The 72089-nt window shown below is 38.0% G+C and overlaps 1 protein-coding gene and 2 non-coding genes across 3 annotated transcripts; 1 reads left to right on the top strand and 2 right to left on the bottom strand.

The window, feature by feature from the left end:
- Window positions 1-18733: 18733 nt before the first annotated feature.
- LOC122105754 lies at window positions 18734-18838 on the top strand. Its single transcript, XR_006147092.1, has one exon. It is a non-coding gene; the product is annotated as a U6 spliceosomal RNA (small nuclear RNA).
- Window positions 18839-34823: 15985 nt separating this feature from the next.
- LOC122105738 (tripartite motif-containing protein 43-like) lies at window positions 34824-36098 on the bottom strand. The gene has a single exon (XM_042677038.1). It carries the CDS (start codon window positions 36096-36098, stop codon window positions 34824-34826), a length of 1275 nt encoding a protein of 424 aa, XP_042532972.1.
- A 7523-nt stretch (window positions 36099-43621) lies between these two features.
- LOC122105740 lies at window positions 43622-43783 on the bottom strand. Its single transcript, XR_006147086.1, has one exon. It is a non-coding gene; the product is annotated as a U1 spliceosomal RNA (small nuclear RNA).
- Between the last annotated feature and the right edge of the window lie 28306 nt (window positions 43784-72089).

The raw sequence follows: 72089 nt of genomic DNA, 5'->3' as shown, positions 1-72089 counted from the left end.
AACAGTACCTCCCTAGGTTTCTGGACACTTGTGCAAAATCACAATGCTTCCTGTTTTCTAGGGCTGGTGAAGCTCAACAGATTTTGAAAGCTTTGACCTCTCCTAGTTGGGCCCTGGGTGGCTAGGTTTTGGGGTTGAACACAAGGCCAGGGTGACGATCATGAGCTCAGAGCTGAAGTCCAGTGCTTTACCATTTTGTGTCCCATCTTCACTTCTGTGTATGTGTGTGTGTGTGTGTGTGTGCATACACCAGTCCTCGATCTTGAACTCAGGACCTGAACATAGTACCTGAGTTTCTTCTGTACAAGGATAGCACTCTACCACTTGAGCCACAGAGCCACTTCAGGCTTTTTTTCTAGGGATGTGGTACTAAGAAGTCAAACCCAGGGTTTCCTACATGCAAAGCACTCTACCCATAAGATACATTCCCAGCACTCGACTTCAGGTTTCCTTCTTTCTTTTCTTGTAAGTTGGAGGAGTTGAAGTCTGGGCCAAGTGCTGTCTCGGAGCTCTTCAGCTCAACTCTAGCGCACTACCACTTGAGCTACAGCGCCACTTCAGGCTTTCTAGTGGTTTATTGGACATAAGCATCTCAAGGAATCTCCTGCCCAGGCTGGCTTTGGATCTTGATCCTCAGCTTTCAGGCTGAGTAGCAAGGATGACAGGCATGAGTCACTGGTGCCTAGCTTCCACTTCAAGATTCTAAGTGGTAAAGAGGAGATAATAGTCTCATGGGACCTTTTGTATCTGGGATAGTTTGGAACCCAGATTCTCAGATCTCAGCTTCATGAGTAGGCAGAGAGACAGACCTCAGCTACAGATGCCTAGATCATAGCACTCTGTTTCAACAGGGTCCTTGGCTCCACGTGGTAGGGTGCTAGCCATGAGCCCAACAGGAAAGGGTCAGTGCTGAGACCCTGAATTCAAGAAAAATAAATCAAAACAATTGTCTGCAGGAGACAACTCACTAGAGTTCAGTATATACATCATTTTGGCCCTGACATGGGGACATATCTGAACCTCAACTTTCTCATCTGCACCATCATCTTACTTGTGGAGCTGTTACAAGGACCAGATGAAAGAATGAACCCCGTGAAGGACTCAGCACACAACACCTCATGAAGGACTCATCAAAAAGCTGTATCCCACACACTGTCATTAGAATTAAGGTGCTTTTATCAGTATCACCATTCTTTCAGAAAAACATCACAAACTGCACAAAATTCACATCTAATGATTTAGAGGGGTGTTTTTTTGGGGGGTGGGGAGTCAGCCATAGCAAATGCACTGAAAGGTTAGGGGTACTGTTTTAAGATCTTTTCCTCAAGGCTAGAGCTCTACCACTGTGAGCCACAACTCAGAGTTTCGTAGACTTCCGGCCTGGGCTGGGTTGTAAGCCCACCAGTGTCAGATCTCAGCCCCCGAGTATCTTAGATGTCAGGGGTAAGCGAGCCAGCAGCATCTGGTTCTGTGGAGCTGGGTTGCAATGGTTTACCTCTGGCTAAGTCAGGTTAGATGGCAGCTGTCAGCACCAAACACCCAGCTTGCTCTGTGATGAGGTATTTTCAGCCCTATCCTTATATAGTTGCATTCAGAACATTCTACCTTTTTAGTTTTTTTGGTGCCAGTCTCGGGCCTTGAGTAAGTTCTAGACACAGTCCCTAAGCTTTTATGCTCAAAGTTAGTGCTCAACTGCTTGAGCAACAGCACAACTTCTGGATTTTTCTGTGTACATGTTAATGAGGAATCGAACCCAGGGCTTTGTATGTACTAGGCGAGCACTCTACCATTGAGCCCCAGGAGTGACAAGTGAATGAACAGATAAATGTGTAGAGTGATAGATAGATAAATAGATGTATATGTATAAAACAAGAGAGAAATGTCTGTATACTATGAAATTGCATATACAATATTACTACCGATTATTGGCAATTAAATTATTCCTTCATTTTAATTATCATGTTTGAATACATAATAAGATATTAATTGAAAATTAGTCAATGTAGTATAATTGTTGTGTATAATTTTATAATATAATCCTACACTAACTACTAATTTAATTGTTACTATTATAACATTCCATTCGTAGGGAGGTATATGGGAATGGGTTTCTTAGAATTTCTTTCCATTCATAAGTGGCAGTCCCGGGATTCCACCTCCAGGCCTAAGTTGCTGATTTTGGCTATGGCTTCCCTAATAGTCCTCCAAACATCAGCAATGGAAGGTCATGTACACTTTCTGGGCCTTTTCATTTACACCCAGGATGGTCACAATATAAAGGAAAAAAAAAGTAAAACTACCTCCTTGAATTTCTTATTTTTATGCTTCTCCTTTTCATTGTTTTAATATTTATGCCACCTCGGAGATTGGAATTCAGATGCGAGGATTCAAGGGTCGGCTGTGGCATAGATGCCAAGAACTGAGTGTAAGCCCTGTGCTTGGCTAATAATAGTAATAATAAGCCTCTGGCTTACAATTTGCACCATTTTTGTGGCAGACCTAGGATTTGAATTCGGGTCTGTGTGACTCTGTGGCACTGGGGATGAAAGGAAAAGGTCATCGTCCTTGAAGACAAGAAATGCAGACCAGGTCCTAGGGCCTGAATTGAAGCCCCAGCACTGGAAAAAATAATATACATATACAAGATCTATTTACATACATGGGTTTACTGCATATGACATTTATTACTCTCATTTACTTAGTATTACTACACATATAACATTTCTTTTATTACATCATATCACATAGTATATATTAGCATATGGATTATACATCATGCTGATACCAAGGACTTTAGCAAAGAAGGAAAAAAATCTGTCAAAATTGGCTTCTTACACCTCAGATAAATTTTTGGCCATCCCAGGATTTCAACTCATGGCCTACAATGACCAATCCATAAATGTGGTCACAGTCTGAGCAGTCCAACCTCCGGCAAACTGAGCAGGAATTTCTGAGGACCTGTGATGAAGTGAGGGACTGTGAAGTTATTCAATTATATATATATATATATATATATATATATATATATATATAAAACCAATGATTAGTTATTAAATTATGCCTCCATTTAATGTAGTATCCTGGTTGAATATTTATAAAAGCATTAATTAAATAGTAATCAATATCCTTAATCATACCATGGTGCTAGAATGACCAATCATAGCATGGTGTTAAAATGACCAATCTATAAGTGGGGTCACAGTCTGAGCAGACCAGCCTCAGGCAACTGAGCAGGAAGTTCTGAGGACCTGTGATCAAGAGAGGGACTGTGAGGATACTAAATCATATATACATATACATATATATATATATACTCATATATTACCAATTATTAGTTATTAAATTATGTCTCCATTTAATGAAGTATCCTGGTTGAATACTTACAAAAGCATTAATTAAATAGTAATTAATATCCTTAATCAAAACATGGTGCTAGAATGGAAGACAAAAATCCAATAATTTTTGTGTGGTATTCTAAAATAGAATCGTGAATCAACTGCATATTTAATCATTACTTTTATAACATTCCATTAGGATTCACACAAATAGAAATGAGTTTGTCAGGATCTCCCTCCATTTGTGGGTGGCAGTCCTAGAATTGCAACTCCAGGCCTGGGTAGTTTAATTCGAATACAAATCATTGGAATGACACTGTGAAGATTTCAGTTTGTTACAATTTAAAAAAAAGAACAAGAAGAAAGCAAGGTGCCAGTGGCTCCTGCCTATATCCTAGCTCCTCAGGAGGCCTCAGCCTCCTGATGTAGAGCATGGCAATTTGAATTCATCCAGGGTGGGAAAGTCTGCTACACTCTTCTTTCTAAGAGATCACAGGAAAAAAAAATACACATATGGGTCTGTGGCTCAAGGGCAGAGCACTACCCTTGAACAAAAGGAGCTCAGGGCCTAAGCTCATAGTACAACCCCAGACCTGCCAACAAATAAAAAGGAGGCAATAAATCCATGTATCTGTGTATGGATGATAGGCATTCAGCAGGTTGCCCATGCCCAGCCCCCCAACCTGGGCAGCCTGGCACAAGCCCTCAGAGAGTACTAAGTCTGAGCCAGCAGCTTGACCAAAGGCTCCTTCTCTGCCATTTAAGAACTGAAGCCTTATGTCCTGGCTGAGGTGTCCCATCAGGACACCTAGCAACCAGCCACTGCCTCCAGGGAGACTACAGTTCCTAGACTGTAGGAGTTGTGGAAGGCTCTGGCTCCATAGTCTCTATACCTCTGTAGGATGTGAGCCTAGACCTCTGGGGCCTGGTGGCTATCACTCATTTATCATTCCTCATTGCCGAATCACAGGGTGGTCCCAAATCTTGGCAAAGATATGAAATTTTCAGTAATTTCTATGCCAAAAGGGGTAAGCCAATAAACCTCACCCTCATAACTTCCATTAGAAGTGAGCCTTGAGCTGTGAATGTGGCTTATTGGTAGAATGCTTACATAGCACGCATGCATGAAGCCCTTGGTTCAATTCCTCAGTACAACAGAAACAGAAATTGCCAAATGTGGCACTGTAGCTTAAGTGATAGAATGCTACCCTTTAGCAAAAGAAGCTCAGGAACATGCCCAGACCCTGAGTTCAAGCCCCAAGACTGGCAAAAAAAAAATTCAACCTGGTGAGATATATTGTTCTGGGAATCAGAGGACTGAGGTTATAGATAAGAGGTAGGGTAGCGGGAAGATGCAGGTGGTTCACCCATGTAATCTTAGCTACTTAGGAGGCTGAGATCTGAGGATCACAATTGCAAACAGGAAAGTCTATATGAGACATTTTTCTCCAATTAAACACGCAAAATGACAGAAGTAGAGCTGTGGTTCAAGTAGTAGAGTGCTAGCCTTGAGCACAAAAGTTTAGGGATAGGTTAGCATACACGCCATGAATTCAAACGCCAGGACTGGCCCACACATGCACACACACACACACACACACACACACACACACACACACACACACACACACACCAATATAGAGTATTTACCAGTCACCCTGCACAAGTTCCATCTCTAGCAACTCAATATAAAAACAGAGGGAGAAGGGAAGGAAAGACTTGCTCCAGGAGGTGATATAACCAGTGCCAAAATTCCACAGGAGTTCTAAGATGTGGCTACAAGACAGAGAGCCTCAGGCAGAAGGAACACAGCATGTGCAAAGGTCCTGAGGTGTGGTCTAGTGAAGGTGATGTGGGTGGAATTAAGGTTCTGTGCCTTCAGACAAGTCTGGGGCAACATTCAAGGCTGGGTCAAGGTTTGTACTTGAGTCACAGGTAGGGCTGAGGGTAGGGTCCTAGAATGGGGCGCAAGAGAAGATTAGTTTGTCTTTTCATCATGGACCCCAGCCATTTCCTGTGGCTGGTAGCCTGTTTTTCACAGCTGCTGACCCGGCCTCCTTTGCATGAAGGAATCAGGGAAAATGCAGTGAAGAATTCTTGCTTAAGAAAAGCTTCTACCCAATGCCACCAGTGGCTCAACCCCTGTAAATCCTAGATACTCAGGAGACTGAGATCAGAGAGCATGGGTCAAAGCCAGCTCAGGGTGGAGGAAAGTTACTTAGACTCCTTTGCCAATGAACGACCAAAAGCCAGAAATGGAGATGTGGCTTAAGTGGTAGAGTGCCAGCCTTGAGGGAAAGTTAAGAGACCAGAGCCCAGAACCTGAGTTCAGGCCCCCGTACTCAGAGAGAAAAAATAAAGAAAAGGTTTCAGGAGCTCCCAGTCCACTGTGGAGAAAGGCCATTATCAGCTGGGCGCCGGTGGCTCAGGCCTGTCATCCTAGCTACTAAAGGCTGAGATCTGAGGATCAATTAATTTTCAAAGCTAGCCTGGGCAGACTCTTAACTCCAATGAAGCACCAAAAAGATGTGAAGTGGAGCTACTGTAGTTCAGGTGGTACAGCACCAACCTTGTGCAAACAAGCTAAAGGATAGCACCTAGGCTCTCAGTTCAAGTCCCAGTAAACACACACACACACACACACACACACACACACACACACTAACATCCTTAGCAGGTGCCAGTGGTCCATCCTAGCAATCCTATCTTCTCAAGAAGCTGAGATCTCAGCATGGCAGCTTGAAGCCAGCCCAGGCAGGAAAGTACATGAGACTCTTATCTCCACTAACCTACTAAAAATATGAAAGTTATTCTTTTTATGCTTAATAAACTATTAATATGAATCAGCATCCTAGGATTATTGCAACCAATTTTAGACTAGACCAATACAAGAACTACTATTTCAATTGGTATTCCTATGCATAGGAACGAGTCTCTTGTGATCTTCTGCCATTGGGAGGTGTCAGGATCGGGATTTCAACCCGATGTTGACAGGTTGACCTATGGTTTCCCTAATAGCCACCAGCCTTCAGCAATAGAAGGTCAGGTCTACTTGCAGCTGCGTCATTCTGACCCAGGATGGTCACCATGCAAAAAAGGCCCAAGTTACTCGACCTGATATGAAACTTTGGCAAAGTAGCAGGATACAACTGTAACATTATTATGGATGTTGTCTCTGGCATGGAATTCATTTCCTCTTTGATCTGACAAATGAATATGTGAAAGAACATTATTTCTTTAACTAAATATCAAGACCTAACTAAACATATAGTCAGAAAACCATCATGCAAGCCGTATTGCAAACTGGCATATAAGAAAAATCAGTCATGGGGCTGGGAAGTTGCCACAGTGGTAGCATGCTTACCTTGCATGCCTGAGGCCCTGGATTCAATTCCTCAGCACCATATAAGCAAAAAGAAAAAAACCAGAAGTGGTGCTGTGGCTCAAATGGTAGAGCTCTAGCATTGAGCTGAAGAGCTGAGGGACAGCGCCCAGGCCCAGAGTTCAGGCCCCATGACCGGACCCCCCCTAAAAAAAAGTAGAAAAATCAGTCATACAGATTCTGTACTTATTATAAAAGATGTTTCAATAATTTATTTCCTTCAGCTTGCATTTTTAAAACACTTTGTTAAATGGTGTATATCTTGGTAACTAAATTTGGATGACTCCTTAAATTTTGTCTTTCTAAATGAGCAAAACCTATTTCTCCTTTTACTTTATCTGGGAAAAACTGAACAAAAAGGGGAAATTAACATATGAACCTATAACAACTAGAATGAATTTTTGTCTTTTTATTAGCTAATATTAATTTCACAAAGTATTTTATTATGTTATATACATATGTCCATATAATTTAGTTTGCTAAATTTTATTCATTTTATTAATTTCATTATCCTATTTTTATACTTTTATTATGCCATCATACTAAGTTATAAAGTATTTGAACATATATACTCCAAAATATTTCTCTTCATCTCCTCTCTTATTTTATACAAACTTAATCAGTTCCATCTTTTATACCGTGGTCATTCATTTTATTTTCTGGGTCCACAGTCTGCATGTGAGAAATCTAGAATTTATTTTTCACATTATGACATATTGCTTTATGCTGAATTTATGTGAGATATAGGATTCAAATAAAGGTTTTAGACCGTTAAGTTGGTAAATTGTTGTATATGTCCAGTTCGTGGAGTGTGATTTCAAGATCACATTTTGGTAGGTTTTATAACAAGTAAGTAGATGTTTCTAATCCAAAATCATAAGGAATGAAACAGCTACTCTGTTTCATAATCATTCAATCTTAGTACTCCAGACATTGTAATAAGTGGAAAAAATAATTGAAAATATGATGGGTCAGTAGTAAGTCTTTAGAAACTCCACATTTTCCACAAAATCTTCAGATGTACTCTTTGGATATTAATTACAAATATATTTATAAACATCAGATATAATATGATCTTATATATGTAAATATATTATACATTTAGTATATTTATGTATATCATAAATATTCATTTATATTTAAATGTAATTCATTGCATCATATATATGTGTGTGTGTGTGTGTGTGTGTGTGTATATATATATATATATATATATATATATATTTTTTTTTTTTTTTTTTTTTTGGTCAGTAGTGGGGCTTGGACTCTGGGCTTGGGTGCTGTCCCTGTGCTATTCAGCTCAAGACCAGTGCTCTTCCGCTTGAGACATAGCGCCACTTCCAGTTTTCTGGTGGTTTATTGGAGATAAGAATCTCATGGAATTTCCTGCTCAGGCTGGTATTGAACTGTGAACCTCAGATCTCAGCCTCCTGAGTAGCTCGGATTTCAGGCATGAACTACCGGTGCCTGGCTAAGTATAATATCTGAGATTTGTTAGTGGAACAAAGGGTACAGAAATTATTATTCTTATCATAAAAGGACTTCACATTCACAGGCATAATTACAAGAAGTAAAACGATTCACAGTGGCACAAAAATCCCTTAGGTGCCTAGCAAGACAACACGTTTTTCCAGACACCGCATGTGGTGTGAGCAGCTGGCAAACAAAGCTGCCATAGAATATATTGGAACCTAAACAAAACTGACAAGTGCATAAACTCAGCACTCTATGATAGATTTAGCAAGGCCTATCTTGGAGATTATTGTTAGGGACATGATGAAAAATTTAAAGTTTAGTTGTGATTACAGAACTCTTTTACACCTATCACTCACCCATTAACTATATTTAACATAGTTCCTTTTGCTCTAACTTATATTATTTTGGCTCAGGAAACTCTTTTTTTGTGAAAATTTGGCTGTTCACAACATAGACATGGGTTTTTAAACCTTTTGAAATTGCTGTTCACATAGAGTTCTATGAGATGAGCTTCTTTTTGACATATCATAGGAATAAACTTAACTCTGATTCAAACATGGACAGCAGCTAGCTTGTTCTCTCTCCTAGAAAACCATCTGTATAGACTTCTTTACATGTAAACAGATCCTGATTTACTTATAAATGTCTGTCAGTGAGTGAAATCTAACTCAACCAAGTGAGGTGAATTCCTCTCCCATGCTTCCGTTAAATTAAAAATAGTAAGAACTGTTCAACAATGTGCATACTTTTTAATGTGAAGAGTGACTCCTATTTTCATAATGTGAATCAAGCATAAGAATAAGGTTAAGATGTGAAAAAGCCTTTCAAAGAGTCTTTGGCCTTGAAAATAGTCCTGGGTATGAATTTTTGGGAAATATCCATTTTCAAAGACAAAGGACTCATTTTTTTTGGGGGGGGGGGGTCTGGTCCTCGTGCCTGACCTCTGGGCCTGGACACTGTCCCTCAGCTCTTCAGCTCAAGGCTAGCACTTTACCACTTGAGACACAGAGCCACTTCCGACTTTTTTCTTTTTGCTTATGTGGTGCTGAGGAATCGAACCCAGGGCCTCATGCATGCAAGGCAAGCGCTCTACCACTGAGCTACCTTCCCAGCCCTCATTTTTTTTATATTGCGCTGGTACTGGGGTTTGAACTCCTGGCCTTGAGCTCTATCTGTGTAAGATCTACTCCTGGATGGCAAGCAGACTCTACCCTCCTCACAACAAAGTCTCTGCCCAGTACCTGTGTTTCTTAGGCAACTGGCATACCTAGAAGAGGTCACATCTGCATCTGCTGAGGTCACAACTGAATTTGATGGGGCCACACATTTCTCCACCCATACCCTAGATAAGGCCTAGCCCAGGACCAGATGATCTCTTTCCCAGGTCTTTCCCAGGCCTTTCTCAGATGCGTGGAGGGCCAACATGGCCTGGTGCCAGCCATAAAGATGAATAAACCTACCCCTTACCTCAATACCACGTGCATGGTGTGGCTTTTACTCGGCAACTTCTTTTTAAAAACCTAACATAAATGGTGCCGGTTGAACCCGGGAAGGGCTTAAAGTCAGGATAGGCAGTGGGATTCCTCTCATTTTTTTTCTTTGTTTTGTTTGTTTTTCCTTTTTTTTGCTCAGAGGAATACCACAGTTCTGATGGCCTTTTGGGAACCGGTCTGTCTGCTGTAGTCAGAGTGCATCAATTCTACTGCTGGCCTCTGTATCCACCATGCTTCTACACATTGGTGAGTGAACTACTCTCTAAGGCTTCTCTGTTGCTCAGTCTCTCTCCAGATATGGTACCACACCGGAGAACCTGCTAAGCCTTTAACTGAAAGGCTGGTCACCTCTGGAGCCAAGGACACTTGACTCTGATTGCTTGGCCACTCCTCTTAGAGGGCTAAGTGGTAAGTGGGGGTGCCACTTCCATCTGATAAGCCCACCTTCACTCACTGATTTTCTTTCTCTCCTACGCCTTTAATGGAGAGCTGTGTGTCACTCCAGTGCTTTGAAACCACTCTGAAATGCCTCCTGCGCTCCCTGGAAAGACAGAGCACCTAATTTTTTATGCTCTTCTCAGCTTTAGACTATTTTTGCCTTTGCAATAGTAAATGGTCAGAAGTCTATTCACTTTCAGGTTCTCTTTGCTCTCTGCTAATCATGTCCAACTTTCTCTATCTTTCCATTTCTTTTCAAGAACTTTTTTGATTGTGCCCTAATGTGTGTGAAGCAGCCTGGGTCCCAGGGACTACCTCTAGGTTTCCTACCAAAGGCTAGCCAAACTAGGCTTGATCTATTTGTTCAGGCTTTCTTGCATTTTTCAGAAATTCGACATCTTGAGTTTGCCATATTGACCTTAACCCACATGGTGGGTTAAGGGTTTGGCCCCATCTGACCCATACCCTTCCACCAAGTTTACTACTACTCCATCATCTGTTCTAACGCACCTTGCTAACAAGTTGCTCTTTTCACAGACCCTGGTAACTGAGGCCCAACCATCTGATGTGCTTTGTTAGCAAAGATGTCTAAACATTATTGTAAAAAATTTTAGGTTTTGAGTTTTGCCTTTTTTGTTTTATGTTGTATATTCTAATGCTGAGCACGTGATTCTAAAATATTGGGCATATCAATGCTAAAATTCTCACATCTAATGAGTTTTGTCATTACAGAATATTTCTTGGTCAATTCTTGATAACGACAAAGTAAGCTCTAACGACCAAGTAAGCTCTAATTATTCTATTTGATCTCCTTGTTGTTTAATTGGAAATAATAAAGGGTTTTTGTGACAAAGATTGCAATTCAAAGTCAGCCTGGGTTGAAAAATCCCTAAGACTTCACTCCCAACTAAACTGCAAAGAGTCAGGCTGGAAGCATGGCTGAAGACTCTTAACTCTAAGCAGTCAAACACTGGAAGTGGCACTGTAACTCAAAGTGGTAGAGCACCAGCCTTGAGCAGAAGTGCTCAGGGACAGTGTCTAGACCTTGAGTTTAAATCTCTATGAATACTAAATAATACAAGCATCCTAGCAATGAGCACCTAGACTCAGCCAGTCTGGGGAACAAGGGACCATGAAGAGAAGTAAGAGGAGATGATGTAATATCAGCCACATTGTGCCTGCCCTTTCAAAATTAACCAGAGCCGGGAGGTCAATATATTAAGAAGCCTGCCCATCTAATGTCCATACTTGTCTACCTTTTAACTGGAAAACAATTTACATTCTTACCTGGAAAAGAATTTACATTCTTACCTTTGTTACCTGAATTCTCCTCTACCTAGTCACCAGATAGGGACATTTCTACCAACATTTTTCAGCCCCAAATCCTTCCTCTTGCCATTTATTTGCTCTCTAATATTTTTTCCAGACCCTCAATGCCTCATGAGACTTTCTCCAGACTTCATCCAAGAGACTTGTCTCCTCCAGACTTCATCTATGGACTCACGCCCACTAAGGGACAGCTGCAGCTCACTGCCTTCTCTGGGAGCGAACAAAATTCTAGCCTTTTACTCCTAATTTCCCACCCCTTGTTAGCAGGAAGTAGCCAGAGAGAATCCATGCCCTATTTCATGATTACTAAAAGGCTGGAATTTAAGGTCTGCTCCTGGATGGCAAGCAGACTCTACCCTCCTTGCAGCAAAGTCTCTACCTAGTACCTGCATTACCTAGGCAACTGGCACACCTGGAAGAGGTCACATCTGAATTTGATGTCACCATATCTTTTCCACCCATACCCTAGATAAGGCCTACCCCAGGCGTAGTTGCTTTCTTTCCCAGGTCTTGCCCAGGCCTTTCCCAGCTGTGTGGAGGGCCAACATAGCTTGGTGCCAGCCGAAATGATGAATAAACCTACCCCTTACCTGAATACCACGTGCATGGTGTGGTTCTTACTCAAACTCTCTTTACAAACCTAACAATCTTGGCGTTAATTTTGAATGTTTACTCTATACCACCTAAGCCACACCTTCACTTCTTCCTTTTACTACAAGTGAAGAATCTCTTAGGTTTATCTACTTGGGATAGCGTCGAATTGCAATTATCAAATTTGAACCTACCTAGTATCTAGCTGTAAGCCACTGGTGCTCTGCTAGAACTCACTTCTTAAGAATAAATATTCACAAAAAGAGGAGAAAACATATTTTTTCAATTACTTACGTGTTGTCAGATAAACCAAATCACTTGCTACTGAAAGAGAAAAAGAGAGAAGATAGGGATGAATATGGAGGAGAGACCCTCAAAGAAAGAAGAAGGGAAGGGAGGGTAAATGAGGGGAGAGGAGGGGAAGGATGAAGAGGAAAGGAGGGGGGAGCTGAGTAGAATTTTCTACTCCTCACTAAGGTATTGTTGAACAATCAGTGCCTTTATATAAAATATATAATATATAAAATACCAATTTACATGTAATAAAATACCAATTTACATGTATAAATTGGTATAAAATACCAATTTACATGTAATAACCTGTTAGTGTGCTTACTCCTGCACGAAGGAAGCCACAGTTAGGTTTCTGTTACAGAGAAGGCAAAAGTACACAATTTTAAGTGATTCTCAGAAACAATAACTGATATGCCAGGAATGCTACCTTACCCAAGCATTACTCTTGTTCCCTGCTCCAGTCTTCCTCTCAACAAGAATAGCAGAAACAGAAGAGGAAGGAGATATCTGAGTAACGATCATCTTTCTGTTTACCCTCATCAATTTACCCTCATCCTCTCAAACACTAAAGCCAAAGGAGACTTAACCTGAAGTAGTGGGGGAAATTGGAGGGAGGAAAGTTCATTCTAAATGTGAAAGAGTTTAAATAATTGCGACAGCATTCCAAATATTGAAATAAAACCTTTTCAATTATTAATAAAAAGTAATTCTAAATTTATTGAAAATTTAGAAGACTACAGGGCTCACTACATAGTGGAATCTGCATAATTTAAACTGACTCCTGCTTCTATCATCAAAAATTGAAAATCATCCCTAAACTTCCAATGCTAGGTAAATTACACTTAAACTATGTGGATATAATGCAAAAACATGACTTTAAATTTAGACTGTTGAAGTGGTAAGTGATGGAAATTAATGATGGATAGCATAGTGTTGAGAGCATGGAAATTATTTTCCTTCCATCTACAGTGTGTAGAGAAGAAAAAAGCTCTATTGGATGGTCCTGAAGGTCCAATTCTAAATTTAGGACAGAAGGTGAATAGTAAAGGAGACCTGTCTCAGCCATTCATAGATTAGAAATATAGAGAAATATCCTCATTTATGTAGTTCAAACATGGAAGTGAGGATGTGGCAAGCACAAAGCCCAATCCCAAAGGCAGAGATATTTAACAAAATACCATGAAGTTGAAATAAGTCTTAAATAAGGAGCTGGGCTTAAAGGGAGTAGAGCAGAAGAATGGAGAAGGAAATGGTGGACTCATATACTCATATCACTCAATGTACATATGTGAGAATATAAGTAGGAAACTTGAAGGGATAGGTGGAGTTGGGTTAACGGAAAGAAGAAAATTGGAAGGATTGTCAATGATCCAGATGTATTGTACATTGAAATGTACATACCCTCTATTCCACACTGACATGATGGATCAAAGCCCATTTGCACAACTAGCTAAAGAGTAAAAAAATTTTGGTTTTAATATTAAGAGACCAGAAGCATAAACATTTAGAGATAAATAAAAGGATATCATTGACATATTGTTGAGGCTAGTGCGCTTTTCAATATACAAATTGTCAAGCCTGCTGAAAATGAAATTTTTATTTTGCCAATTCTTTTTGCAAATTTCTTAAAATATAGAGAACCAAATTCCAACATCCCTTCACTTTCAATAAAAGTGTTATAGGTTTCTCGGTTGTTTCTAAATTTCTTAATGTAATGCATTGGAACTAATTTCATTCCACATTTAAATTTAAATTTTAAATCACTGAAGTCTTTTTAAATCCTCTCACTCAGGCACAGGTATGGATAGATAACTGATGTGTGCAGAATCAGAATTATTCAGAAGGCTGTAAATGGATACTTACCTAGTTTTTTCTCTGCTGTATCATAGAATACAGACTGTTCTAATTGGAAAAAGTTAGCTGTCCCAGGTTTTGTGCATATAAACACTCCATCAACATTTTGTTATTAGAGGATTATTCAAGTTTAGCTATATGTTGATTAGATAATGACTGAGAATGACAGAAAGGTGAGGGGAAGCCATTTACACTTCAGTGAGGTGCTGACTTGTGTTTCACAAAGTGTTATGAAAGCTCTCCATGAGGAATCTAGCAGCTGCATTTCTAAAAAGTCCTTGGGTTGTTACACTTTCTGATGATGTATCAATTCAAGTACTTCTCGTTGGAGTTCCAAACTATTCAATGATGCTGAATTAGTTCTTTGTTACATTTTGCAGACCGGTCTTGGTGATGAAATGTGTGCTTTTCAATATTGCTTTCCCAATCCCATTCACAAAACACAGACAAAAACTATGTGAAAAAAGTTGTATTTGTTGACAGTGCATATGCTTTTATTTTTATTACAAACATAGAATATAGTAAAAATTTTCATAGCAATTACACTGCACTAGGTTGTGGGAAGATTCTAATGTTAGTAATATACTGTGTTCACTTGGAGAATTTGAGTATCCAAAGTTTTAATATGCCTGTGGTCCTAAAAGCAATACCTTACTGATATTGAGTGACAAATACAACTTCCTATAAGTACAGAAGTTTTCCTTGTATCTTTTTAATATACAGATGGGTTACAGTTACATAAGTAATGAGTACACTTCTTTTTTTTTCTTTATTGTCGGTCATGGGGCTTGAACTCTGGGCCTCAGTGTTGTCTCTCAGCTCTTCAGCTCAAGGCTAGTGCTCTACTATTTGAGCTACAGCACGACTTCCGGTTTTCTGGTGGTTTATTGGAGATAAGAGTTTCACGGACGTTCTTGCCCGGGCTGGCTTTGAACTGCGACCCTCAGATCTCAGCCTCCTGAGTAGCTAGGATTACAGGCTTGAGCCACCGGCGCCTGGAATAAGTAAATTTCTAATTGAGAGTTTTTACCCCCTCCTTTGTTTTCCCCTTACTATCCCTTCTCTTCAGAACACCCCAACTCATCCCTCCACTCCGTCTCTGATAAAGTGTCTTGTACATCTCATTGTTACAAGGAGTCAAATTGTATCCTTTCCTTGTATCTTAAATGAAGAAATGCTAGCTTGATTTATACTGATTCTACTTGTGTAGACACACCTAAAATCACTCGCTAAGTCCAAGAGCATATAAATGAAATGCACATCATTTATTGTCAGTCGGTATAGTTGTGTTCTACACATTTATTGAGAGGTAACAAATTATTCTCAAACTTTACTACATTAAAAATATTTTCTTCATTTCTTATTTCCTTGGCCAGGAAATCAGCAAGATCTCAGTCAGCATTTCTCTCATAGGAGTTTTCACACAGGTTGGTGAAATGTTGACCTGAGCTCCAGTCTTCTGAGGACTCACTCATCTGCTTAGGAATTGATGCTGGCTGTTGGAAAAGAGTTCAAGGAAGGATGCCTTAAAGTCTTAATATTTTATTCTTTACCTGTCTTTAAGAGCAAGCATTCCGTGGGGAGCAAGGAGACACCATATGATTTTTACATACTGAGATTTCTGAGTGACTTGATATCCCTTGTACTGCATTTTGCAATTCGAATCTACCAGAACCTACCAGTTTTAAGAGATAAGAGGAGTGGTAAAGGAACTCTTAGAGACAAATGTATCTTCAACATAATTTGTTCCGAGCGTTCCATCTAAGGCATATTCGACAAATAGTGAAACTTGTGTTGCCTGTAACTATGTATCTTTCTTTATGTGTGCATGTATACATATGTTTACATATGTGTGTATTTCTGTGTATAGTAACATACATGTGTACATATATAAGGACAAATGAAGACATATATGCATATATAAATATACATATATAAATATACATATATAAATATATGTACAAGAATATATATATATATATAAAGTGTTCAGTGATTTAATCTATAGTTCCCAGCACATTGTCATTCTCACAAAGTGTACATGATAAACTGCTCTGAGGATCTCTGCTCTATGATGGGCATCCTTTGTACTCACTTCCCCCATTACCTTGTTTTTCATCCCTGTGAACAACTTTGGTCTACTTTCCATAGGATAGCTTTGTTTTCATTACATGTAGTTACTTTTGCAGTCTCAACTCTCTAATAATGCTGCTTCAGCCTAGGGCTAAGATTTTAGGTGTGGACATTTAATATCCCTCCTGATTCAGACTGTACTTGATGTTTTTTTAAAATAAATATTTTGTTCTTCAATGAAAAAGGTTGTTTGTCAAAGAAAAAGAACTTTTAGGTCACAAGTTAAAATATCTTATCCATCCCAATGATTCTTATGAGATAAAATTTGTAATAGTATTAAAAATGAACAGGAATTCCAGATCTGTTGTTTTGCCATTTAGAATGGCAAAGAATAACATCACGTCACTCTTATAATTCTTAAAGAATGCAAGGGAAACTGTTGGTCCCTATATGTTCCCACAAATTCAGTAGATCTTGAAGGATAATAGTAGACAGCAGAAATTCTAAGTAGCAGACATGGAGAATGAAAGAGAAAGAGAGGAATGAGAGAGTGTGAAAGAGGGAGAGAAATATCATAATACTGAAAGTACATAACAGATAAACAAGAGAAGTATGAGAATATTCATACTGCTATCTTTAGATTCTACATGTATATTTGAAAGTATTTCATGTATGATAACTCATCAATATAAAATATAAAATGATTTTGATAAAAAAATAAAAATGATGCAGAAGATATTATAAATGCAAAAACAATCTTCACAGAAGCAAACTCTAAGAAATATCTCAAAACTTTGAAAAGGATAAAGTGGCTGAAAGTAGAATAAATTTAGAAGTATAACAATTCAAAAAAATATAAAAGATATCCATATATTTCAGTATATAACCCAAAGCAGAAAGCAAATGTTGTTTAGATGATTTTTTTAAAACACAGTCTCTCAGGTGCTGGGAAGGTGGCTCAGTGGTACAGTGCTTGCCTTGCATGCATGAGGCCCTGAGTTTGATTCCTCAGCACCATGTAAGTAGAAAAAGACAGAAGTGGTGCTGTGGCTCAAGTGGTAGCGTTCACCTTGAGCTCAGGGACAGCACTCAGGCCCCAGTGTTCAAGCCCCATGACCAACAAAATCAAAATAAAAAACAAACCAAAACAAAACACCGTTTCTCACTTTTGTGGCCTCAACTCTGTAATGATGCTGCTTCAGCTTAGGGCTAAGATTTTATGTGTGGATATTTAATATCCCTCCTGATTCAGACTGTACTTGATATTTTTTTAAATAAATATTTTGTTCTTCATTTTCTTTTTTGTAAATTCACATGCACCTATAAAAAATGATTTGGCCATCCCAGTAACCTTCTCAATGTACCCCCTGATGACGACTTACAAAAAGTTGTATTATATTACAAGGGAAACAATGCTACAAGTAAGAAAAAAAATATCTAAATATTAATGATTAATAAAATTAAAAAACCAAACAGTTACCAGTGTTTTCAGTATTTGAAGTGTACTACATAGCAGATTTTACTATTTTCTCATATTCCTGTACATTTAAAACTGGATAAGATAATGATGTTTAACAAGAGTTTTATAGGCTATAAATAGTCTTTAAAGTTATCCACTAAGATTATTTTATATGACTCATCTCAGCATTTGTATATGGCTTATATCACCATTTGTTCCTCACTAACATATAAAGTAAGGAAGCCCTAAATTTAACAGAAACTGTGTAATTAACAAAGTTTTAACTCTTCACTCTGCTTCTTTACACAAATACTTTGCAACTTCTCATTAGTAATATTTCTTTTTTTGTTTGTTTGTTTGTTTTTGTTTTTGTTTGGTCCAGTCGTGGGGCCTGAACTCTGGGCCTGGGCGCTGTCCCTCAGCTCTTCAGCTCAAGGCTAGTGTTCTACCACTTGAGCCACAGCGCCACTTCCGGCTTTTTTCTTTTTGCTTATGTGGTGCTGAGGAATCCAACCCAGGGCCTCATGCATGCAAGGCAAGTGCTCTACCACTGAGACCACCTTCCCAGCCCTCAGTAGTAATATTTCTATAAACTGAAATGGACATACTTAGTTGCATATGTCTGCTACTATAAATCTTAAATACTTTATAGAAAAGTTTTATGACCTGCCAAACAGTCCTAATTTTGGCATATATAAGCAAATTCCCAAAATTAAATACTCTAAAACATTAAAACTTTTTAACAAACCTGAACACTTGCTGCAGTGTTCATTGTGACAGGTGCCTTGTATAGAATAATTGAATTCCTCCTCCTACACATCTCTTGAACAACAAATATCTGGAATTATTTTGTTTTTGACATGTGAATCTTGACTATTCTTAAATGTGTGCTTATGTAAGAAATACATTGTTCTAAAATTTCACAAGAATTCTTTTGAATTTACTTCTTTTGAAGTTTAAGAAAATCAGTTTAAGAAAATCAGTTCCAGTTTACATATAAAAATGTACTGTGCACAATTCAGCAGCACATTAAAAAAATGGAACAATACAGAGAAGATTAGCATGGCCTCTGCACAAGGTCGACATGCAAATTCGTGAAGCTTTTCATATTTTTACAACATCAGACGCTGGAGAGGATGTGGCCACAAGGGGACCCTATGGCATTCTTGGTGGGAGTGTAAACTTGTTCTACCATTTTGGAAAGCAGTATGGAGGCTCCTCAAAAGACTCCATATAAAGCTCCTCTGTGACCCAGCAATCCCACTTTTGGGGATTTACAAACAAGACCATACTAAAACTACCAGCACAACTATGTTTACTGCAGCATTATTTACCATAGCTAAGATATGGAGCCCACCCCGTTGGCCCTCCGTAAATAAATGGATCATGAAAATGTGGTATATATACACAATGGAATTCTATGCCTCCATCAGAAAGAATGACATGGCCCAATTTGTTAGGAATTGGAACGACTTGGAAAAAAAATTAAGTGAAGTAAATCAAGTCCAAAGAAACATAGGTCCCATGGTTTCCCTTATTTTCAATACCTAATATATGTCTGGGATAAGCAGAAAAGATCAAAAGCTATGTGCATATGACCAGATAAGGTGCTATTAAATGAAATGAACCCCAAGATAGCGACACAAGTGTTTTTATTTTCTTTCTTGCTCTTGTTTCTAACATACTTATAATGTGAGATGTGATTTAACTGTTTCTCTTTATGTTCCCCCCCCTCACGCTATACCCCTGTTTTCACTGTATTTGGAGTTGGTACACCTACATCCTGTGTATACGTTTCTCTAATTTGGTGAGAGGAAGGGAAATACAAAATGCTTAAATAGCGTTACAGGTTGACCCCTTGTAACAATGAGATGTACAAGACACTCTGTTAAAAAATGAACTTAACAATTTAGGCAGGGGAAGGGGGAGGGTAGTGTATTGTGGAGTTTGGAGGGAAGGGATAGTGGGGGAAAACAAAGGAGGAGGTAACAATGCTTGTTAGGAAATGTATTCATTATTTGCTCATGCAAATGTCCTCTGTACAGTATTTTTACAATAAAAAGTATAAAAATGTTCTTAGATGGAAGAGTTTATTTTCTCTATTTTACCCATATAATATCGTTAACAAAGAAATTGATGCAGAACACTGATATGAAGGTATTTTGAATAAATGTGCTGCTTGTGGAATTAAGTTATCTCAGAACAGCCACAAGGCACCACTGGGATGCAGAAGCTTGCTATGTTTTGAGGCTAAGAGCAGGGCTAGGTCTCATCCCTTTTACTACCAGCATTGATAACACACTCAGATTTACATTTACTTTGCCCTGATTGGCTTCCAACAGTTATCCACAGATCTCAGGCTCCTGAATAGATATCCAAAGTAGATAGGATTACAGGTGTGGCCAGCCAGCACAAGGCTTTCAGAATAAATTTAAAAGTAGAAGAAAATTTACTTCATCTTCTTTTGAAGCATTTTGGAGTGATTATATGTGAATTTATTTCGTTTTGGGATTCTTAAATGACATTATGTGAGGGTATTTAAAAGTTTTAGTACTTTTTTAAAAAAGGATACTGGAGCTGTGGGACAGAAGCCCCCTTTTAAAACCAAGAGTCCAGAGTCATTTTTGGAAAACAAGGTAAAATAGATAAAATAATTATTTTTTTAAAAAAAGCATAAAAACAGGTTTGCAAGTGTGGAGATTGCATCTGTCAGAGATAGTTACAAGACTAAGCCTTTTGTGTCTGTTTACAAAAATATCCCGTTAGTTAAAAAAAAAAAAAAAGTAATTTTGGTAAATTGTCCTGGGCTATTGTCTAAACAGTCTTAAAATCCAAGGGTCCAAAGCCTGCCAAACCTATGCAATGTATCCTTAACCAGTCTGTGTAGGAATTTGCAGCCCAGCATGAGGTGAGACACTCCCTTGGACTCACTGAGAGATTCTGCTGCTGCTGCTGCTGCACACCCTAATGGGTAAAGTTTAAAGACAGCCTGACAGTCACCTGGAGGAAATCTACATTGTCACATAGACCACCCCCACCATGGTAAAAGAAGACTGACCTCCTGCCTGGCTCCATCACCTGAGACTGCATGCCAGTGGAAAACTCAGATCTTGTGGGACCTTCATTTTGGTGAAATCCAAAAACCCTCTCTATTCCCACAGTGGATATTGGGGGCAAAGATATCACTGTCTTGCTTGCCTCAGGCACTTCAGTGCATAGTGACTGGAAATCCACTCTATAGTCACAGCCTTGTTTGGCTCTGGTTTGGTAATACTCTGAGTGTGTTATCAATGCTGGTAGTAAAAGGAATGAGACCCAGCCCTGCTCTTAGCCTCAAAACCTAGCAAGCTTCTGCATCCCAGTGGTGCCTTGTGGCTGTTCTGAGATAACTTAGTTCCACAAGCAACAGGAAAAAATGGTCAGTGTTAAACTCTAGCCACAAACAAGCTCAAGGAATTGTAAAAAAGAGGAGGGTAATAAAGAAAGCTTTAGAAACAACTGGGAAAAATTGGTATCCTCTGGATTAAAAAAATGTACGGGCCTTTCGTACTGTTAATTTTGTTACTCATAATTGGATCTTGTAAAAAGAGATCAGGACAGTCCATTTTTGGTTCTGAGATCCCAATACCAAACCGTAAATATAAAAGACTGTGCCAATTAGGGGACCAAGATTGGTCCCCGATGCTCTAGAAGAGGAGGGAATGAAGAGCTAAAGTGACTCCATTTTAAGATTAACCCCACCTACTTGTAGCTGTGCTGCCCTCAGAATAACCCTGAATGAGGAACAGTTCTCAAAAAAAAAGCAGGTTACCATCAACCCTGCCCACCCTTAAGGAACAGAACAGTTGCCTAATTGTTCCATCATAAAAAGTTAAGTGGGATCAACCCACTGAACTTGTGAACTTGCTTGTGTGGAAACCCCCTAGACTTGTTTGTTTGATACCATAAAAGCTGTGCTACTTTTGTGCTAGGGGCCTCTTAGAGTAACCGGTTACAGAGTGCGTGGAGGACCAAGCTCAAGCTTTTAATAAACGTCTTTGCTGTTTGCATTGATTGTGATCTCTAGTGGTCTGTGAGAGGGCAACTGAAATCGGGTACTTCATTTCCACTGGAATTTCTTGAATGTCTTCACACTTTTTAAGGAATATTTTCTTATGTATAAAGTATGTAGCTAAAGGATTTTATTTATTTCCTGTTATCAATTTTTATATTTTTTATTTAACCTTTGCTACAATCTCGTTATTGCCTCTTGTTGCTAAAACCTCATGAGTTTCTCACTATTTGAAAGACCTATTTTGTTCTCTGGGTAAATTTCCATTTTATTTGATTTCTGAGCTGCCCAAATAATACTTTTTAAAGTTCATGACATATACTTCTGGCTGCTTTGTCATGTACACTTTTCCATTACAGTCACAGTCCTGTTTGAATTGTGGTAATAAAATGCTTGTGGCTGGATAAATGATGAAACAAAGAAGGATATTCAGCTCATATCATGGTGAATATATAGTCCAAACCACATGGTTCTATCAAGGTAGGTGGCAAAAATAGGGATCAGCCATGTTCACAAAAGGGAAATGGGCTGGGCACCAGTAGCTTATTCCTGTAAATCTAGCCCTGTGAGAAGCTGAAATCCATAAGATCACATATCAAGGCTAGCCTGCACAAATTTTTGCTTGCTTTTTAATCTTGTGCATCATTCTAGTAATTTAACAAATGTTCTGACAGGAAGGAGGCAAGAGGGAAATTAAAATTTAATGGACTGCATTCTAAGGTATGGTTCCATTAACAAGTTTCTTTTGTTGTTGTTTGTATTGCTTTTTAATTATTTTTAATAGTTGTACAAAGGAGTTCCATTTAACAAAGCAGTTTATGAATACAATAAATTTTTGATCAGTGTCACAGCTTTGAACATTCTCACTCATCCCTTCACTACTCACTCCTTCCCGTACTCTTCTTAATTTATGAGGATATATAGTGGAAACTTGACTGTCTTCTCCCCCTCTTCTCCTCTTCATTAGTAGAACCTCTTCTTCTCACTTCCCTTCCCCACCCACTTGAGTATCACTTCCTGGCATTTATTTTGTTGAAATTTAAATTAGCCTTTCAAAGGAACTATATTTTTTGAGATCTCTCATGAATCTACCATACATGTAGAATTTTTATATGTATTTCTGATTTATGAAAACAAAATTATCATTTGTACTATCTTCTATCATAGACAAAGAAAAAAGTTACTGTTTTGTATGGTAATGTCCTTGCAACATTGTTTTTCTTTTCTTTTTTGGGTACAATTTTTATTGTAAAAATGCTGTACAGAAAGATTACAGTTACATAAGCAAAGTAAGTACATTTCTTATTGATCATTGTTGCCTCCTCCTTTGTTTTCCCCCTATCATCCCTTTCATCCCACCTGCATAACTTATACTGAACCCCTCCAGGCTGAAGTTGTAAAATTCGTTTTCAACATAGTGTTTTGTACATCTCATTGTTACAAGAGGTCAAGCTGTATCCTTATTTAACCATTAGGGACACAAATATCTTTTTTACTTTCTAATATATTGTAATGTACCATGTGATTTTTTGTTGTTGCTTTGTATGTTCCTTCCCCATGTTATACTTCCTATTTTCACTCTATTTGATGTCAGTGTCCTGCATCTTGTATATATGCTTCTCTAATTCAGGGAGGGGAAGAGAAAATACAACATTTTTTATCTTTTGTAATTTTTCATGTGCTTGTTTAAGTTTATATTTTTAAGGTTTTTAAAATTTTAATTGTAAAAGTGATGTACAGAGGAGTTACAGTTACATGAGTAAGGTAATGGGTGCATTCATTTTTTTTTTTTACTTTTTTATTGTAAAGTTACTATAGAGAGGGATTACAGTTACATGAATAAGGTAATGAGTACACTTCATATTGATCATTGTTGTCCTCTCCTTTGTTTTCCCCTGCTATCCCTTCTCGCCCCACCTCCCCAACTCCTCCCTCCCCCAATACCAAAGTTGTAAAGTTTGTTTTCAACATAGTGTCTTGTACATCCCATTGTTACAATAGGTCAACCTGTCTCCTTGTTTCAGCATTTTGTTATTTCCCTTCCCCTTCCCAAATTAGAAAGATGTATTTACAAGAAACAGGGCACTGGAATCAAATACGAGTTATATCATGGGGGAAGAACATACAAAAGAAACAAAAAAATCACATAATACATTGTAAGTACATTAAAAACAACCGCAACAAAGATGAAAACCTCTTGTGTCTCAATTATGGCAACTCTTTTGTTTAACTATTTAAAGATAAAAATATTTTTAAAAAGTCAGAATCATAGCCAGGTGTCAGTGGCTCACGTATGTAATCCTAGCTACTCAGGAGGCTGAGATCTGAAGATCACTGTTCAATGCCAGCCTTGGCAGGAACATCCATGAGACTCTTATCTCCAATTAATAACCAGAAAATCAGAAGTGGTGCTGTGACTCAAGTGGTAGAGTCCTTGCCTTGAGCTAAGAGCTCAGGGACAACACCCAGGTCCAGTGTTCAAACCCTATGAACAACAACATCAGCAATGACAACAAAGAAGAATCATGATACTTGCAAATAATAGGAACTTAAACATGTATAACCTGTCACACAATAATGAAAACTTTGCATTATACTGTTCAATATTTTTACACACACACACACACACACACACACACACACACACACACACATGGTTCTACGTGTAACCCAAAAGCTAATCAAATACCTTAAACATTAATTATTGTTGAGGTACATTTTATCTCAGATATCCTTTATACAAAAACAGCTGTGCCTTTCAAATTCTAATGAAAATATTTTTGAGGAATAAATACTACAAAAGGCTTTCATATATTCCTGATTATTAATGTCCTTATTAAACTACTTAAATGTGACAAGTTAAAACTTTTTATAATATTTCCTTCATTTTTTATTTACCATAGAAAATGACTTTAAAATAATGATTTTTAAAGTACAGTATTTAATGTTCTCTCTTTAATTGTGATAAGAACACAACATAAAATCTATTCTCAGCATTTTTTTTTCAATGTGCAGTATCATATTGTACATTAGAAGCAAAATATTAGACCACTGGTTTCTGGAACTTTTTATCTTATGTAACTTAAACTTTATTCTCCTTTCTCAACTTTGTTTGACTTGTGTCTAAAAATATCTGTATGTAACTTAACCTTTTCTTGCTTTAATTATTACTTACTTGCTATATTGGAGGAAGTAGAGAAGTTTGGAGCCATTCCTGTGTTTTTTAAACTTCTGTCTGTAACTTGATCTTTGAGAAGATAGAATGACAAAGTATTTAAAGAGAGTGCATTTTTATGAAAACATTCTTCGGATTTTTAAAACTTTCTTCCCCTAGTTTTGAGTTTTATGTTTTCTTTTTGCTATTACTGGGGTTTGAACTTAGCGCTATATATTCATTTGGTTTGCTTATTTGACTGATACTTCATCCCCTGATCTATACCTCCAGCATAGATTTTGTTGGTTGTTTTGGAGATGGACAACTGAAAGATGTGTCATCAGGGTCTCACATAGCAATCCTCTCAGTTGTAGCATCTAAGAAGGGATTATGATATGAACTACAAGTAACTCTCCAAATTTTCGATTTTGTGCTCAGGTAAATTTAATAATGTCCAGTTTCAAAGCATATGTTTATTTAAATAGATGCTGTTTTTGAATTGACAGATGAAATTATATTCCATAAAATATTCTATTGGGAATGTCTGTTTCATATTAATTGTATTAACTCTGTCTACTTTTAACATTTCTGACATTTTATTTCCTTGGGAAAAAGTTGATTAAAAAGTAACTTGAAATTAACAGCATTCTTAACCTGGTCCCAAAGCCTTAATCAGACTGTGTATGTCCTTGACTATACTATGGGCACCAATGTTGACAGAACCTTTTTTTCTGAAACAGAAGATAGGTATATATGATCCGTCTTCAACATTTTCTTGATGCCCTTCCCCCCAGTCCCATCAAGCACAATATTTGAAGCAAAAGAATCCTTGCTCTGGGGTTATCCCCTGGGCCAACTGGATAAAATGAGCAACAAAGGCAAAGCTGATTGGTGACACTGTTGAGGTTTGGAAAGAAGGCAATCTTGGATGATAAAATTTGACAAATGCAAGAGACTAGTCTAGGAAGAAGACTTCAAAGGAACATTATCCCACTTCTCAGGTAACTCTCAGGCCAAGGCCATGTCCACTGATACAATTATGTTATCTGCTGGATTAATAAATGATTGCATTGAAGATAGGTGTTAATTTATAAACCTGGTCTTCAACCAGAGTGCCAAGAACAAGGAAATCTCTATCTCTTCAACAATTTTTGCTGGGAAGGTTGGATATCCATTTGATAAAAAAATAAAATTTGATCCTATCACCTATCATAAACACAAGTCAACTCAAAATAAAAACTAACCAAACACAAAACCTGTAAACTCTTAGAGAAAAGCCACATGGAGGAAAAGCTCATTATCATCAATGCTGACAGTGATTTCTTTTGTATGACACTTAAAGCAGAGACAAAAGCAAAATAGTCAGGTGGGACTAAGTGGAACTAATGTAACTTCTGCACATCTAAGGCAGCAATCAACATGAAAAATATGACTTACGCAATGATAAAAATATGTATAATTATTTAACACATAATATACATTCATGTCCAATACACATAAACAACTCCTACAACCCAATAGCAAAAAGAATGAAATAATTTGATTAAAAATTACAGATAATACATTTGAACATAATTTCTTACAAGGAGACATTCAAATGCACATTACATATGCAAAACTATTCCTACCATCACTAATCATCATATTAACAAGAATGGGGTTGGGTTTGCAAAATTAAATTTGCAAAAGGAAATTCAATCAAGTGCATGAAAGCATAATATTGGGAAATGTTAGGATGTTACATTAGAAAAGCAGTATAAGAATCATAAAACATGATAAGGCATTTGTAAAAAAAACTATAAAGTACATGCATCGACAATAAACATACATGAATTTTCTAGGAAAATGGTCGCTTTCTTCTTTCTTCTTAAAAATAGTGTTCAATATATTGAATCTATGTCAGGTGTAATAAAAACTGAAACACTGAATTTTAAAGAGTAAGAATTTTAAGTGGATAAGTATTAATGAGAGACAAATTAACCAAGAAAATTAACTAGGAAATTAAAAACAACGCACACAGATCCTTGTGGTGTCAACGTGAAAATTCTGTACCATTCTGTGTACTTCCTAGAAATGTCATAGTTGGCCCATATTTTGTAGGTAATCACTAGATTTTTTTTTATTAATTCTGTTTAGTACCAAGAAATCATCCTTATTGTCCAAGAGGTCCAGGACCTAGACTGAAGTAAAGTCTTAGTATACATCACTTGTTTTAATAAATAAGCAAAACAATGAGCAATTTTCCTCAATAATTTGAGATTAATAATCTATATTCAAGTCATTGTGAGGGGAAGGGCTTTAGTCAAGAGACTTTAGACTTTCTTTAAGGCTTCTTTGTTGAAGAATCTTAAGAAAAATAGTTGAACATAGATGCCATTAAGAAACACCTGAAGCAGACACCCTGAAAACATTACAGAAAGGAATAGGAGAAACTCTAGACCTCCTTGGCACAAGCCAAAGAATTTTCTTAGTAAAGACCCAGAAACACAAGTCAATGAAAAATCGACTAATGAGATTGTATTAAATTGCAGAGTTTTTGTATGGCAAAGGACATAGTTAGCAAGATCAGTAGAAAGCCAATGGACTAGGAGAAGATCTTCACTTTCCATACAACAGACAAGGGTCTAATATCTAAAATATACTTGGAACTCAAAAATTTAAATTCCCTCAAAACAAATCCTCAACGAAACAACCACCACAGTAATAAGTGGGCAAATACTTAAAGAGAGACTTAGCTGAAGAAGAAATAAGAATAGACAATAGACACATGAAAAAATGCTAAATTTCTCTGGCCATAGAAGAAATGCAAATCCAAACAAAATTGAGATTCCACCTCATCCCAGTTAAAATGACTATAATCAAAAATCTCCTAACAACAGATGCTGGAGGGGATGTGGTTAAAAGGGAGCCCTACTGCATTGTTGGTGGGAGTGTAAAGTTGTTCAACCAAGTTGGAAAGTAGTATGGAGTTTCCTCAAAAGACTACACATAGAGCTCCCTTATGATCAGCAATCCCACTCTTGGGCATTTACTCAAATGATCACAAACAAGGCCATACTAAATCTACCATCACAACTATATTTATCACAACATTATTATTCTATGCTTCCATCAGAAAGAATGACACTGGAAAAAAAAAGACTTAGAAAAAAAGCATAGTATGTGAAATTAGCCAGGCCCAAAGAAATATAGAATCCCTTAACATTATTCTCGATGCTCTTTAGAAAGCAAATATATTTCTGTTCCTGAATAAAACAGAGAATTAAAGATTTAGATAAATTACACTGAATGCTGCCAGTGGTGTCTCCTCCAGTGAATGTAAAAATACATTTAGCATGAAAACTAGGACCAGATGTTACCTTAACAATCATCTTTCAAGTGTATCCAGTGAGCTGCCCTGCTCCACAATGCTCTTTTGACTTCTCATAATGAAGATGGTTTTCTTATGGCTATGAAAGCATAGAAAAGGTGTGACTGGCAGTGGTGATTTAAGACATAATCATGTTATGAACTTCCTTTGTGAAATTGGATAGCAATTCACCAACATACAAAGAAGCTGGAGAATCCTGCAGTAGTAGATTTATTCTTTTCACCCTGTCGCACAGAGATAGGGGAATTTTCTTGCCATGTATTAGGCAAGAGGAAAACAAGGGACATAAAGAGTGCTTGTGATTCCATTCTACTCCATTTAAAATAAGCAACGAGGCAGAGAATTCTAGGGGGAACACAAGCTCTGGTGACAGGATTTCATCTATAGTTGAAGTGTTAAGGAACCACTCCACTGCGAAGAGTGTCATTCTACAGGACAGACCTGAGGGTCTAATGGATGACTTCATCCTGTCAAGTCAGCCCAGACAAATGGAATTAAAGTGTTTTCACTGATGGAATCCAAATAGTGCAGGTTCACAAGATAGCACCCTTCCAGGACTCAAGCATCAACCAACACAGATAAAAGAAAGAGCTTTGAACCAATCGAATACTACATAGGTGAAGGATTCTGTGTGGACACAATTAATATGGATTTGCTTTCTGAATCAAATTTGCCTCCCTTATATAGTAAACAAAAATATGCTGTCAATTTTAAAATAAGGGGAAAAACTTTTTTAATGAACCACGTTTGCGACATAATCAGGCTAAAATGTGAGTTATAATAGGAGTTTGACTTCAGAAGTATCCATGATTTAATGTCTCATCCAAGAATTTAACATAAAATTATGTTGAATTCGATGTGTGCTTCCTTGTTGCTCTTTGAATCTTCTCCGCCTTCTCATTTAGAATCTGCTGATATCAACTTCTTTGCAATCTTCCAGATATTTTCTTCAGACTAAAATATATTTCCTACCCTCTGGTTCAAGTGTCCATTTCTTGTAAGTGGTCACCCTAGATTACTCTAGAAATCTAGAGTTACTTCTCTTCAGGAAACCTGTGGATGGGACATCCTTCCAGAACCAGAAATGTCCTGCTGCCTATCACCCACGTCCTTCATGACTAAAACCAATAACAATGGTTTCCTCCCATCACCTCAAAATTAATTGTGTGATGATGAGTGAATGAATGAAGTGCAGATTGAAAATAATTCTTATTCCAAGTCCTTTCAAAAGTGTTCATTCGGGGCTGGGAAGGGGGCTCAGTGGTAGGTTGCTTGACTTGCATGCCTGAGGCCTTGGTTTCAATTCATCAGCACTACATAAGCAAAAAGAAAAAAGCCGGAAGTGGCGCTGTGGCTCAAATGGTACAGTGATAGCCTTGAGCTGAAGAGCTGAGGGACAGCGCCCAGACCCGGAGTTCAGCCCCCACTACCGGACCGAAAAAAGAAGTGTTCATTCAAAGTAAGAGGGAATGTGTACATTTTTCTTTAAAACAAAAATTACAGCCATTGTTTTTTTCAGCACCTCATGAATACAGCACTGAAGGAATCTGCTGAGGTTAAGTCAATAATTTTGGTGTCACACACACCTGGTGTCCCAGTGACCAGGCTATGTGTTAAAAAAAATCTACTTTGTGTGTCAGCAATTAAAGTTGAAAACTGTAGAAGGGACTGTAATTCAGGGGAAGAATTTAGATTTCCTAAAATAGCGAAATTTCACATGCAGAAAACAAAAACAGATTTTAAAAACTCCTCAAGAGCAGCAAGAATAGGATATGTGATAGGGGAGGAGAGAAGGATTTTACTAAAATTCTGTCCAGAAGTGACTACATAATGTCACAAAATGAACAAGTCTTCACACATCAATACATTCAGAAGTCTGTACCCCCATCTATGATGTGGCTCAGGACTTACATTGCTTTGCCATTACTATTGCACTGAAAGTGCATTTCTTTTACTGCCTTTTAGGTATGCAGGAGAACAACTTAACTTCCTTATTACTTCCACCCTAGCTGGAGGAGCATTTAGAAGAAACATTGAGAAGCTATTCATTGATCTACTTAGTTTTGAATTTACTGTGTGGTTTTGTTGGCAAAAGTGAACATACTTTTATACAAAAATGTATGAACCCCTAGGAAAATGAAAACCACCTTTTTGCCCCCTATCAGCACTCTGACCACTAGCTGTCATGTCCCCACAGGACGGCTAGTGTTATTTAAAAGACTCAAATATTTAGATAATACAATTTTCTCTACTTTAACATTATCCAGTGGCTTTCTGAGGAGCATTATGTTCTATTTTTCTTCCTTGTTAACGCTTCTTCCTTTAATGGCAAGCCCTTTTTCCCACATACCTCCAGAGCAAGGCTTTTGCGAAGACAGAGATTTTTTTTTGCCTTTGCTGTTATCCTCAATTTGGATTTTTTCTCCAACATAGGTTGGCTTATCTCCCTTCATTTCCCAACTTAACTAGCACTTCTGGGAGTCCCTTTCTTGAACATTTTTTCTGAATATGTAACCATCCATTTTAGTCTCATGTAGGATTGTCCAATTTAATTTCTATCATTAAAAGTTTTTTCCTCAAATTATTTGCTGAGTTCACTTAAGGCTTCCATTCTTAAGTAACTGAAATTCTAAGAATAAAACCATGCACATAATAACTATTTTTAAAAACGAGTTAATAAGCCCCTAAATATACCCTAGAATTTGCAAATATTTTGTTATTTACTTCAAGTAGTTCTGTTCTAGATTTCCCATGGAACAAAAAAATCTACGATCTACCAAGAGCCAAACTGGCATCAACTCTCATCTTTCTTCTTTACCACTAATGGTCCAATCACTCAGATATAAGGCGGAAGGATTCAGGCAGCTGTTTTAAGAAGGTGATTAAGGCCACATTAACATCAACAATATTATGGCTTAAGAGGCAACATTTAATATTTGTAGAAACGATTACGTATAATGGTAACACTCTTAGTCAAAAACACCAGAAATTTTGTGAGAGGAATGAGAACACCACAATAAAAATGTAGACTGAAACAGAAAACAGCATGAAAGTTGAACATTCGTGTTGCCAGATTTCTCTTTATTGACTCATCTTTGATAAAAGTGTAAACAATGCTTTCGTTTGTACCAATTTCTTATAGGTCTCTTAAGTAAATTTCACTCTAGTACCACTAAAACTAACATTTACTTCATGAATACAGAATGTGTTCATTGTGTCCGTACTAAGTAATTATTATGTAATTTAACATTTTCAACAGCTTGTCAAGCTGCAAAGTAGATCCTCATGGAAGATTGTAGCCTCAGAGAACCTGAAATCTCCCAGTTGCTATCTGGTAAAGCCAGTATTTAATCCCTGGTTAATTTGTCGCCTGATCCCATGGTTAACTAATTTAATTGTTTTATTTACTCTCAAGCTGAAAAATAAATTATGATATGTAAATGGAAAATTGGGCTGTTATCATGTAGAATTAAGTGATAATTCCACTTGTACCTTATATTATTTTCAACCTAAAAATACAATAAAAATTTTCACATTTTGAGCATCTATTAGCCCATAGTACATTATTAATTATATTGTATGTAATCTATTGGCTCATTATTCATGGGCATTCATTTTGATATGTCCATATGTGCATAGAGTGTACCTTGTTTAGCTTTCTCCTTTCCATTTTTTTTCCTTCATCCATTCTCCCAGCTTTACAAACAAACCTCAATAAGCTTCATTGTTTCATTTTCATACCTGTAGGAAAAGAATATCTACCATATTTATTTAAAATAAATTTCAGACTTACTATGTTGCTATATCCTTGTCTGATTTCTTGGTTGACTGAAACTTTGTTAATGCCTAAACCATTTAGCTTGCATTAGTTTTCAATATAGCTTCTACTTTATGGAGGTATGAGTGGTAAAGATTTCAGAAAAGCATGTAATTTGCACAAAGTGAGCTATCTACTGATTTTTCAAGGTTATAAGAATAATATGTAAATTGAAGAACAAAATTGGTCTTAACATGTACTTGTCTACAGAAAAGCATGAACAGAAAAGCATAGAAGATCAAGTGATTGGAGTCATTCCTTCTAAAGTTATAGATTTAAGTAAGAGACTCAAGAATAATATGTACACAATTTTTAATTACAGGTTAGTGTAGGAATATTTTTAATCAAAATGATCTGATAGAAAAATGAAAATATCTCCAATGTTTGTATAAAAACAGTTTTATAAATTTTGGGGGTTAAATTGATCCATATTCGCATCTTGACAAAGATATAATCACCAAGCAGGGCACTGGTGACTCACACCTGCAGCTATTCATGAGGCTGATATCTGAGGATCTCATTTCAAAGACAGTGGGGTGGAAAAGTCTGTGAGACTCTATTCTCCAATAAACCACTCAGTAAAAGCCAGAAATGGAACTGTGCCTCACGTGCTAGCTTTGAGCACAAAGATGCGCTGTGACAGCACCCAGCCCCTGAGTTCAACCCCAGGGTCAGGAAGATAGATAGATAGATAGATAGATAGATAGATAGATAGATAGATAGATAGATACATCACCATTGAGTGATTTATCCTCCTGTTAATATTATTGTGATCTTGCTTCATTCTGACATCATGGTGTACTAAAATACCAGATTTCTTTCTGTATGGATGTGATAAGATTGCTTTGCTTGAGCCTGGGGTACATCTCAATGGTATGGTGCTTGCTTAGCATGTCTGAGGCCCTGGATTTGAGCACTAGCTTTACAAAAAAAAAACAGAGAAAAAAAGAAACAGCAAGTGTGGTCAGGCAGGGTAGCTCAAGTGATGGAATGCTTGCTTAGCAAGTGGAAGACCCTGAGTTTATAACCCACTTCTGCCAAAGTGAAACAAATCAATGATGACAAAAATCCTTTAAATAATTTTGTGATGAACATATTTGACAATGTGAGCAAATTTCTTAACACTGTTTGCGGCCTATAGTAATACAAAACATTTTTCCTTAAGTCACCTTCATTCTGAATCTAATATATAAGAAGCTAAATTCAATTTTCTCTAAGATGTAAAAGTAAATAATTCTATAATTTTAAGATAACCAATGAGGAAGACAAACTAGCCAGAAGAAATATTATGGAGTTACTCCACTCTAAAAAATGAATATTTTGGGAAGGGAAAAAACAAATCATTTAAATAAGGATACAGGTAGACCCATTGCAACAATGAGATGTACAAGTCGTTATGTTGAAAAACGAATTTACAACTTTGGGGGGGGATAGGGTGTGTGGAGGTGGGGGGAGTATGGGAAGGGATGGGAAAGGGAAACGATACTCTCATACACACATGTAATGTATCCCAATTAAGCCCACTCTCTCCATTTCTTTAACTCACAACCCCTCCAAACAGACTCTATCCATAACCAAAAGGAAAACTTTAAAAAATGATCTCACTACAGGAATCTGGCTTGCCTATAAAAAAAAAAAGTGAACCCTAATAGGCTTGAAGGAGGAAATTAAATATTCCTGGCACTGAGGGGGGTTTTGCCTTTGTTAAACTGAGCACAGTGACACACGATTGGATGTGAAGAGTTGCTTTGTAGGTAAGCAAGCTAAATTTAGTATGATTCATTTCTAGTACTGTGTTCGATTTAATCTTGCAAAAATCAATAAGCCTGTTATCTTTTTCATTCCCTCCTGAATATCTGCCTCATGCCATTAATCTGAGTTTTGTGGGCACAGTAGCTTAAATGGATGCTATCTTTAAAGCAATAAGATGGCTCTTCCTTTAACTAATCTCTTTGCTTGGGAAACATCAGAACTTCTTCTTTCTTGAGACACCATGAAAACATAGGTAATGCCTAGTGTCTTATGGCCCAGATTTTCTCTATGGTCTGCAGAAAGATGTCATGCCAACTGTGCTTTTGTTCTTCAGGGAAGTAATATCATTTGTGGAAATGCAGAGGGAATATGGAAACTCCTAGCTACTGGTGTTAGAGATGAAGATGAAACAATTAAGAAATAAGCTACTTATAAGCCAAGTTTCATTGTGCCATCCACTGTTTATTATAGTGTTTATCATATGTCAGAATCAAAATTAAACATGCATGCACTAACATTTTTACATCTTGCATTTTATTTTAACTCTATATTTCATAACAAAAATGTAATTACATTACAAAGACAAATAAGAACAGCATAAGTTATTTGCTTCAGTTGAGAAGGGTTCTCTGGTATAGAGAGTTCCGAACACATAGGAAGTCTCTTTACTAGCTGGTCACAGGTGGCTCATGTCTGTAATCCTAGCTACTCAGAATGCTGAGATCTGAGACTCACAGTTCAAAGCCAGCCCTGTCAGGAAAGTCCGAGAGGCCCTGATCTCCAATAAACCACTAGAAAACCAGAAATGACTCTGTGCCTCAAGCGGTAGAGCACTCACTTTGAGCGGAAGAGCTCAGGGATAGTGCCCAGGCCCAGAATTCAATCTCCACAATCAAGAAAAAAAAAAGAAAGAAAGAAAAAAAGGAAATAAAAGCTCTTTACTTATGATTATGGGTTACCAGGAGAAAAAACAAGGCTTGACAGGATACTGGAAGGAGTTAGTTGGGTATCTCCAGATAAAGGAATTCTTAGTAGCATTCACAAAACTCACATTTCCATTTTCGAGATCAAGAAACACACCAATGCGGCCCACTGGTCTCTCTATAAAGTGAGGAAGCAATGGAGCGGTGGTAAAGATACTATAATGAATGTTCCCCTTGCCAGAGAAAAGAAGAAAAATGTCCTCAGATTCATTCAGAATAAGGTTGCTCCCTATTGCTGAATTTCTGAAGACGCCCACAGCCCAGGTGGAGAAGCCTTGGACACTGAGCTCCCAGTAATGTTTCCCAGAGCTGAACTCTTGGATTCCTGAAAGAGCAACATAGTTGGATTCTTCATGATTCTGAATCAAATGACAATAGGTGATCTCCACTCGATAATGGTTGAGGTTATCCATCAATCTAGGAATGGAAGGAGGGCTGAGCTCTGGCTTCTTCAGCTGGGGCATGAAGACCAAGGCACTCTTGCATCTTTCCAGGGTGTCTTCTAAATGCCGCAGGAGTTCCAGGTCTAGCTTTTGGTAGGTTTTCATCAGCTCCTGATATATGTTTCTGAGGTTACTGCTTTTCTGAAGCATTTGGGTTTCCATTGTCCTGAGTTGCAGAAAGATGACTCTTCCTTTCTCTTTCAGTATCTCCGAAAGTCGTATTTCCTCCTCCCGGAGACCCAGATGCAGTGCTGAATAAAAATCTTTGGTCATCTCCCTGTGTAGATTCATGTACCAAACCCACTGGTTGATGATGTTCCTCTTCTCGTATATATTGCTCTGGTTTTCTTGTATCTTCTCCCATATAGTGTCCATTTCCTTTAAAATAATCTTCCGTTTGTCTGCAGCAATACAGTCGACAGGTTGGTGTCTGTGAGCCTCATGTTCCCGAGACGGGGAGCAGTGAGGACACAGCAGGCTCTTGTCCACTTCACAAAACATCTGCTTGGTCTCCTTTTGTGTGTAGCATGTATGCTCCTCGGAGCTCAGGAATTGTCGGAGGCTGATTTGTCGGCTGATGGACACCAGACTCTGTAGGGCAATGTTGGTTTTGAGCTCTTCTTGCTGAGAGGGTTGCCTGCACACAGGGCACCTGGCTGGAGTCTCAGCTTCTTCCCAGAGGAGGCGCAGACATGGTCGACACAAACTGTGCCCACAGTGGATGGTGACTGGGTCGATAAAGGTTTCCATGCAGATGGGGCATCTCAACTCTTCCTGGAAGGCTTGGGCAATGTCCCACTCCATCTTTCCAAACAAAGAGGATGGAGAGAGCTGATTCTCCTGCTCTGGTCCTCACCACTGGCAAGCTCTCTCCAAGTGCTGTCCATGGCAAGGCGGTGGGATGTGCGGAATAGCTTGATTCCCTAGTTCCATTTTTTTTACACTTTGGGTGGGAGGGCTTAGAGAAGGGTGTGTAGAGAAGGGTGTGCAATTCATTTCCATATCAATTGGAATTGAGATTAAAAACAAGGCCCCACCCTTTTACTGTTGCTTTCAGTGAATTTCTGGTACAAGTTGTGTTTGTCCTTGTTATAACTATGCTCCGAACAACCATTGGAGTATCAAAGTTTATCTGATTTGGAAAAGGGAAGTGGAATCATAGATCAACCAAGGGGGAAGCAATGCAACAGTGATACTCACTAGACACTGTGTTAGAAATGAGCTTTACAACATGGGAGGGGGCAGTCACGAGAACCGAAAGCAGGAGAAAGGGAGGGGATAACACCTTAGGAAAAGAAATATACTTGGTACCTTTTGTTTGTTACTATAACCTTTCTGTGCATCACCTCTATAATAAAATAAAATAATGGTAAGAAAAGAAAAAGAAAAAGAAAGGAAGAAAAAGAAAGAAATAAAGGACAGGAGAAAGAAAGAAAAAAGAAAAAGAAAGAAAAGAAAGAAAGAGAATAAAGAATTGTCTCAGCAAGACAGAAAATATTTCTAGGTGTACCATCAACCAAAAATCGTCAAGCAAACACATAGAACAGGCAGGCTGCTCCCCTATTTATCCTGACTGCCGCAGGCCCTGCCCCTCTGCTCAGATTGGCCAAGCTCAGGTTCACAATTTGCTCAATATTGGCTAGTTTAAATAGGGTAAGATATATTTACATAAGGTGACTTTGAAATGTGGTGAAGGGTACACAAGAAATCTCAAAATATACCCACACCCTCTGCTATTTCCGGAAGAGTCTAGGGTGTGTCTTAATCCCATCATGTAAAGAAACCTATTTAATACCAAAGCAGTTCCTCTTTTACTCAACAGGAGCCAAACCACCAGACCAAAGCAGGAAATTTTTAGCAAGGTTCTCTGACAATTCTCTTCTCTCTCTCTCTCTTTTTTTTTTTTTACTATTTTTTTCTTTTAACTATTTTAATACTAGTCTCCATGTGATTTAATTCACAACACCCAATTAAAAATATTTTCCAATCCCAAGAATGAGAGATTTTAGAACTGATATCTGCACTCTTGCATAGCAAGAAAGCCACTTCTGAACTTTTAATTTGTGGTCCTATACAACGTAGTATTTTTCGAGGTGAAATTACAAGCTTTTTAGAACACATGCTCTTCCCCCCTTTTCCTGCTAGAATAATATCAGGAGCGGTCCAATTTTCCCATGCCATCTTGCTAAATGAATTCAAATGTCCTTGGGCTTAATGTCACCAGGAACTCCTCCTTGAATCCTGAAGACATCTATGTAAACCTGGAGTTCCAGTTGAAGAGTTCCTACTTTTTGAAATACTAGGGTGAAAGTATTGAAGACGCCTTTTTCTCCCAGGTCAAGCAAAACACCAGGTGAGTGCTCTCGTGCTTGACTGTGAGTGATTCCAACCTGGTCTTATCAGAAAAGTTCCCTGCCGGACGCAGAGCGTTCTATTCTGAGCCTGACCAAGAGCACACGCCCTTGGCCCCTCTGGGCCCCCAAGAGACCATATTATGCTTCGTATTTTCTGTTTGCTTGTTAAGACCAAGATAAACTTGACCCCTACTCCACCAACTTGCACAATATTCTATCCTGCTGGACGGTTTGTCTGCCCCTCCTATGTTGAAGACCAAGTTGGGCCTGTCGGTATTTTCTTTTTCCTAACACAGGTTCAGCTCCATTTGTTCAGAAAAGCCTGAAGAAAATGTGCCCCACAATACTACTGGATATCAGCTGTAGCAATTCTGAGAGGTGGAACTTTCACATCTCCTCAAATGCCTGGCTTTCACTCTACCCAGATATATTTCCCAGGGACTCGACTTCTCCTACCCTGCCTAGCAAGGCATGGGGTGAAGTTAACATTATGGGACAGGAACTTAACCAACTGATGTAGCTTTAATTGATCATGGGAGACAACAGTGAGACTGTGCTTCAGGACTTGTTACCCTAAGACATCTTGCCTTGGAAGCAGAGTTTCAGGCACACTGTACTGACAGGATCTGTGGTCCATCATGGAGACAAGGGGGACAATATGAGTTCTTGCCCTACCTGTATTTAAAGGGTAATTAGAATATTTTATGCATTGCAACCAGGCATTTGTTTGACCAGACGCATTTTCAACAGTTATTTTTAGGAAACTGAGTTATGAGGGAGTCAGAATAAAGAAAGAACAGACAAGTAACTCAACACACTAGATGAACTTTAATGGAAAGTTGAACAGTAATGCCATGGTCACACACACACACACACACACACACACACACACACACACACACACACACACACGTATAAATATATTAAGAAACTTACACCATCGTGATTTTCTCCTAAGACTATCCTCTTTTAGGCTCCCTATATTTGAGTGTCTAGAATCCTGTATCATTTGTCATATCCCATTCTGCTTTTGTTTGTTTTTTGGGGGGGTACGGTTGTGGGGCCTGAACTCTGGACCTGGGCACTGTCCCTCAGCTCTTCAGCTCAAGGCTAGCACTCTACCATTTTAGCCACAGCTCCAATTCCAGCTTTTTTCTTTTTGCTTATGTGGTGCTGAGGAATCGAACCCAGGGCCTCATACATGCAAAGCAAGCACTCTACCACTGAGACACTTTCCCAGCCCCCCATTCTGTTTTAAGTCTATCTTTCATATATCACGGAGAATATGTGGCATTTCTCTCTCTGATCTTGGCTTTCTTCACTTAATATGATTTGTTCTAGTTCCACGCCATTCCTGATGGATGAGGCTGTGTAAAATTCCATTGCATAGAGCTACCAAATTTTTTTTGCAGCCATTCATCTATTTTGGGGCATCTGCGTTGTTTCCGTATCCTGGCTCTTTTCAATAGTGTGGCAATGAACATGGGTGTACAGGAGTATTTATCATATTGGGGTTCATGATGCTTAGGGTAGATGCCTAGGAATAGTGTGGCTGGGTCATACAGAAGGTCTGTGTTGAGATTTTGGGGAACCTACTGACTGCTTTCCACAGTGGTTGTATTAATTTACATTCCCATCAACAGTGAAGTAGGGTTCCTTCTCTATCTCCCTGCCAGCATTTGTTGTGGTCAGAGTTCAAAGTATTCGCCAGTCTAACTGGGGTAAGATGATATCTCAGGGTTCTTTTGATTTGTATTTCCTTTTTGGCCAGGGATGATGAATATTTCGTTATGTGTTTTTTTAGTTTGTTTGTTTTTTGTTTTTATTTTTTTGGCCACACTCACCCCTTCTGAAACGTCTCTCCTTAACTCCATTGCCCATTTAGTGATTTGTTTATTAGGTTTGGGAGGGGTTATTTCTTGAGCAAAATGTATTTGTTGAGTAGTAGGCCTTTGATATATTGCTGGTAATGATGTTTTCCCAATTGGTTGGCTGTCTTTCTAGATTATTAGCTATGTCCTTAGCTGGTCAGAAACCTTTTTTTCAATGTAGTCCCACTTGTTGAGTCACTCTCCTATCCATTGTGCCCCTGGGACTCTATTCAGGAAGTTCCTGCCTGTCTGTACCTATGAGTTTTCATGTCATTTTACAGTACTTTAGAGTTTTGGGTCTGACGTAATCCACTTTGAATTGATGTTAGTGTGTGGTGACAATTAGGGATAAACTTTTAGTTTTCTGCATATGACTGTCATGTTTTCCCAACACCAATAAGAGGCTATTTTTTTTAACTGTTTGCCTTTGGCTCCTTTGTTGAATATGACTATAAATATGTGGTTTTATGGCTGCATCTTCTAATCTGTTCCTTTGAGCTATTGAGATGATCATGCGATTCTTGACCATGGCTCTATTGATGTGATGAATTACATATATTGATTTAGCTATGTTAAATCTGAAAGGAATCCTTCAGATCCATCCCAGGGGAGGATGTGGAGGCTGGAGGCAAGCAGACACAGGAGAAAGATTATTATAAGGTTATTAGAGGGGGCATATTTCCAAGGAGAGGAAGCACAAGGCATCAGTTCCACTCCAGGTAGCTGGAGTGTCTGGGGGCAGGAAGTGAGGTAGGTGCATGCTCAGGTGAATCTGGAAAGAGAGAGGGAGTGGCCAGCTGTTTGGCCAGAACTCCAGGGCAGGGCGGTGCTTAGGTATGTGTGGTGCTGAGGAAAAAATATGGGGATAATACTAACAAAATCAGCCTTCATCTTTGAGATGAAGGCTACTTAGTCATAATGTAAGATGTTTTTTAGCAGTTTCTAGATTTTTTTTGGCTAATATTTTATTGAGGAGATCTGCATTAGTGCTCATCAGAGAAATTAGTCAATTGTTGTCTCTCTTTTTTTTTTTTTTCAGAGCCTTACCTTATTTTGGGATGAGTATGATATTGCCTTCATAGAATTAGTTTGGGATTACTCCCTCTACATCTATTTCCCGGAAAAGCTTGGGGAGTATTGATATTAGTTCACCTTTAAAAGTCTCACAGAATGCAGTGGTTAGTCCATTGGGCCTCGGCTTTTCCTTGTTGGAAGACTTCTGATTACTTCATCAATCTCCTTGTATGCTATTTGTTTGTTTAGTTGTTTAGTTGGTTCAGTTTAGGCAGTTAGTATGTTTCTAGAAATTCTGCTTGGTTTTCCTTCTTTAGTGAGTGTAGATTTTGAGTGTAGTCTTTATAATTATTTGGATTTCTTGGGTGTTTGTCATAATACTACCTGTGGTGTCTCTGATCTTGTTTATATAAATTTCCTCTCTTCTTTTTATCATTAATCTCACAATTAGTCTGTCAATTTTATTAATTTGTTTTCCAAAATATTCCCAGCTTTTTGTTTCATTGATTTTTTTCTTTTTGGGTCTGGTCATGGGGCCTGAACTCCGGGCCTGGGTGCTGTCCCTCAAATCTTCACCTCAAGGCTAGCACTCTACCACGAGCCACAGTGCCACTTCTGGCTTTTTTTCTGCTTATGTGGTGCTGAGGAATCAAACACAGGGCCTCAAGCATGCAAGGCAAGTGCTCTACCACTGAGCCACCTTCCCAGCCCTTGTTTCATTGATTTTTATGGATAGTTTTTTTTTAGTTTCTGTTTTGTTGATTTCTGCCCTAATTTTTGCTATGTATCTCCAGTTAGTCACTTTAGATTTGAGTTTTTCTAGCAGTTACAATTGCATCAGGAGGTTATTTACTTTAATGTTTCCATTTTTTTCATATGTACAATTAGTGCTATGACCTTTCTTTACAACATTGCCTTTGTTCTATCCCAGAGGTTCCATTGTGATGTGTTTACATTTTCATTGAGTTGTAAGAATATTATAATTTCTTCCTGAATTTTTTCTGTGACCTGGGTGTTAGTCAGTACTGTGCTGTTCAATCTCCATGTTTTTGAGTAATTTCTAAAGTATGATTTGCTCTTAATAATTTGATTGATTCCACTGTGTTTGGATATAATGGTAGGATTTATGCCAATCTCCTTGTATTTGCTGAGGTTCTTTGCATGTGTGATCTATGTTTGAGAATGTTCCATAGGCTGCTGAGAAGAAGGTGTATTAGGTCATTGTTGGGTAGAAAACTAGATGTCTGCTAAGTCCATTTTTATTATTGTGTCATTTAGTTCAGAGGCTTCTTTGTTTATATTTGTTTGGTTGATGTATCCTCTGAGGAGAGTAAGGTGTTAAAATCTCCCAATATTATTGCATTTGAGTCTATTTTGTTCGGTAAGGCTGAGAGTATTTGTTTAACCTGTTTAAGCACTCCATTGCTTGGTGCATAGATATTGACCACTCTGATTTCCTCTTCATGCATCAATCACTTTATTAGTATGTAATGTCCTTACTTGTCTCTGTATTTATTTTAGTAAGTCTACTTATCAGATAGTAATATGGCTACTCCTGTTTTCTTGCAGGGTACATTTGAATGGAAGATCTCTTTCCAACGCTTTGCTCACAGTTGGTTTTTATCTTTGGCTGTGAGATTGGTCTCTTAGCAAAATCAAATGAATAGATCTTTTACTTTTGATCCAATCTGCTTTTCGTTTTCTTTCGTTGGGGAATTGAGTCTGTTAATGTTTAGGGTTATTATAGAAATGTGTCAATTTTCTTGCCATTTACTTATTTTCCTGTATTTTGTTTCTTTTCTTTTCCCGTGCTTACTAAATTTGTCTTGTGGTGGTTTCTGTCTGATATGTTTCTTTCATTTTCTTTGTTTTTTTTTCAGATTGTATTCCTCCCTTTAGAATTGTTTGTAATGCCAGTTTGATGTTCATGACTTCCTTTAATCTTTGTTTGTCATGGAAAGTTTTAGTTTCTCTGTCAAATATAAATGATTGCTTCAATGGGTCACAGTTTGGTTTGGCAGTTGTTGATTTTCAGGATTTAGATAATATCATTCCAGGCTCTCCTTGCATTGAGGGACTGTGTAGAGAAGTTCGCAGTGATTCTCATTTTATTTCCATTGTAATATATGTCCTTCTTTGATTTTAGAGCAATTAAAGCCAATTCCTTGCTATTCAAGTCTAATATTTTTACTATGATGTGTCTAGAAATATTTCTCCTTGTATCCTGTCTGCTAAGGGTTCTATATGCTTCTGTTTGTGGGTGAGATTTTCTCTCTTAAGATGGGGAACTACTATGTTATTATACCAAATAGGTTTTCCATGCCTCTATTAAATTATGCTCCCTCGTTGATTCTAATTATGCATAGATTTAATTTCTTGGCTGCTTTGGCCAAATCTTGGATTTCCCTTTGGAATGTTCTAAGTGTTTTTTTAATTGTGAAAATATCATACAGAGGGGTTACAATTACATGGGCAAGATAGTGAGTACATTTCTTATCAAGCATTGTTGCCTCCTCCTTTGTTTCCCCTTTTATCCCTACTCCTCTCCATCCCCCCATCCCATGGCAAAGTTGTAAAAAGTTCGTTTTTCGACATAACGTCTGCCTTTGACTTTCTGTTCCAGTTCTTCTGATTTATTCTTGACTCCTGATAAGCTATTTTCCATTTCACTTATTCTGTTAACTATGACTTCTACTGGTGTTTGCATTGTGGAAAATGAGCCCTTTATGCTATTAATATCAGTTCTCCAAGTATTAATTTCATCTGTTAATGAAGGGTTTACTGTGTTTTTTATTTTCTTTGTCGGTCGTGGGGCTTGAACTCTGGGCCTGAGTGCTTTCTCTCAGCTGTTCAGCTCATGGCGAGTGCTCTACTACTTGAGCTATAGCACCACTTCCAGTTTTCTGGTGGTTTATTGGAGATAAAATTTCAAGGACTTCCTGCCCGGTCTGGCTTTGAACCATGATCCTCAGATCTCAGCTTCTTGAGTAGCTAGGATTACAGGCAAGATCTGTTGATGCCTGGCTTAAGAAATCTTGGAATTCCTTTGTCATGTGTTCTTTCTTTTTCTTTTTTTAAATTTTTTACCAGGGGAGAGCACGAATGTCATTCCCCACTACTGCAAATTATGCAATTGAGTTTCCCACTTTGGGGAAATCACAAGGCTCAGCACATCTGTAGTGCAATGGATAATCCTCGCCCTGGGAAAACCACCTTCGTGATCATGGTATCTCCCCTACCAGGTAAATATTCATGTCTTCCTTCTCCTATTGATACTTTCACATTTCCCCCTTTATTTCTTTGGCCAATTCCATCATCATTTCTTTAATGGTTCTTTTGTCCTCCATCTCTTCTTCACTTTCACTGGGGTCCTTCCCTGGGTTGTTGTTAGATTTGGGATTTGGTTTGTTGTCCTGATAGTCCATGAATCATGTCTTCTTTCATTGTGATTTACATATTTGGGTCCTGGGATTGTGGGGGTCGTGACCTGAGCTTGGCCTGCTCACACCAGAATGATGTGACAGCCCTCACTTGTCCCGGGCTAGTTGACACTGGGTAGGCCAGCCCATGCCAACAAGCACATGTGCATGCGCTGTCTCCAGCTGGCTGAGAGGAGCATGGTCCCGTCTGCAGTGGGGGATGGCAAGGTAAGAATCGGGACTTCAGGAGGGTTGGGCTACCCACATGGGCACAAGATTTGTTTGTGCCTTGGCCCTGGGTTGGGTCTGTCCCCACAAGTGGTCTATGCTTGGCCTCCTATGGCTGGTGGGCACATGTGCATGCTTGATGTATCTGAGGATGAGATCTACCAGAAATTGTTCCATTGGAAATGTCTGCTGCACAATTATGGAAACAGTAGATTCAAGACTCTGAGAGACAGGCATGAGGTTTGTGGAGAGGCAGGCACCCTAGAGGGGAACTCTCTGCTAGCAGCTACAGCGTGATTCCTGGGCTTCTGGTAGGGGCCTGTGAATGCATGAGTTTGGGCTCCTGATGGGGGATTGCTCTACCAGCGCCAGCAGGTGCTCACGATAGGGGGTTGCTTCTCCTGTAGCTGGCACTCATGTTCACTTAGCAACTGCAGCTGATGAAATGCTTCTCCTGCAGCTGCCATTCAGAAGCCTTTCATGGTTCCTGAAGGGAGAGGCTCTGTGGGTGCGGGGACGTTTGTTTTCAGACCAGCATTGTTATCCCCTGATAGCCAGGACTGTTGAGGACACCGAGTCCTGGCGCCCAGCACGTGTGAGTCCCTAGGACCTCCTGCTGGAATCCAACATGTGGGATGTGGGCAGTGAGGAAGGGCTCGGACTTCTTTGACATCTTCAAGTGTAATGTTCCTTCATGGGTTGGAGGGAGAGGGGTCCGTGTCACGATCTGTGGGTAACCACCAGCTCTGATCTCCTGTGGGACAGGAGGGCTTCACCCCAGCAGAGAACTGGTTGTGAGGATGACCAGCAGTGCTGTGGCAGACCTCTGTGTCTTTGCGAGGAACTCTCAGGTTGGCTCCCATATCCTGGACAGACATGGAGCTGCTCCTGCAGCTCTTCTGTGTTAGTTGTGGGCTGAGCCATGGTGACAGGGGAACTCTCTGGGTATGGGTGTTGTGGGGCCTCACCTCTGGTCTCTTCTGGGTATGGCGTTGTGGGAGTATTCTGTATTTGGATTCTGCAGTCTGCTGTTAGTTATGGAGCCAGGGTAGCCACATGTTGTTTTCCTAAACTTCTGTATTTACCCTTATTTTATAATGAAGTAGGGATATTAGGTCAAAGTAACATTGTTTTGTCCTCACCGTCATCATGGAGTCTGGATGGGTCTTGGAGGCTTTTTACCCAGCTCTAAAAAGCCTAGAGGGAAAACAGGCCATTCTGGGAATATTGGTGTCATGCTGCTGGGTCCCTAGAGAGCTCTGCTACATAGAATGCTCGACCCTGATTGCTCCCCTAGATGGTTTGTTTTTGTTGGGCTTGGGTCTTTACCCCAAACATGTGATTATTTTGTCTTTACAAGCTTTGTGCAAGCTACATTATAGTCTGCAGGTCTTTTAGACATGAGTCCTTCTGCAGTCACCTGCTTTCTAATAAAGATTCTCAATTTGAGCTCTCAAAGTCTGGCTTGTCTGTTTCTCATGAACCAATTCCCATATAAAAATTTTAATGACTATTTCCAGTTGAACATTCCACATCAGTCTTAACCATAGCAGGTCAGATACTCTCTTTCTCGGGCTTTGTCTTGAAGAGAATGCTGTTTTACATTCCTCTGTCTCTCTGTCATCACAGAGAGCAAGTAGCTTTTTAACCAGGTGTCAAATCCCCATTTCAGGCTTTTAAAAGCAATTTCTTACCTCCAGATCTAGAAGACACAGACCACTGTCTTCCCTCAGAAGCTCTGGTGACCCAAGTGTAGCAAATCCATCCTTTTCTGTGGTATGAAGTGTCTTATCAGTGAATAGCACTAGATCAGCTGGAATTTCATCTTCTTTTAACTCTTGATCAGGATGCAATCTTTAGGCTTACATTAGTATTTGGAAACTCAAGATGTGGAGTCAGCAGTCCTTGTTGCCTTGAGGGATGAAAAGGCTGAGGAAATACTGAACACATGTTTTTAGAGGAATTGAGAGAGACCAAAAGACCAGTACAGATAAGGAAGACCATCAATTTGAATCCTGGGTTTTCCTTCCCTGAGATGATCCTTTAAGGCCTAAAATCCCTTGGCACACATATGTTCTGATAATATCACACATACCTGTGTCTCCCAATGGCTCTGGCCTATGTTCCGTAGTGGAGCTTCTATCTGAGAGATAAAGGCAAGAGCTAGCCATATGGCATGCGTTGGCATCTTCAGGCAAATATTACCCTGTTTCTCTGCACTCAATCTCTTGTGAAAATCTGTTCCACTTACCACAAACCCACTGGAGATTTCTTGCACGATCCAAGGTTGATTTACCAATATTTTAACAGACTCCTCTCATTAATAAGCTGAAACATGAACTATCATAATTTCATCAGGAGAATAAGCACTGTTTAAATTAATCTCTCAGCCCACATTTCCCAAAGATATATATCACATTGAATGCATATATATAGTCCATATACATTGTTCCCTTTTTTCTTTTAATATCTTTAAAGTCTGGTTCAGGGCAAACAATTCACAAGTCTGTGTAAAGTAGTTATTATGCAATCTCTCCAATTTAACTCTTAATTTAACAGAGGGAGGATAGACTAGGAAAGATAAGGTGAGTGGCAGCCAGGGATTTAGAAACAGGGTATTTAGAAAGATAGCACTATCTCCGTTGTTTTAAACCTTATACTCCTTAATCAGGTGTAGTTTTTACACCAGGGGAAACAAAATAACAAGAGCTTCTTTCTACATATGACCTTGCCTGCTGTCCCCAATTGGTGTGCTCTAAAAGCTGAGAATGGACATCATAGAAAAAAGACGTATCCTGGAGAAGGAAACACTTGGAAAAATGGCTCCTCCTGGCAAAAAAAAAATTGCTTATCATGAAATATGGCTACTGGGCCTAAGTAATGCCATCTTGTCCTCATTACTGTTAGGAAAATGAAGGAGAATGAAAAAGGATTAGAGTGGATTCTCAACAGGCTAAAACTGTTTATTGCCAGTGAGAAGCACAGATCTTCCAATGATTGTGTGGATTTGGGGTTTGGTTATATGGGCCTTAACAAAGAAGCCGAAGACAAAAAAAAAAAAAAAAAAAAAGGTTATGGTCTCTTGGGTGTTCAGGGCAGTGTCCTTGGCCAGGCCTGGAATAGATACTGCTTGGGTTGGAGACAAGGACAAATTGTAGGCTATGGTCTCTTGGGGGTCAAGACTTGGACAGACACAGAATGGAATGCTCTGCCTAGGGTAAGTGGGCTTTCAGCTAAGCCAAGGTTGGAGTGGCCTGCTTGCAGATGGGCACGTGAGTGCCCACTTGGTGTTTTGCTTGACCTGGGGAAATATGGCAGGAGTCAATCCTTCAGTTGCATCTTGACACCTTAGTAGGTAATAGGGAACTTTCACTTCGAAGAACTATAGATTGGGCATAGGCCATTCTGAAACCTTTGGGTATATCACGGATTGTTAGGCTCTGGGAAGTCTCTACTCCTGTTTATTACCCCTAGATAACTATTATAACCACCTTGAACATGCTCTAACTGCTCCCTTACTCCCTAACTGACCTGTTTTTCTTCTGTAAACACACTTTATTAATCCCCATACCATACAGCATTTGCCCTGATGTGGTTTTTGTCTTTATAAGTTTTATGCTAGCTACAAAACTGCAAGTTTTGGTGGGGGAGGGGATGAGTCTGCTTGCAGTTGCTGGCTTTCTAATAAAGACTCCTGATTTGACCCCTCAAACTGTGGCTTCTCTGTATCTCACCATATAAGACTTAGAAGCCACAGCCAAATCCCAGTGCCAAGGGGCTACTTAGGTTCCTTGAAGCCACTGGTGGACAGGAACTGCACACAGGAGATAACTTTTGAGATATCCCAGGGCCCCATGGACTTTCCACTGCTCAGAAAGCCAGACTCTGGATTCCTCCCACACCACTAAATCTTTTTGGAATCATTCAGCTGATCTCCAGAGGTGAGTATGATTCTGCTTCCGATTCTGAAGATCCATCTATCTGGACTAGGTGGAAGTGGATCGCTTGTAGTCACACCCTCCTCCCCCTACCTCCAACAGCCTCTCTAAGGCTGAAATGTCAGAAAAGAGTTTTGGATTTTTCAGGAACTGGTACCAGTCGGCTGTATAAACTCTTATCTTCTGTGACTTTGTTCTTTGTTTTGTGCGTGTTGGTGAATTTTCTTCACTCCTATTTTTCCTTGCCAGACCTTTGGTGAGTTAATTCCTTTCACTTGTCCTTTGGTGAGTTAACTTGTTTGGTTTGCCTGAATTTGGTTTTTGGGGACTATTCTTTGTCAGATGGTCTGGGCCTGACAAGAACATTCATTCGATCTCGCAAGACATGTGAGGTCCTTTTGTCTGTCTGTTCCATGCATCCACTGTTCTTGCATCTCAGTCTCTAGAGATATAGTTCGTCCCATAGTAAGACTACTGTCCCCCAATGTCTGCTTAAAGACTTAATAAAAGACAGTTTAAGAAGAAAAAGTTAACCTATCTGTGTAATATAATGTGGCTTTAATATAAGTTGATATAAAAAGTGCTCTAGTCTAAAAAATGTGGTGAAACACAGACTAAGGCCATTGTTTAAAATACCTGGTTAAAATTGTGGAGACTATAAAAATAGCTCCTAGCAAATTCAGAATCCTTTGTGAGTCAAAATGCCCACTTTGGGTGTAGGATGTGGGTCATTAGACCCATCTTAAGCTTCTATAATATTTATAAAATAATTTGGGAGAAGTGTCTGTCTCTCCCCTGAGGAATCCCAGTAGGGCACTTTCCCTCCCCTAGTAATTTTTGCAAGCCCTCAAGATTAAGGACCTCCTAGGAAGTATTACAAAGTCAGTTCATATGCGAGTGTGTCTCATTACCAAAATTGTTTTAAAAGTTTTCTATTCTTTGTAATCTGTTTAAGACTAGAGATTGTGTTGAATTATGTTTGTGGTTGGTTATTGGAAAAAGTTCATCTTTGTTTTCTAGCTGACCATATGGTTCTATATTGCTAGCAGCCTAATGACAGAACTTAGAACACAATCAGCTCAGAAATTTATTGCAATAAAGACTAAAAAATCCTATGCCACAGAGAGTGGAAATATCAAGAGGCCAACAAGAAACACAAGATCTACTAAGAACAAAATATTAAGAAAGACAACAATAAGAACTCAACTTTACATTAGCATGCTGTATTTAACACTTTTTCCCAAGGGACTAATAGGGAAATGACCAAAGGAGCCTTCTTAACTCAGTCTTTGTTGCCTTGCTCTCTGTTCTATTTCCATTTTTGGCAGGTTTCTAGGCCTAAGATTTCTGGTGCACTCAACCTTCTTTACTGGAGTTTTCTTGAACACCTTCCCTACTCTAGGTTTCTTGAAAAACCTTACACCTAATCTTCCTTATTGGAGGTTTACTATACAACAAAACCTGGAGATTACCTTGCAAACTAGATGCTCAATCTCCCAAAGCTAGACATGCCTCACAAACTAGATGCCAAATCTCCCAAAGCTGGAGTCATGTTGTAAATTAGATGCTTAATTTCCTAGATCCCCAAGGAATACTGTACCAATTAAGGGTGTTGGTGTTTCTTGCCTTGCTTCATGCACGATTTTGCTTTGTTGCCATGGCACTTGCTAGAGTTCCCTTTTCCTGAGAAGTCAGGCCTGGAACTCTTTAATGCTTTGCTTGCTGTTAAACTTAGGTATAAGTTAGACCTATTTATCATAATCCTCAAACTGTGCTGTCCATTCAGTCACACCTTCCACCACTGTCTTCTTGCCCAGGTGATCCCATTTTCACTCTCTAAGTTCTTCCCCTTTAGGGATTATTTGTCCACTTCCCACTGATCAGAAAACTTTCTAAGTGTTTACCATCAATTCTCAGGAAGGCCAAGTACTTTTCCTTTCTTGGGTATTCTTCTTAAACTTAGATCAGAGTTTGATGCCAATAAACCTCATTATAAATTGTATTACACTAACTAAAATGATTCCTTTGATTATTATATTTTGGCAAGACTGGGATTAAACCCTGAGCTTCATACTTACTAGGCAAGAATTCTATAATTAATCCATGACTACAGCACTTTTGTGCATTGATTATTTTCAGATAGGTCTTAATCTTTGACCAGGTCTCTATAACATCTATAAATCTCCCACTTTACATTTTTTGTCTTAGATGAGACAACTCCCACGCCCAGATTCTTCCATTGAGATACTGTCTCACAGTCTTTTATGTTTTCTGGTCTGGAATTATGAACTTTCTATCTAAGCCTCCTTCATAGCTGGAATATCAAGTGTGTGCTACCACATCGGGCTGTTGATTGAAAGAAGGACTCATGAAAATTTTGCCTCAGTTGTCCTTAAACCATTATCCTCTCGATCCCACAGTAGCTGGGATTTCAGGTCTAACCCACTCCACTAACATCTCATTCAAAAAAAGTCATTCTGAATGTCCTTACACAAGTGCATTCTTTCCTTTAAGTCCAATTCTGTCTGAATCAGGGTTGTGCCCCAGTATTTGTGTATTTTGAGTAGAAATTCTATTATATCTTCACTTCCTCGTTTCTGATAATGAACAAGGTTGGAACAAATGAATATTTACATATCAATTTAAACTTATCTAATGAATTTTCACAAAATTAAAAATTATATATATTTAAACTTATATTTAGGTGTGTATAGTGTAAATACATTACTATTAGTATATAATTATATATTGTATACATATTATATACATATTTAATTACACACTGCACAAATTTCTATATATACATTTGCATTAAAATAATGAAATCCATTCTAAGATGTTTTATATTTGGACTATGATTTATAACTCTCTAAAAAATCATTGTCTCAATATTTTAACAACTATTCTTTGGCTATATGAAAACAAATATATCTATATCTTTGTTTTACATTTTTGATGGTAATAGTATTTGAATTTAGGGCCTCATGGTTGCTAAACCAGCATTTTATCCCCTCACCCTCCTTCCCCCTTTTTTTGGTGCCTGTCCTGGGGCTAACCTCAGGACCCAGGCACTGTCCTTGAGCTTTATTCTCAAGTCTAGCTTTCTACCACTTCAACTCCACTGCTGGCTTTGTGGTGTTTGATTGGAGATAAGAGTCTCACAGGCTTTCTTGCTTGGATTGGATTTCTACCTCAATCCTCAGCCCTCAGTTTCCTGAATTGCACAGATTAATCATGAGCCACCAGTACCTAGCTTCTCCCAGTTTTTTGAGCCCAGCCTCTAGCTCTTTTTTGCTTTAGGTATTTTGTAGGTAGATTTTGCATTTTTTTCCCAGGACCAACCTCAGATTAGGATTCTCCTACTTTAGGTCTCCCAGGAAGAAGTCCATGCTACCCCACTTGGCTTGGTTATTGAAATGGGGGCCACACTACACTCTCTTAGCCCAGCTTCAAAATTCACCTCTTCAATCTCTGTCTCCCTTGTAGCTGAGATTACAGGTATAGACCACTTCTCCATTACTAAAAATAAATCCTTCCTTTTGATTTAATTAGACTAATTCAACTTCTTTTATAAGTTTTGTTCAAATAGTTGACCTTTAGGCCAGCTGTGCAACAATAAGCCTCATAATTCATGTTTTTAAATTTTCATCTTATGTAGTTTAGTAGGCTGGCTCTGTATCTAATAGTTTTCTCTGGGGTTTCTGAATTGTTTTACCAAGTATATACCCACAGGAATATTTTCACAAAAGATACATGCAGGGAAAACTTTCTGAATAGAATTCTGACAAGAAATTTTTTCTTTCTCCCACTTGAATTTAATAAAGCATGAAATTCTAGAGAAAATTATCATCTTTCCTCAGGGAGTTTTAGTATTAAATAAGACTGACAAGCTATGTAGACGAGAATGACTTTTCCTAAATATTTTAAGGATTCCTTCTCTTAATTTTGGATGGGAAGCAGAATAGAGCATATCTGGCTTTGTATCTTTTCCTCAGTCATCAAGGCTTTTCAATGTGAAGATGTCTTATTTGTTTCCCCTAGTTGGAAAATATTTTCCAAATTCTGGATAATAATAATTTTCGATATATGTCCTATGTCTTTTCATTTGCTAACGTGATTCAGACTGATAGCTGTCATTCTGAGTTCTGAATTGCTCTTCAGTCTCTTTGCTTTCTTACTGTGTCTTTAAATTCTGTTATTTTACCATAGACAATTTCATTTTATAAAGTGTTTTAATTTTTAATCGTCAATAATGTTTCTTCTTAGCATGGTGTCAATGCCTGATGCCTGTAATCCTAGCTACTCAGGAAGCTGAGATCTGTGAATTGTAGTTTGAAATCAGCCCAGACAGAAAAATCTGTGAGAGTCTTATTGACCATTAACCAGCAAAAACCTAGAAGCTGAACGAATGTTTAAGTGGTAGAGTACAAGCCTTGAGGATAAAAGTTAAGCAATACTTTCAGGTCCTGCATTCAATTTCCATTATCAACATCACAGAAAATTTAATGCTGCTTCTTTGAACACAAACAACCAATCTGTTCTTATTTTATATATTTCTTTCCAAGAACTAACATTTTTTACAGTCACTTTTTCCTCTTTCAGGATACTTTTTTTCCATGGCTTATTACTTTTGATGAATTTAAGCTATTTCAATTTTGCATTTATAATGAATAATTGGTTTGACTAACATAGGTAGCTTTCTGATTTTACTTGCCATCCATTGCCTTTTTAACTCATGTGAGTCTCTGGGTAGATTATTTCCCACATCTTTTAGTTAAAGTAGACTGGTACTCAGTTCAGTCTTCTCCAGTTGTCCAAGAGTGGAAGGGGTTGTCTGCCATTAAATCTCGATGTCAAGTCTAAGAATTTCCAGGACAATTATTTCAGTATGCTAATGAATATTTTTCTATCTCCACATTTTTATGGTGGCGGGGCTGGTCCTGGGCTTGAACTCAGGGCCTTGGCTCTGTCCCTGAGCTTGTTTGTACTCAAGGCTAGAGTCTACAATTGAGCCACGGTGCATTTCCAGCTTTTTCTGAGTAGTTTTTTGGAGAGTCTCATAGACTTTCCTTCCTGAGCTGGCTTCAAACTGTGATCCTCATATCTCAGCCTCTTCAATAGCTAGAATTACAGACGTGAGCCATCGGTACCCATGTAAATAACACTTTTAAGTTCTCTTTGGACTTAGAGACTTTGCATGACTATAGGACTTTCAACTCATCACTAGATGTGGAAAGGCGTCCATGTGTAATGCTTAGGGAAGATCACATCAAGAAAGAGCAATAGGTAGCACAGAACCCAAATTAGCCAAATCTAGAATCCAAACTAGGAACAAAATTGTCTGAATAACCATAAAATCTTTGAGCCCCTTTGTTCTGAGTAGCTTGTTTAGGAATCCCTTGGTATTTGGATGTTTTTCTCTTCCTGAAGATAATAGTCCAGGAAGAAAAGTTTTCATATATTAAAGACAAGTAGTTGTCTAAGGTAACACATACTCTTTCCTTGAACACAGTGATCTAGGGAAGAACCAGAGAGATTTAAATCTCCCGTTTGAATAGTTTTATTGTCAATACATCTTGGAAAATAGTCTGTGGAATGTTGATTTTTGTTTTGCATTGCAAATGAAAATACTTGCATTATAAGGTGTCTAGTCATGTGAAAACAAAATTAAAAATTCGATATTATATGTAAAGACATTGAAAATATTGTTTAAGGTAGCTTCGGAGAAGTCCTGTGCAGAAATTCAGGGAGAATTTAATGAATGGAAAGACCTCCGTCTTCTCTCTGCCATTCTCTGGCCACATGGACTTCAGGGCCTCATTTCTTTCTACTCAATGAGCTTTCGAGTCTGCTTCATAAAATGGGGTTCCTGATGCTCAACTCACAGAATTATTGGGGAAAGAAAGGGAAATGAGAAATGGAAAATACTCAGTAGGATCATCGTATATTATTAGGGTTTCTTTATTCTGCATTTTCCACTTTAATTCTTCCTAACATGCAATCTAATTGATAAATCATTTTAAGTTTCTTAAATTATTAATTGCTTCAAATTTGTTAGCAAGTTTTACAATTTTGTGATAATTATTCTATTAACGCAGATGGTCTATGGTGGATCATGCCTATAACCTTGGTACTCAAGAGACATAGATCTGAGTATCACAGTTGGAAGCCAGCCTGAGCAAAGAAGTCCCACTGATACTCTTATTTCCAATTAACTACTCAAAAACTGGAAGTAGTGCTGTGGTTGAAGTTGTAGGGTACTAGCTTTGAGCACAAAGAGGCTTTGGGACAGCACCAGACCCTGAGTTCAATCCCCACAACTGACAAAAAAGTAATGAAAAACTATTTAAGCACGAACAAATTTCATGGACAAACTGAACCCAAAGATTAGAAAATCTATGATGGAATTGAAATTAGTCACTGTGGGAGAAAGCTGTGTTATTTCAGTCCACAGCTAAAATCAATGGAGAAACAGTGAGTTGAAGCCATCCTGACCTTTGTTCAGCCAAATTTCCAACATGGACTGTGAGGTTCATTGCTTTACAACTCAACAGAAAAGAGACAGCCTGGTGTAGGGGATTTGGTGCTTTCTGTGTGGACAGAAATCATGATTGATTTCAGGCCATCAGTGTGATGTTACTTGGTCCAAAGAAATCTTGCCATTAGCAGCATGTGGAAAAGCTATGAGCCAAGGATAGCCTAGCTCAGTCTTTTGTTAAATGCAAAAACGTGAGCAAGTCCATTGGAAGCCATAAAAGGAGCTGCCTTTTCAACTCACATAAAAACACACTATAAAAGTCATTGTTTGAAGCTAAATATTAAGTTAATCAGTCAAGCAGTTAATGAAACGGACAATAAAAATAAATTGATATGTTGTGGTCTCAATCTTAAGACTAAAAATTATGTTTAGTAAACAAAGAAATACAGTTGGTAATATATGACCTTTTCTCCAAAATAGATGGCAAAAATTTGTGTGTGCATGTGTGCTCTGTGTGTGTGTGTGTGTGTGTGTGTGTGTGTGTGTGTGTGTGTGTGTGCTGATCCTGGGGCTTCAATTCAGGACCTGGGTACTGTTCTCAAGCTTTTGTATTCAAGGCAAGTGCTCTACCACTTGAGCCATACCTTCACTTCTAGCTTTTTGGTAGTTAGAGATAAGAGTCTCATAAACTTTTCTTTCCTGTGCTGGCTCCAAAGTGAGATCTTCAGATCTCAGCCTCCTCAGTAGCTAAGATTACGGATGTGAGCCACTGGCACTAGGCTCTGATAAAGATATTTCTATGTCGGAGAAATCCATGAGAGTCACAGCTTCTCTGGATTTTGTACTACCATGAAATAATTTTCAAAAAGAAATGCATGAGAGATGATTTGCAGATCTGTTGTCTCACTTGATTTCTAGCACCAATTCTCCAAGTAACAGTGATACCTCTTTATGTAAGCAAAATAATGGGCTCATCAACAAGATAAATAAAAAGCCCATGGATTGGGAGAAGATCTTCACTAGCCATACAACAGACAAGAGTCACATATCTAAAATATACATAGAGTTCAATTAATTATATCTCCTACATAAAACCTTCAAATAAACAACCACCCCATTACTGATTGGGCTAAATAATTAGAAAGAGACTTCTCTGGAGAGAAAATAAGAATAGAAAACAGATATATGAAGAAATGTTCAACATCTCTTGCCATAAAAGAAACGCAAATCAAAATCACCTTGACTTCCACCTCACCCCAGTTAGAATGGCCATTATCAAGAAAACAAATAATAATAGATGCTGGTGAGAATGTGGCCAAAAGGGAACGTTACTATGCTGTTGATGGAATTGTAAAGTGGCTCAACCACTCTGGAAAGCATCATGGAGGTTCCTCAAAAGATTAAACATATAAATCCCCTATGATTCAGCAATCCCACTCCAGGAATTTATCCAAATTATCACAAGCAAGGCCACACTAAAGCTAACATAACATTGCAGTATTATTGACCATAGCTAAGGTATGGAACCAACCCAGATGCCTTTCAATAGATGAATGGATCAAGAAAATGAGGAATATATGCACACTGGAATTCTAGACTTCCATCAGAAAGAATGACATTGTCCTATTTGTAAAGAAATGGAAAGACTTGGAAAAAATCATTTTAAGTGAAGTGAGCCAGACTCCCAAAACATAGGCTCCATGGTTTCCCTCATTTGTAACAATTAGATTGTGTCTAGGATAGTTCCTAGCACAGGAACACACTAGCTCAGTAGCTATGGACATAGGACCTTATAAAATGATGCCTATCAAAATGAACTCCAAGAAATAGAAACAAGAGATCTATTTTTTGTGTTGACTTTGCTGATATCAATGTATTATATCAAGTTTTTCTTCTTCTTTTCTTTTTTTTTTCCCCTTTGGTTTTTTTAAATTTTATTTTATTTTATTTGTGAACATACTGTACAGAGGGGTTACAATTACATGGGCAGGATAACGCATACATTTCTTACCAACCATTGCAGTCTCTTCCTTTGTTTACCCTTCACATCCCTGCCCAACCTCCCCCCTCCCCCCATCCCAATCCTTCCCCTTAACCCCCGCTCCACACAGACATTGTAAAGCTCGTTTTGGACATGACAACTTGTACTTCTCATTGTTGCAACAGGTCCACCTGAATCCTTAAACGAATTGTTTTTCCCCATCTCCTCCACAAGTTATACTGCCATCAAATATAGTTAAAGCAGGGGTTATACTGTGCGGGAAGGACATACAAAGCAACAAAGAAATAATCTTATAAATGCGTTAGAAACACATGCATGAAAGAAAAAACATTAAAATACAGATCTAAGGGTTCATTTTCCTAACATCACATAATCTGAGCTTTTCCGCTTGACTCATACATATACTAGATATTGCAAATAAGGGAAACCATGGGACCTATGTTTCTTTGGGCCTGGCTTACTTCACTTAATATAATTTTTTCCAAGTTTTTCCATTTCCTAACAAATGTGGAAATGTCATTCTTTCTGATGGAGGCATAGAATTCCATTGTGTATATATACCACATTTTCTTGATCCATTCATCTACTGAGGAGCATCTGGTTTGGTTCCATATCTTAGCTATGGTAAATAATGCTGCAATAAACATAGTTGTGCTGGTAGCTTTAGTGTGGTCTTGTTTGTAAACATTTGGGTAAATGCCCAAATGTGGGATTGCTGGGTCATAGGGGAGCTCTTTGTGAAGTCTTTTGAGGAACCTCCATACTGCTTTCCAAAGTGGTTGAACAAGTTTACATTCCCACCAACAATGAAGTAAGGTTCCCTTCTGTCCACATCCCCTACAGCATCTGTTGTTAGAGTTCTTGATTGTAGCCATTCTAACTGGAGTGAGGTGGTATCTCAAAGTTGTTTTGATTTGCACTTCTTTTATGGCTAGAGAGGTTGAGCATTTCTTCATGTGTCTATTGGCCATCCTTCTTTCTTCTTCAGAGAATTTTCTCTTTAAGTCTTTCGCCCACTTATTTATTGGGCAGTTGATTCTTTGAGGATTTGTTGTTGGGGGATTTAATTTTTTGAGTTCCAAGTACATTTTAGATATGAGACCCTTGTCCGTTGTATTGCTAGTGAAGATCTTTTCCCAATCCATGGGCTTTCTATTGATCTTGCTAGCTATGTCCTTTGCCATGCAGAAGCTCTGCAACTTTATGCAAATCCCATTTGTCCAACCTTTGTTTGATTTGTTGTGTTTCCAGGTCTCTATTCAGAAAATTTCGGCCTGAGCCAAGGAGACCTAGGGTTTCTCCTATTCCATCCTGTAATGTTTTCAGAGTGTCTGCTTTGACTTCGAGGTCTTTGATCAATTTGGAGTGGATTCTGCTGCAGGTTGATATATAAGGATCTAGCTTTAGTTTTCTACAAATAGTTAACCAATTTTGCCAGCACCGTTTACTGAAGAGGCCATCTTTCTTCCATTCTATTGTTTTAGCTCCCTTATCGAAGATTAGATGGCTATAGGTCTGTAGGTTCATTTCTGGGTTTTCAATTCTTTTCCATTGGTCCTGAGGTCTGTTCTTATGCCAATACCAAGCTGTTTTGATTACTATGGCTTTATAGTAGAGTTTGAAATTTGATATTGATATTCCTCCAGCAGTGTTCTTTCCATTGAGTAGCGTTTTTGCTATTCGGGGTCTTTTATTGTTCCATATGAATTTTTGGATTGCCTCTTCTATTTCCTTGAAGAATGAGGTTGGAATTTTGATAGGTATCACGTTGAATTTGTAGATAGCCTTTGGAAGTATTGCCATTTTCACGATGTTAACCTTTCCAATCCAGGAGCATGGGAGGTTTTGCCATTTTTAAAGTTCTGTGTTGATTTCCTTTTTCAAGATTTTAAAGTTTTCATCATAGAGGTCCTTCTCTTCTTTGGTTAAGTTAATTCCTAGGTATTTTAATTTTTGTGATGCTAGTACAAATGGAGATGCTTTCCTAATTTCAGCCACACTTTTCTCATTGTTGGCAAACAGAAAAGCTATTGATTTTTGGGGGTTAATTTTATAACCTGCTACTTTGCCAAAGTTTTGAATCAGCTTGAGTAATTTGGGAGTGGAGTCTATGGGATTCTTTAAATACAAGATCATGTCGTGTGCAAAGAGGGAGAGTTTTATTTCTTCTTTCCCTATTTGGATCCCCTTTATGTCTGCATCTTGTCTTATTGCTGTAGCTAGGCATTCTAATACTAGATTGAAGAGAAGTGGAGATAGTGGACATCCTTGTCTTGTTCCTGAGTTAAGTGGAAATGGCTTTAGTTTTTCACCGTTAAGTTTAATGCTGGCTGTAGGTTTGTCATATACAGACTTTATTGTATTGAGGAATGTTCCATGGATTCCTAATTTTTCCAAAACCTTCATCATAAAGGGGTTTTGGATCTTGTCGAATGCTTTTTCTGCATCTATTGAGATAACCATGTGGTTCTTATCTTTGCTCCTGTTGATGTGATGCATAATATTAATTGATTTGCGTATATTGAACCAGCTTTGCATCCCTGAAATGAATCCTGTTTGATTGTGGTGTATGATTTTTTGGATGAATTGCTGAAGTCGGTTGACAAAAATTTTGTTGAGAAGTTTTGCATCAATGTTCATCAAAGAATGGGTCTATAGTTCTCTTTTTTGATGAGTCCCTGCCTGGTTTTGGGATGAGGGTTATGATGCCTTCATAGAATGTGTTCGGTAGTGAAATTTCTCTTTCAATTTCATTGAAGAGTTGGAGGAGTATTGGTGTGAGCTCTGCTTTGAAGGCCTTGTAGAATTCCGCTGTAAAACCATCCGGTCCTGGACTTTTCTTAGCTGGGAGGTCTATTATTGCTGTTTCTATTTCAATGCTTGATATGGGTCTGTTAAGGTGGTTTAACTCATCTGGTTTAGTTTTGGCATGTCAATTTTTGCTAGGAAAAGGTCAATTTCTGTCAAGTTCTCAAACTTATTAGCATAAAGTTTTGAGAAGTATTCCCTTATAATATTCTGAATCTTGGTTGTTTCCGTGGTGATGTTTCCATTCTCGTCTCTGAGTTTATTTATTTGGGTGTGTTCTCTCATTTTTTTGATAAGATTTGCTAAGGGTCTGTCAATTTTGTTAATTTTTTCGAAGAACCAACTCTTTGTTTTGTTGATTCTTTCTATAGTTTTTTTGGATTCTAATTCATTTAATTCTGATTTAATTTTAATTATTTCTTTCCATCTACTGGATTGGGGTTTATCTTGTTGCTCTTTTTCAAGGAGGTGTAGATGTGTAATTAAATTGTTGGTACAGATTTCTCCAATTTGTTGATGTAGGAGCGCAGTGCTATAAACTTGCTTCTGAGTACTGCCTTTGCTGTGTCCCAGAGGAGCTGGTAATTTGGTGTTCATTTATGTTGAATAGCATGAACATTTGATTTCCTTTCTAATATGTTCCATGACCCACTCGTGATTCAGCAGTATGTTCAGCCTCCATATGTTTCTGGACTTTCTTTGGTGGCTTTTGGTGTTGAGTTCTCATTTTATTCCCTTGTGGTCAGAGCGAATGCAAGGTATAACTTCAATGCTTCTGGATTTAGACAAGTTTACTTTGTGGCCTAAAATGTAGTCTATTTTAGAAAATGTTCCATGTGCTGCTGAGAAAAACGTGTATTCTGATGCTGCTGGGTGAAATGTTCGGTAGATATGTGTTAAATCTAGTTGATCTATGCAACTGTTTAAATCTGCAGTTTCTCTGTTGAGTTTTTGCCGAGTTGATCTATCTAGTGGGGAGAGTGGTGTGTTAAAATCCCCAACAATTAATGTATTTGGATTTATATAGGATTTGAGGGAAAGTAATGTTTCTTGGATGAATTTGGGTGCTCCATTGTTTGGCGAGTGGATATTTAGAATTTTAATATCCTCCTGAAGTAGAGATCCCTTAATTAGTATGTAGCGACCTTCTTTATCTCTTCTCACGAATCTTAATTTGAAGTCTATTTTATCTGATATAGGATTGCAACTCCTGCCTGTTTAAGCGGCCGTTTGCTTGCTAGATTTTGTTCCAACCTTTAACATTGAAAATGTGTTTGTTTTTACGGGCAAGATGTGACTCCTGAAGGCAGCAGATAGAAGCGTCTTGTTTTTTAATCCAACTAGACAGTCTATGTCGCTTAATTGGAGAGTTCAGTCCTTTAACGTTAAGAGAACGGACTGAGAGGTATTTGGGAGTTCCCGCCATGTTATCCACCTTCTTGGGGGCTGCGAAAACTGGGTTCTTCCTATGGTTCTTGGATTCTCAGTTTGGTGCATTCCAGGCTCTTCTTGATTTGATTGTCTCTGCTGAGAAATCTGAGGTGATTCTAATTGGTTTCCCTTTATAGGTGATTATCCTTTTCTTCTTGAGGGCTTTAAGGATGTTTACCTTGGTCTGAGTTGATCCTGTGTAGATTATAATGTAATGGTGGGATGTCCTATTCTGGTCTGGTATGTTTGGAGTTCTAAAAGCTTCTTGTATCTGAATAGGCCTATCTTTTTGCATGTTTGGGAAGTTCTTTGCTGTTAAACAAATTTCCTTGACCATTAACTTCTGTTTCAAGGTGCTCCTCTACACTCATTATCCTTAGATTAGGCCTTCTGATGGTGATTTCCAAGTGTTGGATAGATCTATCATATTTCTTAGACTTGTCTTGGATGGTTGTATGTTCTTTCTCTATAATATCTAGGCTGTCTTCAATCCCTGAGATTCGATCCTCTGCATGGTCTAACCTGATGTCAAGGCTTTCTACATTGTTTTTTATCTCTTTTCCTTCTAGTTGTTCAGCTTTGATGGCTTCAAATTCTTTGTTGAAGCTTTGTTTTAGATCTTGTATGAACTTCTTTACTTCTTTAATTTGATGTTCAGTGTTTATTCTCAAATCATTTATTTGATTGATTATGGTTTCCTTGGACTCCCATTCCTTCTGTTGGGTTCCATTCAGCATTCCCTTTGTGGTCTCCCTTACTTCCTTTAGCTCTTTTTTAATGTATTTCATGAATGCCTTTAGTGATCTTTTTGTATCCTCTTTCTGCTCTCTCAATTCCTGTATTACTCTTTGGTTAGCGTCTTCCTGTTCGTGGGATTCCTGTAGTTCTCTTTGAGTGTTCCAGCCTGCTCACGCCATTCTTGCCTTTCTCTTTGAGTATTCTCAAGCTGCTCATGCATATCCTGTATCAGTTTTTGAGTAGCTTCCTCACGCTTATGATATTCCTGTATAAACTTCTGGGATGCCTCCTCTCTCTCCCTATCACGCTCATACAGAATCCTTTGTATGCTTTCAATCTTTTCATTTATCATGTTTGCCAGCAGTGTTTGTAGAGCTATTTGGGAATTCTCCTCTGGATTATTCATTATCTGTTCTGTCCCCTGATTATCAAGATTGGGAATTGAAATACCCGGATTTGCCATTTTTTCTTGTGTTTTTCCAGCTTACTCTGCCCATTTGAGATGAAAATAGCACCAGTTTTGTGGTAGAACACTATCTTAAGGCAATCATCGACCCAAGTCTGAATTTGCACAGTCTATAGTCTACAGTCTACAGATACAATCTAGTTCAACAGATACATCTATTCAACATCAAACAACTATACGTTAATGGGCTATGAACTGCAAAGAAGAATTTGGAAGACCAGGAATTATTAGGGTTAGGGAGCGATGTGGGTAAAAAATAGGAATAGATTGATGTGGGGAGGCTCAAGAGAGTTAACTATGTCCTTATCTCAAAGCAGGAAATAGGTTGGGTAGGATGAAAGTAGAGAGAGAGGAAAAAAGAAGAAAGGGAATGGGAAAAGAAAAGAGACCAGAAAAATAGAAAGGTAAAAATTAATAAAATTATGTAGAATCGATAACAACCTATTTAGATAAAAACGTGAATTTATTGACAGAAGGGGAGGGATATAAAGGAGTTGTGAAAAACTTAAAAATAAAAATGCTTAAAATATTACATAGGTATAAAGAGGTAGTACTGCTATTAAGGAATTTAAGTCTCAGAGGTTTTCAATTGAGCAATAAATTTGTGGATTATGTGTGTACACACTGGGGGATAGGGTCTAATATTCAACTATGGGTTTATCTGTGGATATGCAGGACAAGAATTAAGTCACATAAAGAAGAACGAAAGAGAAGAGAAGGTGAAAAAGATAAGAAAGGAAGAAGAAAAAGATGAGAAGTTCAGTAGAGCTAAACAGAAAACAAAAAGATAATTAAAAAAGAAAAAAAAAGAGAAAGGAACCAAAAAAGAAAGAGAAATGCACACTCCCGTATCCCCAAAACAAAAATTATAAGAGGAAAAAAAAGTTTCTGGAAAACATTTTTTTTTTCAAAAAAGGCAAAAATTAAAGATTAAAAAAAGTTTTAGAAAAGAAAAAAATTTTTTATATAAGGTACCAACAATAAAAAAAAGCAGAAGAAGAAGAAAAAAAAGTTCTTTGATTTTTTTGGGAGGAGTGGGAAAAATCCTGTATCTCCCTTGTGTCCGTAACCAGCCTCTTGTTGGAGTCTCTGGTCTGCTTGTGGTCCTGTGGCTTGGTTGGTTTCTTAAGTCAGTTTGTTCGAACAGGCAGAAAAATGCTCTGCTTTACCCAGGATTTGGCGATCCTTCTCCCAGGCTAGTTCATTGGGAGGGAGATCTGATTTGAGCATCACAAAAGAGGGGCATGCAGTGATGAGGCTAGGTTCTTGGTAGAGTTGAGACCTTTCAACAGACAGTAGCTTTTCCGGGGCTAGTTTGTGAAAACCTTACAGAGCCCAGCCTGGAGCCATTCTCAGGGTTTCTGTTTACTGATTTTCAATTGATTTTCCAGGCTGCTAGTGGGAGGGGCAGCCTCTGGCTCTGATTACCCACTGGAGAAAGCCACTCCTAGTGCTGGCGCCCGAACTGGATGACTTTTCCCTGGGTGGAGCTGAGTCTGGCAGGTCATGCCGTTAAGTTCTTGTGACCTGCTAAATGACCCTAGTTTTATTCCAAGGCCTGAGTTGGAGCTAGCCGCTCAGCGGCTTGGACACATCGGTGTCCAAGATGGAGATCTCTGGTACTGGGGCGGGATTGGTGGCCTTCCCTCTTCGGCTCCCTGAGAAGGAGTGAGGACGTCAGGCTTCTACTCACGCCAAGTCTTGGTTCCTGGGTTGTCTCTGGTCTGCGAACAGCAGTATGAAGATGTCTGCTCCTTGTCGGTTCTTGCTGTTGTTGAGTAGAATCCGCTTGTCCACTGTGTCTGGCTCCTTCATCCCAGACTCTCTGTGGCTCAGGTATGGCTTGCCTGCCACCGCCACAGCTGTCACCACCGCGGCGGCTGCTGGCAAGAGCTCAGAAGTGTCTCCTTGCCTGGGTTTCCCCTCTCTGGCCTAACTCTCTGCCCTGTGATGGCACACTTGGTGTGATTCTCTGGCTTAGGACTGTTCACTGCAACTCTAAAACTGCTTTCTATGCGAGAGCTTACTTACACTCCAGCTTCTCCTCTGCCAACTTCCCGGAACCCCCTTCCCTTTGGTTTATCCCTGGTCGCCACTGATTTTTATTCTGGTACACCTGCATCTGGTATATACATTTATCTGATTTGGGGAAGGGAAGGGAAATAACAAAATGGTGAACCAAGGACAAAGGGTGAACCAATGCAACAATGATACTCACAAGACACTATGTTGGAAATGAACTTTACAACTTCAAGGGGTAGGGGATGGGACAGAAAGTAGGAGAAAAATGAGGGAGGGGGGTAACAATGTTTGATAAGAAATGTACTCATTACCTTACTTATGTAACTGTAACCCCTCTCTGCAACACCTTTGCAACAAAATTAAACTAAATTTTAAAAAATGGGCTCATAATGTTTGTGTAATTTTCCTAATTGGGAATTAAGAGAGAAGACAGTAGACTAGTTTTATTCTGAAGGTCCAAAACAGACTCTTCCATTCTACCTTACTGTCTACTCATTGATGTATTTTAAAAACATAAAAATGTGTTTTAAACAAGAACTATCCTTTCACTAAGCCCCTATGAATGCTTCCTCTACTATCCTTAGGTATCCTTCTGGTTCATCCTTTGAGATAAGTCCCTAGGAGCTACTGCTAACCCGCTTTTTATTATGATTTTATTTGTTATTAATGAGGAATTGTATATTGAAGAGTTCACGATTGGTGAGAACCTGTGGGAGTTTAGCATGCAGTTAAAACTATCAGCCTCACATTTTGGAAAGCTCTGCATATTGATAATAACTGCCCCAGGCATTTTTTAGCAGTAAAGCACAGCACTTAGCTTATAATGATAGCTAATAGAAATATTCCCCAATAAATAAGACGTAGAACAGCGATTTTTCTCTCTGGGAGCTTGTGGGCAACCAAGCAAAGCGTTTGGATAGACTTAACGCCTATAGCATTATGGATTTCTTTTCCTAATGAGGATGAAGAGCTTTTAAAGACTATGTTCAGAATGCATCTATTACTAGGGCAAACTTAAGTTAATAAATACTCATGGCTTTTGCAGCAAGTAAAAGTCAGTTGACTGTAACCAGAGGTGCTAGAGTTGTGGCGGAGGGACTGCTGGCTAAGAATGTAGTAGAGTACAGCACCATGAGGTGTGGGATTAATTCATCTCTAGTAACTATTAAAGCAGATGATCTTTATTTCAATGGGATCATGTGGAGATTGAATGCCCATCTTTGTGAAAATGATGGTGAAGTAGGTTTTCAATCACTGGAGTTTGATTCCTTGCGCGTAAAACTTGGCATTCTAACTACACATGGGTCTGAGAACAGAGGATTGCAGTTTGAAGCCATCCAGGGACAGGAAAGACTGTGAGACTCTTCAACAAACTACCTAAAAAGCTGTTCCTCATGGGGTAAAACATTAACCTTGAGCAGAAAAGCTCAGAGACAGAGCCTAGAAACTGAATTCAAACCCCAGGGCCTACACACACACACACACACACACACACACACACACACACACACACACACACACACACACACATGCACGCAAAAGTAACTCAGCCAACATCATTGGGAATGAAGGGAACAGTGTCAAAGATTTTGAAGTATTGAATAATTCTTTCTTGAGAGAATTTATATAGAATTTTTACCCAGGGCTGGTTTAGACCATGGGAATGTATAGAGATTGGCAAAAAAAAGGGAATACACAATACAACAAACAACAACAACAAAAAGCACCATACCTTTTATACAGCTACAGTGCTGTAGATTTGACCTTTAGTTGTCAATCCGAAGCCATAAGAAATGTTACGTTGCGTCCACAAGGTGGCGCTCCTGTTACCAGCGTAGGATGTAGAAATGTCTTTGGAAAGGTCACAATAAAAACATGTAATAAAGATGTATGCCAAGAATGACAGAAATTATATAGAACTAAAATGTCCACATTTTCATGCCAGAATTAATATTTTCCTTCCATGATATTTTCTGTTAGGTTTCAGCAGTAAAAGAATAATTCCTTTCACAAATATATACATATGAACATAAAATCATGCATAAACTACAAATTAACCTTGAAAATATCCTGTCACCTTAGCTTTACCTTAATTATTTTCAAATAAAATCTCACATTTTTTCCCAGCCCACAATTCGCAATTATGTTGATGGCCTCCTGCATGGCTAGGATTAAAGATGGGTTGAGATGTAATCTGGCTCCTTTCTTATAGCAAGTCTTAAACGATGTTAATACTGACTTCTGCCTCCTGAAAAATTGGGATAGCAGGCATGTGCTACCAAAGTTGGACTGATTAACTTTTCCACAAAAACATGTTCTACATAGATAAAATATTTCTGAAACCAGACATTAGGTAAATGAAGCCTGATATCCTATTAATGATATCATTAGTGTAGTCTAACTTGGTTGGTGAATAGATCCCAATATTTATAAAGAATGAAGTACACTTGATGTGTAATGTTTTTGACCCTATATTTGCAGAGACCAGGTTAATTGCATTGTGGTTCAATAAGTTAGGATTCAGACTCTGGGGTCTCTTCCCTACAAAGCAATGATTTAGGTTTACTAATCTAGTATTACTAGTAAGTTTAGAGAACATAATTGTCATGAAAAACAGCTAACTGTACATCTTGTTTCTTGAATGAGTGATGTTTTAAACATTGTCTTTTATTCAAATGAATACTTAGGTTTACTTTTCAAAGTAAATGCAATTGTATCTCCTTTCAGAACAAGTACTTTTCCTGCAATTAAATGTATTAATATATTCAGGTATTTAAAAGCTAAATGTTTGTTATGTAGCTCTACATATTCAGAATGACATGTTTTTTCTATTTGTAAATGTGTAAACTCTGGGGTTTTTGCTTCATTAATATAAATTATTTCATAAAGTTGTGAAGTTTCAAGTAAAAGGTATTGGCAAAAATATTTCCTGAATTCTGAATTTTAAATCTAATAATTTTAGCCTTTGATTATATCATTCAATGTCTCTTTAGAGCAATTAAACTAAAATAAATACTACTTTTAAAACATTTCACTCACATTGTAAATAATATTAACATAGCTGACATAGAGATTAATTATTTCAAATTCACCCCATATTTGATGAACTTAGTGTGAAGAATGTAGAGAGTAAAAGGTCATAATACTAAATAATATTTTTGGTTAAATTAAATCAAATGATACATCTGGAGTTCTAATTTGGAGGTTAATCACTTGGAAACAGGAAAATAATTTAAAAAAAGATTATTTTGCAACCATTTTCTTAAAATTATGCAGCAAAAATATCTCTAAGAAATATATTTTTAATAAAATATTTGAAGCCTTAGGTAAAATGCATTATACTTTAACATAAAGTTTATCTCAAAATAGAAATTCCGCAAATAATCTAATGTATATTTTCAGGAACATAATGCTGTGACTTCTAATCTTGTTATGTGATTTTAATTATATTTTTAGTTGTAACATGAGTCCTATATACACTTAATACTAACTTCTGTAATCAGAAAAATCATGCCTGTACACACTAACTTACATAAGATAATATTCAAACAAAATTATCTGTTTTCCTGTCTCCCACAGTAAAGAGTGAGATGCTGGAGTATATTAAATGAAATCACTCTAAAAGAGAGTCTTTATGAAATGGAAATTTGTAACGTGAGGATGGGATTATGAGCACTTTCTACTTGGATGAACAGGAATTCTCGTTTCTACAATACTTTCTAACCTTTAATCACTCAGGGAAATCCACAAAATTTGAAGTTCATATGAAGTAATTACATTCCTAAAAGATGTGGTAACCCTGCTCAAAAGTTCTGTCTCATCCCTATTTCTTTGTGCTTGCTGGCTGATCTATTTCTCTATTGTATGTTTCATATTATTAAGCATATTAGTAATTCAGCTGTGAGTACATAGCAGGAGACTCCTGAAATCACAGCTATTGCTGGGTAATATTCAGCAGAGAGGAAAAAGGTTATATTAATCCCCAATTCCTCTCTTTGGCCTTCAATATACCAATTAATTGTCAAAACAATGATGAACTATGTTAGTTTATCTTTCTCTTTTTAACTAGGATTAAGCAAGTGTTTTTCGCAGTAAAAAGTAGTATCAGACAGTAGTATCAGAGCTCTGATATGAGCACCTTATCCCTAACAAGTAATGCTCTATGGGCTGTAAATAAGGAAGCCATACTAAAATTCTCTCTTTCTCTCTACACACACACACAGACACACACACAGACACATACACATACACACACACACACACACACACACACACACACACAAACACAGCTGCGACTCAGACACATCAGAGATCAGTTCAATCCTTTGTAATGATAGTTGATTGATGTTTGCTCCATTGGTCTTTCTTTTCTTGAGGATCTTGCCTGGACCTGCATCTTTCTCTGAAATCAAGTCCATTGCTCTTAGTGTAATGTGTGTCTATGGATTCATAGTATGTTTGTAGCTGCTTCAGGCCAATTAACAGTACCGTTAATACGGTATACTCACACTTGTCATTCAAGTCAAACTTCATGAATTCATACTACTATTCCAAAGTACTAAAGTTTATTCAATCTAGAAACCAAAAATATACCCACCTCGATACTTTAGTAGCAATTGACAACATGAAAGTAGAAGAATATTGATCAGGAACTGAGGTAAGTGGACAGGAGTATGTAGGAAAATGTAGAATACTGGATGAGTGTTAGAGATATAAAATCATCTTCTATAGGCTAATTTATTGTAAACTTGTGATCGTATATTGAAATCTCAATTTAAATATACTGTTTTCCAGTTTCTTTGCTTACCTATCACTTCTTTTTTTTTTTTTTTTTTGGGTCCGGTCGTGGGGCCTGAATTCTGGGCCTGGGCGCTGTCCCTCAGCTCTTGAGCTCAAGGCTAGCCCTCTACCACTTGAGCTACCTCGCCACTTCCTTATCTGTCACTTCTGATCACACATCCTCTTAATAGATTTTTATAGTATCTTTGAATAAATCACATGATTTGCAAGGACTGTCATCTTAAGTAAAGACAGTCTGCTTCTACATCTTTCGTTCTATGTGACAAACCCTTATTTTGTGTTTCTCTGTTTGCTGAATAAATGTATTCCTGGAAACACGATACTGACAGCAAATCTGGGTGTAATTTTCATTTTTAAAATTTGAAATATGATATAAACTTTGTTGAGACTAATCATTTTATAAAAATGAGTGATATCCATGAACACTAATATTTTAGTGGCTTTAATTAAATTGAGACTATATGTGGTAGAGTAGTTCTTGGGTCTAATTGATTAACAATTAGATTAGTCATGTATAAACATGTGCATTGCACATTTATATTTTTATATATAAAATAGTCCCCAAGGAAATACTTAAAGTGATAAAGGGGGGGTTGTCTTCATATTCCATACTTTGCATTTATTTCAATAAAAATACTAGAAGTACATAATGTTTACTGGAGCAATATAAAAGATGAGGACATATTTCTAAAGAGCATGGATTTATTGACTAAAATAGAAAAGAGTAAAATAGGTTTTTTGCTTGAGACTGCATAAATTTTATATGAATGTAGCTCAAGATGAGACTCAAATATAAAGTCATATCAATATTACTGAGATTTTCATCACAATATAAGCAATATAGGTATTTTAAGGAATTGGTACAAATTCAATGCAATACCTATTAATATTCCAACCTCATTCTTCAAGGAAATAGAAGAGGCAATCCAAAACTTCATATGGAACAATAAATGACCCCAAATAGCAAAAATGATCCTCAACACAAGGAACAGTACTGTAGGAATATCAATACCAAATTTAAAACTCTACTACAAAGCCATGGTACTCAAACCAGGTTGGTACTGGCACAAGAACAGACCTCAGGGCCAATGGAATAGAATTGAAAACCCAGAAATGAACCGACAGACCTATAGCCATTTAAGCTTCGATAAGGGAGCTAAAAAAAAATAGAATGGAAGAAAGCCTCTTCAGTAAATGATGCTGGCAAAATTGGTTAACTACTTGCAGAAAACTAAACCTAGTCCTTATACATCACCCTGCACCAGAATCAACTCCAAATGAATCAAAGACCTTGGAGTCAAAGCAGACTCTCTAAATATATTACAGCATGGAGTAGGAACAACCCTAGGACTCCTTGACACAGGCTAAAATTTTCTTAATAGAGACCCATAAACACAACAAATCAAAGAAAGGTTGGATAAATAAGATTGCATTAAATTGCAGAGCTTCTGCTTGGCAAAGTACATAGCTAGCAAGATCAATAGAAAGACATGGATTTGGAGAAGATCTCCATTAGCCATACAACGGAAAAGGGACTCATATCAAAAATATACCTGGAACTCAAAAAATTAAATCCCCCAAAAACAAATCTTCAAAGAAACAACTGCCCAATAAATAAGAGGGCTAAAGACTTAAAAAGAAACTTCTCTGAAGAAGAAAGAAAGAGGGCCAATAGACACATGAAGAAATGCTCAACTTCTCTAGCCATAAAAGAAATGCAAATCAAAACAATATTGAGAGACCACCTCACTCCAGATAGAATGGCTATAATCAATAACTCTAATAACAACAGATGCTGGAGGGGATGTGGACAGAAGGAAACCTTACTGTGTTGTAGGTGGGAGTGAAAATTTGTACAACCACTTTGGAAAACAGTATGGAGTTTCCTCCAAAGACTCCACATAGAGCTCCCCTATGACCCAGCAATCCCACATTTGGGCATTTACCCAAATGTTCACAAACAAAACCACACTAAAGCTACCAGCATGACTATGTTTATTGCAGCATTATTTGCCATAGCTAAGATATTTAACCAACCCAGATGCCCCTCAGTAGCTGAATGGATCAAGAAAATGTCGTATATATACAGAATGGAATTCTGTATTTCCATTAGAAAGAATGACATTGCCCCATTTGTTAGGAAATGGAAAGACTTGGAAAAATTATCTTAAGTGAAGTAAGACAGGCTCAAAGTTACATAGGTCCCATAGTTTTCCTTATTTGCAATAACTAGTATAAGTCTGAGTCAAGCAGAAAAGGATAGATAAGTTGATGTTAGGGAAATGAACCCTAAGATACATAGTCAAATGTTTTTTTTTTCTTTCATGCGATTGTTTCTAACACATTTATAGTATTATTTCTCTGTTGGTTTGTATGTCCCTCCCCTATGGTATAACCCCTTCTTTCACTGTATTTGATGGCGGTATAATTTGTAGAGCGTAAGGGACAAAACAAATAGTTTAAATAGAGATACAGGTACACCCACTGCAACAATGAGATATACAAGTAGTTATGTCGAAAACAAACTTTACAACTTTGGTGGGGAGAGCAGGGAAGGAGGATTGGGTGGGGGGAGGAGAAAAAGATGGGGGGCAGAGGGAGAATTTGAAGGAATGGGAAGAGGATAAAAAGGAGGAGGCTACAATACTTGATAAGAAATGTACTCATTATCTTGACCATGTAATTGTAACCCCTCTGTACAGTATTTTCAGAAAATAAAAAAGGAAATAACAGAGGAAAACAATTCAACATGCAGGTATTATGATTTTATCATACTAATATGAAAGAAATGGAGCTTTTGCCTTTCTGAAGGAGGAAGTTTAGCTAGTAATTTCAATGAAAGCATCAGTTGTAATGAGACTAATGTCTTTTAATCCAAGATATCCAAGAGTACTATACTCATCCTCTGATGAGTAAATAAGTGATTACTTTAATTAGCTTTGATTAATATTAATTTACTTGTAGCAAATAGGTTAAAATATCTGCTATATTTCTTTCAATGTAATAACATACATTTCATATTATTACTGTCACTTCATACAAGTCTGAAATCACTATTTCAAAGTAACACAAACAAAAAACAAAAATAACCTGATACAACCATCATGAATCCTAAATTATGTGAAAAAAAATCAACATTATATAAAATAAATCTGAGGAAAAAGAAAAACAATGGCAGAATAAAAACAGAAAATTACCCTAGCTCTCTCTAATGAAACAGAGATTT

Source organism: Dipodomys spectabilis, unplaced genomic scaffold (assembly GCF_019054845.1).
Source record: "Dipodomys spectabilis isolate Male_0828 unplaced genomic scaffold, ASM1905484v1 ptg000033l, whole genome shotgun sequence".
Classification (NCBI taxonomy): Eukaryota; Metazoa; Chordata; class Mammalia; order Rodentia; family Heteromyidae; genus Dipodomys; species Dipodomys spectabilis.
This window is presented reverse-complemented; position numbering and strand designations above follow the sequence as displayed.

Coding starts and splice junctions, on each gene's coding strand:
- LOC122105738 (XM_042677038.1), bottom strand. CDS start 36,098: ATGGAGTGGGACATTGCCCAAGCCTTCCAGGAAGAGTTGAGATGCCCC.